The sequence below is a fragment of the Physella acuta genome, unplaced genomic scaffold (assembly GCF_028476545.2).
Source record: "Physella acuta isolate Inbredline_101_S28 unplaced genomic scaffold, ASM2847654v3 ptg001785l, whole genome shotgun sequence".
Lineage (NCBI taxonomy): Eukaryota > Metazoa > Mollusca > Gastropoda > Physidae > Physella > Physella acuta.
The window spans coordinates 4,504-76,592 of record NW_026733295.1 but is presented as its reverse complement, the minus strand read 5'-3'; the positions used below and the strand labels follow the sequence as shown (position 1 = coordinate 76,592).

Genomic DNA, 72,089 nt, shown 5'->3' with positions numbered 1-72,089 from the left:
AGAGAGAGAGAGAGAACAAGAAGGAATTATCAAACCAACAAATCCGTCCCGCCGGACACACACGAATGCTATCTATTTTATATATTTTCTGTTCTGAAAAAGTGTTTAATAAACATAACTAACCTGTTGACCAAAACTATCTGCTCCACCATGTAGAGACCTCTCAGATCCACCATCCACCACCCTGGGTTATCTGTGGCTGAATGGGCGCAGTGTCCACTAGATGCATGTGTATCATCGAATCCATCATTAGCACAATCAGCTTTCCATTCAGTGCTTGAAAATACAGAGCTTAGATAAGCTGGTTTATAAAGTGCCACGTTCAAGAGATCCCCAGCCACTAAAGTTAGGTTTGTGAAGTAAAAGATAAAAACTAATAACACGGACGCCATTTTACTCAATGACATAGCTAAACTCTGAGGCCGTTACGAAATGTTGCCACTCCGTTTTATTGGAATTAAATGAAGGTGACCACAAATTTCTGTGACAATTTGCCCCATTTAAGATTTAAAATTAAGAAGAAATTTATGTTTTACTTTCAAAAAGGCAAACAATAGATACTGATGAGTATTTTTTAGTTTCAGGTAATACCTATTACTATTTGAAAAGTAATTATTTTTACTATACGATAATCGCATTTTTTTCTTTTGATATAATTGCTCAGTACAAAATTATTTAAATTCGTCTTACAGATTAAGAAGATACGCATTTGTATGTGCATTTGATTTTCCATGATATTAAAATCTTGCTTATAATTTATTCAGACATTATTATTTGAAAATGATTAACAACATAATTAAAATGACCTAACTTTGTTTTATAAGTAGTATATTAGGTCACTTTTGGAGCGCATGGGTGAGGGGGATGCGGATGCGGATGCGGAACAAAGGCTATATAGGAAAATACTCGGATGCGGATGGACAACGAGATATAGCAAAATACTCACCCACCTGGGTGGAGTGGGTGATGCGGATGGACAACGGGATATAGTAAAATACTCCCTGGGTGATGCGGAGGTACACCGACATATAGTAAAATACTCACCCACCTGGGTGAGGGTGGGTGAGCAGGATGGACAATGACATATAGTAAAATACTCACCCACCCTGGGTGGGGGATGCGGATGCGGAGTAGGTCAGTAGGTCACCACCGGTGACCTTGTGACGTAATCAGTGACCCAGTTACGTAATTTTAATGAGTTTTTAATGAGTTTTTAAAATTTTAATTAATTTTTGACCTAGTTACATAATTTTAATGTTTTTTAATTACTTTGATTTTAATTATTTTGTTTAATTTGTTTGTTTATTTTTAATAAATTTAATTACTTTGTTTATATTAATTTTGTATTTGTTTGATTTTAATTTTTTAATTATTTTTATTTTGTTTATTTTTAATTTTATTTTATAATTAGTTTAATTATTATTAAACTAGTTACGTAATTTGATTTTAATTTATTAAATTTTTAAATTTTAAATTTTAATTTTAAATTTTAATTGATTTTAATTACTTTGTTTGTATTTTGTTTGTTTATTTTTAATTTTATTTTATAATTAGTTTGAATTTTAATTTAATTACTTTGTTTATATTGTGTAATTTTTATTGACTAGTGACGTAATTTGATTTTAATTTTTTAATTTTTAATTTTTTTTTTAAATTTTTAAATTTTTTTTTTTTTTTTTTTTTTTAACTCTTATTTTTTTAATTTTACATTTTTTTAATTTGTTTGTTTACTTTTTGTTTAATTTGCTGGTTTGTTTATTTGCTTGTATGTATGTTTTAAATAAAAGACTAACACTAGCGTGGACTTTGTATAGGGACCATTCTCCAACACAACGAACGTTACAAACATAGAACATTCATTAAAGATAACGATTAACAACACCTGTTACTCGCTAATGGCACCCGGCACGTATCGATTCACCAGCGATCCTTTGTTCTTATCAAGCACCGTACAAGGGCCAAGTTCATATTGATCGCACCCACTGACCATCACACCTAATTAATTTGGTCACGCCTCGTGGGTTTATGTGTTGTTCACTAAAGCGAACACCGTAGGGATTCCGTGTTTAATCGAAAGAGCTTAGTGGTTAACCACAAAGCCAGCGTTAAGTGTGGGAACACCTGTTACCATGACACGCGCTGCGTAGTGATTTATGGGTATTCGCGCCGCTGCGTGTTTTTGAATGGGAATGTATTGATCGACTCGCCTCGACCCAGTGTACCATTAACCATCAGGCGACAGCTGTGCATTAGTTGTGTAACAGCTGGTACCACACTTTCCACTAACACTTAAACGTACAGTGTCATGGGTTTTTAAGTTTTTGGTACGAGTATGTTAAACGTGTACACACACACACACACTAAATTAGAACAAAACTCTTCTTATATTTTATTTGTTTATGGGGCAGACGGAGGGGGAGGGAGGGGGAGGGGGAGGGGGCAAGGGGGAGTGGATTTGAGGCAGACGGAGGGGGAGGGAGGGGGAGGGAGGGGGAGGGGGAGGGGGAGAGGGGGAGTGGATTTGATTTTTTAATTAGTTTAATTTTTTAAATTTTAATTTTGTAATTTTAATTTACTATTTTTATTAATTTTTATTAACGAGTTACGTAATTTACTTATTTGTTTGAAATTCATTTTAATTAATTTGATTTTAATTACTTTGTTTAATTTATTTATTTGATATATTTCTTTTCTTTGTTGTTTAATTTGTTGGTTTGTTTATTTGATTGTATGTATGTTTAATAGTAAACGGAGAGGGGTGATGGTGGTTTTTATATTTTCTAATTAGTTTTATTAACGAGTTACGTAATTGGATTATAATTTTGTTTATTTTAAATTTTAATTTTGTAATTTTTATTAACTAGTTACGTAATTTGATTATTTGTTTACTTTTTAATTATTTTTATTTTTTTTATTTTTAATTTAATTTTATTTTATAATTAGTTTGAATTTAATTTAATTACTGTGTTTATATTGTGTAATTTTTATTGACGAGTTACGAATTTAAATTTGATTTTTTAATTAGTTTAATTTTTTAAATTTTAATTATTTTAATTTATTATTTGTTTGAAATTGAGATACATGTACACACACACACACACACACACACACACACACACACACACACACACACACACATGCGCGCGCGCGCGAAATTCATACTAGGTCGGTAAAGGCGGAGAGAACTTATAGGTATACATTATCATGGTGACAACAAAAGCGATCCTTATTTTATTTATATGAAAGCGTGTTTTCCAAAAAGTGTCACCATGCCGTTGTCATTTTCGCAGCGGGGTTTATTTTAAGTGCACCTCGTGCACGCTTGTTTACATTTTAAAAGTCGTGTCGCGTGGCTTCCCTAATAGAGAAACGAGAGGAAAGACAACTGTTCTAAAATTAGAACAGCCTTGTCTACAGACACGAGTATCGTCCCTTGTGAAAAAATTCGCGTCAGAATCCTTAACTAAACAGTCAATTTCTTTAACAAGTTAAAAAATAATTTAGGAAGACAAGGGTTAACAACATTAAACGCCACCGTTTTTGTTTCCTGTGACAACAAGGCACAATACACTTTTGTATTTTATGTCTTAAGTAGAGGGGTGGGATATTTTTTCTTTGTAAGCGTGTTGTAAACAATAGGTAGAGGAAGCGATTACTAGGTAAGATGGGAGAGAACGTGACGTACATCGCGATATTTGAAAACATGGCGATGTTTAACCTCAACCAAAAAAAGGCAATGAACCTAGAAGGAAGACGAATATATATCTTAGTCTTGCAGCAGATTACCTTCCCATGTTCGCTTTAGTATTACAGTTTTCATCAATCTTCTTTTTGACTTGAACTTCTTTAATTTTTAAGAAAGTTTACTTATACATAATATATTACGTCTAATGACAATTTTTTATTTTTACTACTCAATGTATTTTGTTTTTCTATATCTTACATTGTCATCTTAATTTTTGATCACCTTAGTAAAAATTTGCTTAAGATTATAAACTTCAAGTTTTAAAAAACAACAACGTTATAGTACGTCGTGTCAAATGACACACCGTTTAAAATGTCTACATTTAAAGTTCACCAAAATAATGACGTAAAATCTAAATATGATATGACGTTAGCATACATATCATTCAACCTAATCACTCTAAAGTACACATCAATAATTTTTATTGATTAAGGGGCTGGGTGAGTTATTTTTATTCGGGTGCCCAGGGAAGGTTTGGAGTTGGTTGGGACAGATTTTATACACGAGTCGGTGACGTTTTCACCGAGGCACGGTTCGAAGCTAGACCATGCATGTTTTGGAATTGTTAGGGGTCGAGTCTATAGTAGGGTCGGGGGAGTTTTGTTAACACAGAGGGATGTTTCGAAGTTGGTACATCCATGTTTTAGAATTGATAGGTAGAGAGTCCATACTAGGGTCGGTGAAGTTTTCACCGAGGCAGGTTACAAAGTTGGAACATCCATGTTTAGGAATTGTTGGCAGTCGAGTTCATACTAGTGTCGGGGAGTTTTGCTAACACTGACGCAGGTTGTAAAGTTGGTACATGCATCCTTGGAAATGTTAGGGGCCGTGTTCATACTAGGGTCGGTGAAGGTTGGTTTTGAACTCGGAACATGTATGTTTTGGAATCGGTAGGTCTAGAGTTCATACTAGTGTCGGTGAAGGTTAGTCTTGAACTCGGAACATGCATGTTTTGGAATCGGTAGGTGTAGAGTCCATACTTGGGTCAGGGGAGTTTTTGTTAACACCGAGGCAGGTTGCAAAGTTGGTACATGCATGTTTAGGAATTGTTGGTAGCCGAGTTCATACTAGTGTCGGTGAAGGTTGGTTTTGAACTCGGAACATGCATGTTTTGAAATAGTTGGTAACCGAGTTCATACTAGGGTCAGGGGAGTTTTTGTTAACACCGAGGCAGGTTGCAAAGTTGGTACATGCATGTTTAGGAATTGTTGGTAGCCGAGTTCATACTAGTGTCGGTGAAGGTTGGTTTTGAACTCGGAACATGCATGTTTTGAAATTGTTGGTAACCGAGTTCATACTAGGGACGGGGTTGTTTTCACCGAGGCAGGTTACAAACTTCGTACATTCATCATTGAAATTGTTAGGGAGAGTTAAACTAAGGTCGGTGAAGTTTTCACCGAGGTTGGTTTTGAACTCGGAACATGCATGTTTTGGAATCGGTAGGTGTAGAGTTTATACTAGACTCGTTGAAGTTTTCACCGATGTAGGTTTCAAAGTTGGTACATGCATGTTTAGCAATGGACAGGGGCTGTGTTCATACGACGATCGGTGAAATTTTCACCGAGATAGGTTTCGAAGATGGTACATGCATGTTTTGGGATTGATAGAGGCCGCCTCTATACTAGGGTCGGTGAAATGTTCACCGAGGGTGGTTGCAAAGTTAGTACATGTCTGTTTTGGAAGTGTTAGGGGCCGAGTCTATACTACTGTGGTATGGTTGTTTGTTTTCACCGAGGCAGGTTTCAAAGTTGTTACAGACATGTTTTGGAATTGATGGGGTAGAGTTTAAACTAGTGTCGGGGGAGTTTGGGTTTCACCGAGGCGTGTTTCAAAGTTGGTACAGGGATGTTTTTGAAGTGATGAGAGAAGAGTTTAAACTAGCGTCGGGGGAGTTTGGGTTTCACCGAGGCGTGTTTCAAAGTTGGTACACGGATGTTTTTGAAGTGATGAGGGAAGAGTTTAAACTAGCGTCGGGGGAGATTAGGTTTCACCGAGGCGTGTTTCAAGGTTGGTCCAGGGATGTTTTGGAAGTGTTAGGGGCCGAGTCTATACTAGAGTGGGAAGGATTTTGTTTTCACCGAGGCAGGTTTCAGACGGGGACCATCCCTGTTTCGGAGTTGGTCGGGGTAGAGTTTACACTAGAGTGGGACGGTCTTTGTTTTCAACAAGACAGGTTTCAAAATTGGTACATGGATGTTTCGGAGTTGAATGGGAACGTTGTCGCTTGTGACAGTAAACGAAGGGGGATAAATGTTTGTCTGTTACTTTGTCCTTTGTCTGTCCAAGTAATAGTGTGGGTAGAGGTACGGTCTGTTTATCAAGCGGGTGTTTAGGGACGGGGGCGAGGGCGGCGGACAAAGTTGTCGATGTAGGTAGGGTGCAAGAGATATTCAACGAGGAATGGCGTCTACAAGTTACATAGCCCAGTCTGTTGGAGTAGTGTCTAGGGGTTGTGATATTAGTTGAATAGATATTTGTCTTTAGGATTGTCATACAGCCTTTGTCTCTTAAATGGAATAGAATGGGTAGTGGTACGGTCTGTGTATCTAGCGGTTGGTATTGAGGTTAGTGTGATGAAGCAAGGTTTGATGGGAGAAGGGGAAAGGGGTTGCGGACAAAAGGGAAGGGGAAGGTCGAATAGTGATAAAAATAACTCACCCAGCCCCTTAATCAATAAAAATTATTGATTTGTACTTTAGAGTGATTAGGTTGAATGATATGTATGCTAACGTCATATCATATTTAGATTTTACGTCATTATTTTGGTGAACTTTAAATTTAGACATTTTAAACGGTGTGTCATTTGACACGACGTACTATAACGTTGTTGTTTTTTAAAACTTGAAGTTTATAATCTTAAGCAAATTTTTACTAAGGTGATCAAAAATTAAGATGACAATGTAAGATATAGAAAAACAAAATACATTGAGTGGTAAAAATAAAAAATTGTCATTAGACGTAATGTGTTATGTATAAGTAAACGTTCTTAAAAATTAAAGAAGTTCAAGTCAAAAAGAAGATTGATGAAAACTGTAATACTAAAGCGAACATGGGAAGGTAATCTGCTGCAAGACTAAGATATATATTCGTCTTCCTTCTAGGTTCATTGCCTTTTTTTTGGTTGAGGTTAAACATCGCCATGTTTTCAAATATCGCGATGTACGTCACGTTCTCTCCCCTCTTACCTAGTAATCGCTTCCTCTACCTATTGTTTACAACACGCTTACAAAGAAAAAATATCCCACCCCTCTACTTAAGACATAAAATACAAAAGTGTATTGTGCCTTGTTGTCACAGGAAACAAAAACGGTGGCGTCTAATGTTGTTAACCCTTGTCTTCCTAAATTATTTTTTAACTTGTTAAAGAAATTGACTGTTTAGTTAAGGATTCTGACGCGAATTTTTTCACAAGGGACGATACTCGTGTCTGTAGACAAGGCTGTTCTAATTTTAGAACAGTTGTCTTTCCTCTCGTTTCTCTATTAGGGAAGCCACGCGACACGACTTTTAAAATGTAAACAAGCGTGCACGAGGTGCACTTAAAATAAACCCCGCTGCGAAAATGACAACGGCATGGTGACACTTTTTGGAAAACACGCTTTCATATAAATAAAATAAGGATCGCTTTTGTTGTCACCATGATAATGTATACCTATAAGTTCTCTCCGCCTTTACCGACCTAGTATGAATTTCGCGCGCGCGCGCATGTGTGTGTGTGTGTGTGTGTGTGTGTGTGTGTACATGTATCTCAATTTCAAACAAATAATAAATTAAAATAATTAAAATTTAAAAAATTAAACTAATTAAAAAATCAAATTTAAATTACGTAACTCGTCAATAAAAATTACACAATATAAACACAGTAATTAAATTAAATTCAAACTAATTATAAAATAAAATTAAATTAAAAATAAACAAAATAAAAATAATTAAAAAGTAAACAAATAATCAAATTACGTAACTAGTTAATAAAAATTACAAAATTAAAATTTAAAATAAACAAAATTAAAATCCAATTACGTAACTCGTTAATAAAACTAATTAGAAAATATAAAAACCACCATCACCCCTCTCCGTTTACTATTAAACATACATACAATCAAATAAACCAACCATCAAATTAAACAACAAAGAAAAGAAATATATCAAATAAATAAATTAAACAAAGTAATTAAAATCAAATTAATTACAATGAATTTCAAACAAATAAGTAAATTACGTAACTCGTTAATAAAAATTAATAAAAATAGTAAATTAAAATTACAAAATTAAAATTTAAAAAATTAAAGTAATTAAAAAATCAAATCCACTCCCCCTCTCCCCCTCCCCCTCCCCCTCCCTCCCCCTCCCTCCCCCTCCGTCTGCCTCAAATCCACTCCCCCTCTCCCCCCCCCCCCCTCCCTCCCCCTCCCTCCCCCTCCGTCTGCCCCATAAACTCGTACCAAAAACTTAAAAACCCATGACACTGTACGTTTAAGTGTTAGTGGAAAGTGTGGTACCAGCTGTTACACAACTAATGCACAGCTGTCGCCTGATGGTTAATGGTACACTGGGTCGAGGCGAGTCGATCAATACATTCCCATTCAAAAACACGCAGCGGAGCGAATACCCATAAATCACTACGCAGCGCGTGTCATGGTAACAGGTGTTCCCACACTTAACGCTGGCTTTGTGGTTAACCACTAAGCTCTTTCGATTAAACACGGAATCCCTACGGTGTTCGCTTTAGTGAACAACACATAAACCCACGAGGCGTGACCAAATTAATTAGGTGTGATGGTCAGTGGGTGCGATCAATATGAACTTGGCCCTTGTACGGTGCTTGATAAGAACAAAGGATCGCTGGTGAATCGATACGTGCCGGGTGCCATTAGCGAGTAACAGGTGTTGTTAATCGTTATCTTTAATGAATGATCTATGTTTGTAACGTTCGTTGTGTTGGAGAATGGTCCCTATACAAAGTCCACGCTAGTGTTAGTCTTTTATTTAAAACATACATACAAGCAAATAAACAAACCAGCAAATTAAACAAAAAGTAAACAAATAAACAAATTAAAAAAATGTAAAATTAAAAAAATAAAAGTTAAAAAAAAAAAAAAAAAAAAAAATTTAAAAATTAAAAAAAAATAATTAAAAATTAAAAAATTAAAATCAAATTACGTCACTAGTCAATAAAAATTACACAATATAAACAAAGTAATTAAATTAAAATTCAAACTAATTATAAAATAAAATTAAAAATAAACATACAAAATATAAACAAAGTAATTAAAATCAATTAAAATTTAAAATTTAAATTTAAAATTTAAAAATTTAATAAATTAAAATCAAATTACGTAACTAGTTTAATAATAATTAAACTAATTATAAAATAAAATTAAAAATAAACAAAATAAAAATAATTAAAAAATTAAAATCAAACAAATACAAAATTAATATAAACAAAGTAATTAAATTTATTAAAAATAAACAAACAAATTAAACAAAATAATTAAAATCAAAGTAATTAAAAAACATTAAAATTATGTAACTAGGTCAAAAATTAATTAAAATTTTAAAAACTCATTAAAAACTCATTAAAATTACGTAACTGGGTCACTGATTACGTCACAAGGTCACCGGTGGTGACCTACTGACCTACTCCGCATCCTCATCCCCCACCCTAGGGTGGGTGAGTATTTTACTATATGTCATTGTCCATCCTGCTCACCCACCCTCACCCACCCGCTCACCCACCTCACCCAGGTGGGTGAGTATTTTACTATATGTCATTGTCCATCCTGCTCACCCACCCTCACCCAGGTGGGTGAGTATTTTACTATATGTCGGTGTACCTCCACATCACCCAGGGAGTATTTTACTATATCCCGTTGTCCATCCGCATCACCCACTCCACCCAGGTGGGTGAGTATTTTGCTATATCTCGTTGTCCATCCGCATCCGAGTATTTTCCTATATAGCCTTTGTTCCGCATCCGCATCCGCATCCCCCTCACCCATGCGCTCCAAAAGTGACCTAATATACTACTTTTATATTGTTGCTGTTACTCTGAAATGCTGTAGAAATAATTTACCATATTCATTATCATTATGGTGTTAGTTTAGATGCATTTTTTTGTTAATATATCACACTTGAGACATTTAGAGCATTTTAATTAACTATGTATTGATATATGTTAAATGAAAAGTAAGAATGATAGCACCGATTTTTACATAATTAAAAAATAAAATTTAAAATAAACATTAGCAACTAAAATCTTAAAGTCGAGGAAAACCATCGAATAACAAATTTTAATGTTAATATTTTTTCTTTTTTTCCCCAATAAATTTAAGCTAATCAGTATAAAGATTATAGTAATTATGAATAAAATTTTATCTTGGGAAATATTCAGAAGTTTATTTTTTCTATTCTACTTTGCCTAAAAATAAATTGGCAAAATTTAAATTCTCTGAATTAAAAAAAAAACAGGTATATACACTTTGTTTTTTATTAAACCCCACGCGGTGACTATAACATCTGTGGTGCTACTGTTTTAAAAATGCAGACCTTAAACTAATGACACATTTTATAAATTTTGCTTTCAAATGGTTTATTTTTTATGTGCTGATTACTTTAACGAACGTATGCATCATAGTACTCACATTGGAGCCCGGTGCGCTTCGGGTCACGCAATAGCCGGGGCGCCGGCGGCTGCGCCGATGGAAGCTTTAACGCTGAATATAGTGGTAGTCCTTACCCGCTATGGAGGACGCCCAAGTAATGGATACCATGTGTTTAGATAGAACTCTCGGCGCCCATAACATTCTTCATTTTTTTCCGCAGAAAACTCTTCGAGAGTATTCTCATCAACTCGCCAACGTTTTATGGCACTCGGATGAACGGTGCGCCAACCCTGTGAATTTGAATTTTTTTTTCACAGAAACTTTCCCAGGAGTATTCTCAACGACTTCCCAAAGTTTCCTGGCGATTGGATTAAAGTATAGTTGTGCGAAAAAGACAAACAAACAAAGAAACAAACACATAGCCTACATTGCTTTATAAATATTTATATAGATAGATTAATTTCAGAACCGCCATGGTTAAAAGAGCTCGGTAACTAATTTAAGTCCAATATATTAACGTCACGCTTAAACTTTTATTTACATATGTTACTATTGCCTCTTTATTCGAGGTAGATTTTCCCATAAGTGGTTCATGTAGGAAAAACAACTCAAGATTTAGTTTAATAAAATCCATTACATATTAGGCTTGAAAGAGTTTACCCTATAATTTGTTACTTAATGTGTGTAGTTGTAATGGTAAGAATCGAATAATCAATTGCGTCTATAATTAATGACATATACCAGATCAGGCGACTTGAAAGGATTTTTGTTTCTTTCATCATCGATTTTAGTTTCCATAAAACTTTAGCTTTCAATAAATGAGCAAGCTGTTTTGTCTCCATATACTTGCATCTTGTATGTAGATTGTGGGTTAGTTAACATTTAAAAGCCACGCAGTTCAAGGTTTTCGAAAGTTTTTTATTTGCTGTTTTATATATTCGATACCTACTGAAAAGTGGTGTTTTTTTAACAAGCAGCTACTGATTGTTAACATGAAAACTGTCTAGCTGTAGTCGATAAGTTTAACCTTATTTTATATTGCCATCTTAACACTGGGTTGATTATATACAGTTGGATGATGTATTATATTTGATCTCTACAACCATTCCGATATTTCATAACTCCAAGTTGTCGCTTGTTATTTTGATATATAGTATATAATGTGTGCTGTAGCTTTCGAGATCCATGTTGCCTTTAATATTTATAAAACGTATTAGTAAGATTGGGTTACAGTCGTCGCCGGAACAAATGTATACCAGTTTTTATACTTCTACAGAACCGATCTTATGCGCTGAATTATTCAAACTACTAGACTGCTATAATTGTTTTAATGTATTGTAACTGATACACTTGTGTATAGATATTGTGTGGGTGTTTTCATTTAAGATAATGTTTAGTAACAAACTTAATCTCATTCAGATTTTTTTTTTCTCCGGAGGGCACTTGAAAAATTCGGGGGGGGGGGGAGGGGTGAAGGTGGAAGGGCGGTATGACGACAACGCACCAAATAATCCGAGGGCTGAGGTGGTAGTGGAAAAATCTATACATTTTCTATATCAACTTAAAATTTAGTTTTGTTCACGGGTGAATTCGTGGGGGGGGGGGGGGGGGGGTTCTATCTGCAAAATGCAAAATTCATTATAAAAATACACCAGATAAATAAATGGTAGTATAGCAATGGAGTTATAGTTATAATAAAGGACACTGAAGAAATATATTAACTAATATCTAACTCACTTCAACACTTCAACACTATACGTTTTGTTTATTCCAATTCTAAAAAAATATATAAAATATTGAAGAGTTATAGAGTTAAATAGAAACCGAGTAATGACGACAAAGCAGCAACAAAAAGTTTTAGTGAACAAGCTCAACACTTTGAATCTCGACACATAAATATTTAAATTTAAGTATATTGATCACAATATATTTTACAGCTGTTTTTTTACTTGGCATCATCTTTATCTTGCACTTATTCTAATAAAAAGGGTATTGTAAAGAATCCACGATGTTTGTTATTTTAATACAATTGTAATTTTTTTAATTTTAAAAATCGAAAAATAAACTACAAACTGTTTATACATACAATCGCATCTTTTTGTTAAAAGTCAATATTAAGAAAATGCTTTTCTAAAACGTTGAAAACTAAGTTTCGGCAAGGGGCTTTGTGTGAATGATCCTAGCTCCACTTAAGTTTCTATGTAAAAGACTGTGCTAGAGTTAGGAAACAGTAAAATAACACGTCGGGTGTTGTCGTTTAACAGCTGACATTCTGTCGTGGTCCTAACCCAGTTGACAGCTGTACACGTCTCGAGGTCACGACGTTGTACACACAGGGAGGTGCAGGTCAGGGGGTTAGGGGCAAAGGTTACAAAGATTGGGGGCACTTGCAGGAAATAGTTGGCTCTAGCCAAAAATGTGTTTTCCATGTAGGTTGCAGAGCTGACCATGACTTTTATCTCACAAAAATTTAGAGCTTCGAGTGTGTATCTGAAAGAAAATAATTTGAAATATATTTCACTCTAAATATCACATCCATCGAGTGTTTCTAGTAATTATAATTGATTTAAATTGCTGCAATTGTACCGTGCAAATATAAAGCTGATATATTATTTTTTTGCTATATACCTTTAAGTAATTGCCAGTTAATTTACCATTTCCTGGTTTTTTAAAACCAATAACCACCTATCTGTCAATTCAACGCTTGGTAAACATATCTTCACTAAATTGCTCATCTCTTAAACAAGCCAGCACGCCTAAGTTACAATACCAACCATTTTAGAATGGTTTCCAGTAATTTAAAGATTATAATAATGTTTTACTTTTATATAATAAACTGCAATTTGTAATGTGTGTATTCTATCGTTTGTGTTAAACTGCGTTATGAAGACCTTTCACACTAATTATCACACAACGCTTGTATTATATAGGAATATAGGCCTGTATATTTTAAAATACCTTCTTGTACTACTAATATTTGTAGTATAAGTAGGTCTGGTTTGTTTAAAATAATAAACATATATTAATTTATATTTAGAAATTTCTTCAATTTTTATTTCTGAATAACTAGAAGAAATAAATTCATTAAGCCTATTATAAACAAATTAAAGAAAACTTATTGCAATGAACCTTATAAATCTGACGAATCTCCCCAATATTGGTGTCGTACAGTTCTGTGTGAGCGTCTCTCCTTGTCCTACATATTCCAGCCTTTTGTAACACACCTGACCAGGCGCCATAGGGAAGTCACGTGATAGTCGTGGGTCAGTTTGAAACACGTCGAAAGTAAAGTTTTGAGTTCTTTTTGCTGATGCTAGATCGTCACCTCTGACGAGAGAAGATTATGTTATGTCGATAGAGAAAACGTTCATCCAAATAAAATAACATATTTTTTCCGTTATTTTTGTTCATTGTTGACGTTGTTTTGAGAATATCCGTCCTCTATATTGTTCGTACGGTGAGAACATTTTTGTTTATATTCATCCATATATATTTATATATGTGTGTGTATCTATAGTCACACACATTTAAAGTAACTATTCGAACCTGAAGGCCATAGGGCCAGGTGAAGTAGAGCTTACCACTTCTATTTTCACCAATTTATTAAAGATTGGAGTTGTCTTAAGGTTGTCCCAGTGAGTATGCGTATCTATATTATTCGTACGGTAAGAACATTTTCGTTTATGTTCATCCGTTTAATTATGTTTGTGTGTGTATGTCCATAACGTGATTCGGTATCCATGAGAGCTTAAGTTGTCTTAATTTCCCTGCGTATATGAACCTGGGATCCAACCTCAAAATATTCGATACATCAAAGATTATCACAATAGTAACCTATAACAATCTTATTGACATTTACTTTGAATAAAAGCGAAAAATAATGTAAAAAGAAAATTAAACAAAGAAATATTTAATTTAATATAAAAGTGTATTATTTGTATTTAAGAAATGTAATAAGTACTCACACCCTTACCTGTTGACCAGAACTATCTGCTCCACCATGTAAAGACCTCTCAGATCCACCATCCACCACCCTGGGTTATCAATATTTGAATGAGAACAATGTCCGTTATAGATATTCGTATCATCAGATCCATCGTTAGCGCCCTCAGCTAGTGTTGGAAAAGTAGTTTGTGGCATCAAAGAGCTCACCCAGGCGGGTTTGTAAAGCGCTGCGTTCAGTAAACTACCTGACCCCAAACAAACGTTTGTAATGTAAAGAAATACAGAGAACATTTTACACAACCACTTTTACAAATTGTGGAGTGTCGTTTCAGTTTATACAATGCTATCAATTGGGTGACCACAGACAAGATATATATTTAGCCCCTTTTGATATTTGTACTTATATTAAAATATTTGCAACGGGTCTACGACAAATTCCCGAAAGACACTTGCCCGAATGCCGTTTGCCCGATGGCCGATTTCCAGAATGGACACTTGCCCGAATGCGACAAATGCCCGAATGGACACTTGCCCGAATGGGACAAATGCCCGAATGGACACTTGCCCGAATGCGACAAATGCCCGAATGCCACTTGCCCGAAGGCCGTTTATATATATATATATGTGTGTGTGTGTGTGTGTGTTAGGGGTGTGTGTGTGTTTGAAAAGTCAAACATAGCTGATGCTGTTTTAATATGCAGTTGTCAAAGATTTACAATGTTCTATTTAATCAAATACTAACAAAACCCCCTAGTTACTGTCGACGAACTGTTAAGCAGAATACTTAAACATCTTATTTCCCAGAACAGAATAGTCGAAGGTAAATAATAGAATAATTTTATTGTTCTGGAAAAGCATACATTGCAAATACTTTTTGATAAGCTGAATCTGAATGAACTCTTTGTGATAAAATCATCGATTTTAGTTGAACACAAATGTCTGACATGAATAAATGAGCTTGACGCTAACTCAATGAACTTGCTGTGAATGGTGGAAGAGAAGTTAATGATAAGTTATCCGACTCTATAAATATTTCGTTCATTATAAGCTGCGATGGTTCTATTACAAATGATCTCAGGACAAATGATCTCAGGTAAAATATCTCCGACAAAATGTCTCGCGAATCAATTACCACAAGACAAAGATCATAAGAATAATGATTTCAAGACAAATGATCTCATGTTTAAAAGATATCAGGACAAAATATATCAGGACTAATGATACCAAAGACAAATAATCTCAGACAAAATATTTATTGCTTTTAGGATAGTATAGTATAAAATACATAAGTATAAGCAAAATAAAAAAAAAAAACTTATTCACAAACATTAAAACACACTGCTTTTCATTTTTACACTGTAGATAACGTAACAATTTTACTCATTAACTTCGACCTTGGGAAGTTTTGGCCACGAAACTATTTTCCTCGCACCACATTTTATTGGTAGATTTATAATCTGATTTAGAAGATCATCCAAGCTTAAGAGATACCATCATGGCTGCTAAATTTTGCGAAATAAAGCAAAAAATCAATGGGGTATTTTTTTCAGTTGCCACTTAACACTTCCTTGTTTTCATAGCCCGTGTACTTTTCTACAGATGGTAACATAGGATTAGATAACCTGACACACGCGTAATTGACTTTTTTTTTACCACTAGATGCTGAATATAACCTTGAAGATGTTGTATATTCAGTACATGTGGTGTTGGATACAAGACTGAAAACTTAAATTTATTTCAAGCTATACGTGTTTCAGTATCTACGTTGCTAAGTTTATTTATTCAGTTTAATGCAACAAAGCAGAAAATGTTATTGTTTATATTATTATAGTACCATCCCATTTTTTGTACGTACTTTATCTAAAATTATCTATATAGATTTACTTTTATGCAATGTAAATATAGTCTTAATGTAACTAGTGCAATGCATTGTAACATAGCTTCCCTGTGAAGAATCCAATGTATCGTTACAATCTCATTGTAACTATTGTAATGCATTAAAATTAAATGAGTTTCGCCTCTGCATTCAACGATTTTAATATAATGAACTCCCTCTCCCCTTACTCAATACGCGAACTCACTAACTTAACTCCACGCTAACTCTAGCTTAACCAACATATTGTATTAAGCTTCTAACTAAGTCTGCTGAAAGTTAAAATGACACTATCTGGCAAAGGTTTACCGTGCATTGTGTATTGTGCAATAACTGAGACTGGTAAATAATATAGTTTAACTAAAACTAAGGGGTTCAACTTGAAGCTATTAATAAGGCCAAATACATATTTTATTTTCCAGCAATTAAAGTAACTAATCAGCAATTATTTATATATAAACTATTATTTTGAATTAGCGTATTTAAAATATGGGTAAACACTAAAAGAAAACATTTCAATAAACACTAATAGCGTGTGTTTTGGGGTATTGAAGTTTGAGAACCTCTAGTGATGAATAACCGCCGGATTAATTAAACTATAAACAACAATGTGTGTCAAGTAATGGATTTTTCATAAAGTAATGGATTTTTCATAATCTCCTAAGTCATGATTCGCTATTTTATTGTAAAATATGAATATTGATTTTGTATTTGCGTACTTTGGATCAATCCTAATATTTTCCGGTAAATAAAAATAGTCCGTCCCTATATAAAGTCAATTGTCATGTTCCTGGGGAGATAGGACTACTTTATTTCAAGCTCAACAAGAAATATGTAACATACGATAACCAACTTAATGTAATTGTAATATATATATATATATATATATATATATATATATATATATATATATATATATATATATATATATATATATATATATATACAAAAAACGTGGGTCGGGCAGATGGGTCGGGAAATTTGATGGTGAACGTACCCACGTTTTTTGTCAGTCATCACAAGAATCTGCACAGCTCGAGGAAGCACAAAAGAAAAATTTATTTTCTACTTTTTAGTCCACAAGAAAAACGTGGTTTTTTAAAAAGTTTTTTTTAAGTATTTTATTTTCAGAGATTTTTTATGTTTATGTGTCACAATTGACACTTTACTGCTCTGTTTCGTTTTACAGAAGATGCATCAGATCACCATGTCAATCCTCTGTGTTGCCGTTCTTGTCGTTTGCCTACCCGAAATACAATCGACACCCGCGGTTCAACAGAGGAATGAGCGAAATTCTATAACTGTTTCCTTAAAGAAAGATGCCACTGCTTTAGAGGTCAGTAGTATAGTTAATTTTCATTAAACTTTGATGTGTTAAAAAAGCGTTATACTTCCCTTTCCGATTAAAGAAAAAAATTCTTAATATTATAATGTATAGTTAGCTTTCGTTTAGTTTTAAAATTTCATACATTCATATTCAAAACTTTACAAGTGACATTTTTTTAAAATTATGTAACTGAGAATATTGAATATATGACTATATATGACTATAAATGCAAGAACACATAGCTGCTAAATTCTAGGCTATTCTAGGATTTCTTTAAAATTTACCACGTTCAGAGATAAATAGTTAGAATATTTAGTTTCGTATTGTTATTATAACGGTTGAAAAATTACGCAATACGATTTTTATTCAACAGTAAACCATGTACAAATTCTATACGACTTTACAAAACAAATAAAAAGCAAAGAAAAAGAACTTTTGTTGTTTTTCCGTTAAAAAACATGCAACAACTGGTATTTAAAGTATAAAATACAATATTCGATTGCTTTGTACCATAGCTTGATATCAACACATTTAAAATAAAATTGATTTATAAGAATATTATAAAAACTTAGAAATCTATTGTTGCAGAAAACAGAGGCAGTAGAAGACACGAGCGTAGAAGATGTGAATGATGAATCTGCAGATAGCAGCAATGTGGTGACAAGCTTATTCCAATTGTATTTTATGCGCTTTGGGTGAAATATACACAACAATCTTCAGTAAAATAAAAAAAATTAAAAGTTTGACTTGATTGTGTGCGTTTAAAGTAATAAACATTGTAGATGCCATGTTTAAAAAAATATAGAAAGCTACATCAAAACATTAAGCACTCCATTCGTATTGGTGTCAGATAATTACAAGACTGGGGTAGCAAACGTCCTACTGACTTGGATCCCGATTTTAAATATTCGGGTTAAAAGCCTAAGCCACGCCCCTGAGTCCACTCAGCTCTTTTGGTTACCTGACTTACGGTTAGGCATATTACTGACATCACTATCCTCTTGTATGCCGACGTCTTTTTAGAACAAGTTAACTCAAATTGATCTTCCCCTTTCGTCACATTAGGTACGGGTAAAGATAATGAATAAACGCAAGCATTTAGCACACAACGTAACATACTTAAAATCTATATCCATCGCTATTAAAACTACTGTCGAGTTGAAATTCTATATATTATTTTGATTACATCAGCCACGTATTTTAAAATGGTTTTATTGCTTTGGGTATAAAAACAATTACTTTTCTTTATTTTTATGAATATAAAATGTCCTATTGTACTTCGCATATCGTGTAGGGTGCGTGCAGATGCTGATTTAATCCAGGATTTGGATTAAGCCAAACGAATTAAGCGCTAAGCAAACGAGATCAAATGAACATGTAACATATGTTTTGTTGTTTTAGGCAATGTATATTGTTTTTATTACAATGCAGGTTTATATGATTTTTATAACTGCTTGTATGCACACGTATATTCTTCGGAGCCCGTCGCTAACAATGTAACGCAAATGAAATATCTTATACCAGCCGCCCCCACCCACCACATGGTCTGGTGAGCTGTGGTCACGCTAAATGTTTATAATCATAGAGCCGCGTTTAGTGACGGCTCTTAGGGGCAGATAATTTAGTTTGGAACGATTTTAAACTTAGAGGAGGTAACTAAGAGGAGGCTGCTTTCACGGGGGAAGGGGGGGGGGGGGGCTAGGGTAGGGGTTGGGGGAAAGGGGGGGGGGGTGGTAAAGTTTTAAAGCAAATATTTTCAGGGGCAGAATTGGTACTGTCGAATTCACAAATTATGAATTACTGAAAAGTAGAAAATAAAACAACTAAATAGCGGTGTATGATACGCCGCGGGTCGGCTCGTTATATATATAGATTAAAGGATTTAATGTACCCGGTTACACGGCCACGGTTCAATAAACCCAATAAGCTTCATTTAAAAAATAAAAAAATTGGGCGTGAGTCGTTATTAATGTTCTTGCCTCTATAACCCTGACCCAGCGAGCCATGCCGATTTTCATTCATTAATAGCAACCAACTCTATAGATTGTAATGAAACGCTTGTATAGCTTACGTGTCCATATTTGGTTTCAATCATTAATAACAATCAACTCTACAGATTTTAATGAAACGCTTGTATAACTTACACACTAGACTTCGAGTGTTTGACGTTTCGTAGCAAAAGTTCTACAAACTCTGAAAGTCAAAACATTTTTGTTTGATATTTTCAACACGTATCACCAAATTCTAGCCATTGTTACATATATCTAGTACTTACACCAAATTCCAGCCATTGTTACATATATCTAGTACTTACACCAAATTCTTGCCATTGCTGCTTTTAGATGGTACTTATACTAACACATCTATATCCGATGCTTACAATAACATCTAGTCATTGCAACATATATCTGATAATCACACCAACATCTAGCCATTACCACATATATTTGATTTTTATACCAACATTTAGTTTTTGCCACATAGCTTATATCAGATGCTTACAACAACTTCTCACCACGCCTACTGATCAAGCAGATGTTGGTAATAGCCCACAAAATGGTTGCATCACGTAAACAATCAAAATGTAATTCAAATCAACTAGCTATAGTCAAGAATAAATTTATATTTTCAACTTCTACATCATATTTTTTAAATTAAAACTTGGCTAGCTACAATATCAAATCTTAAAGTATGGTTTATAAGAGTGCCAAAGCTGAAAAGAAATACAACTGGTTATAATCATAATTATTTGTATTATCTCCCTTCAATCCTAAATGTATTTTTTAGTTAAGTAGCTTTTGCAGGCTAATATTATTTTCTTTTTGTTTATTTTTTATATTATGTTTGCTTTTAATCCTCATAACATTATACTTACACAGCTCATATTATTTTGTAATTATTAATGTACATTAAGCTTCGTTGTATAGCAGTTTACAAATCTAACCACGTATGCTTGCCACTATTTTTTTCTATATTGACATTGATTTCGATTTTTTTTCCAATTCTATAATTATATTCACTAAAATAGATTTGCAGTTCATTGAATAAAGTTTGTTACATTAAACCAACTGTATTATCAGAGTTTGTACAAAACACATTAAGTAATATTTATCAACGGTTACAAGTTCATAAATAAAACGAACAAGGAATTCATTTGTATTTTATTTTATTGACGCTGCTATGTTGTTGTGCAGTAAGGTTTCTTTGGTTCTTCTACAGAGAGCCGCTCATCTTTTGAACTAAGCTGGTTGACGGCATGTTCCATACCAATATGACTGTTCATTAATATTTCTAATTTTTGATGATTCAAATAAATGATTTTAGTATCGCTCAATGAATCAATACTTTAGGAGTAATAAAATAACACTAGCTGCGTATCTACAACATGAAATCACTCACAACATGTCAGTAGCTAGAAGAATTAAACGGCATGTCGCATTAAACGTCATTAATATACGAGATGAAACATGTTGTGACTAATTTCAATACATTTCATTAACAAGGTGTCATTAGCGTAGGCCTAAAACTTACCCGCATACCAAACCTTTGCAGCATGTGTATAATTCATCATTTAAGTTGCAGGGTTCTCGTTTATCAACGCACGGGGGCGTGTATCTGATATATACATTCAAAAAGTAGATTAAACTCCAGGTATAACAATTTTTATCGAGCGGTTTGAGATGTATACTGTAATAAAGCAACAAGCAACATAAACATATATCAGAAACTATTTCGGATTTTCTTTTATCTACAGGGATATGTTCTCTAATGTTTGCTACAAAATACAAACACAATAGTTTCAGTCTATTGTCGCATGTTGGCTACAAAATACAAAGACAATAGTTTCAGTCTATTGTCGCATGTTGGCTACAAAATACAAACACAATAGTTTCAGTCTATTGTCGCATGTTTGCTACAAAATACAAACACAATAGTTTCAGTCTATTGTCGCATGTTGGCTACAAAATACAAACACAATAGTTTCAGTCTATTGTCGCATGTTGGCTACAAAATACAAACACAATAGTTTCAGTCTATTGTCGCATGTTGGCTACAAAATACAAACACAATAGTTTCAGTCTATTGTCGCATGTTGGCTACAAAATACAAACACAATAGTTTCAGTCTATTGTTGCATGTTGGCTACAAAATACAAACACAATAGTTTCAGTCTATTGTCGCATGTTGGCTACAAAATACAAACACAATAGTTTCAGTCTATTGTCGCATGTTGGCTACAAAATACAAACACAATTGTTTCAGTCTATTGTCGCATGTTGGCTACAAAATACAAACACAATAGTTTCAGTCTATTGTCGCATGTTGGCTACAAAATACAAACACAATAGTTTCAGTCTATTGTCGCATGTTGGCTACAAAATACAAACACAATAGTTTCAGTCTCGTGTCGCATGTTGGCTACAAAATACAAACACAATAGTTTCAGTCTATTGTCGCATGTTGGCTACAAAATACAAACACAATTGTTTCAGTCTATTGTCGCATGTTGGCTACAAAATACAAACACAATAGTTTCAGTCTATTGTCGCATGTTGGCTACAAAATACAAACACAATAGTTTCAGTCTATTGTCGCATGTTGGCTACAAAATACAAACACAATAGTTTCAGTCTCGTGTCGCATGTTGGCTACAAAATACAAACACAATAGTTTCAGTCTATTGTCGCATGTTGGCTACAAAATACAAACACAATAGTTTCAGTCTATTGTCGCATGTTGGCTACAAAATACAAACACAATTGTTTCAGTCTATTGTCGCATGTTGGCTACAAAATACAAACACAATAGTTTCAGTCTATTGTCGCATGTTGGCTACAAAATACAAACACAATAGTTTCAGTCTCGTGTCGCATGTTGGCTACAAAATACAAACACAATAGTTTCAGTCTATTGTCGCATGTTGGCTACAAAATACAAACACAATAGTTTCAGTCTATTGTCGCATGTTGGCTACAAAATACAAACACAATTGTTTCAGTCTATTGTCGCATGTTGGCTACAAAATACAAACACAATAGTTTCAGTCTATTGTCGCATGTTGGCTACAAAATACAAACACAATAGTTTCAGTCTATTGTCGCATGTTGGCTACAAAATACAAACACAATAGTTTCAGTATATTGTCGCATGTTGGCTACAAAATACAAACACAATAGTTTCAGTCTATTGTCGCATGTTGGCAGATGTCTAATCGCGACCTGTCGGATTCGGGTAACAGTTTAAAAACATTGTAAAATTTTGTGATCTTTTTTTTTTCATTTTTCACCACGTCGACTGTCAAGTTCAATAGCAGTCTTGTAACGCGTTATGGAAACTAGAAATAAATTCTTGCGTTTTTCGCCTTGTTAAATACCAATAAATGAGTTAACTAATACATATTTATATTTATGACGAGACTATAATTACAGACAAAAACCTTTTCAGAAAAACGCGTTTAAATAGCTCTCCTCCATCGCCGTCATTGTTTGATGCCATTGCTGAAAACAAGATGACAGAATGCGGGTTTATTAGTCATAAATAAATAAATGTATTTACTGTGTTGATAAAAGTGTAATTAATTTTACTCTATATAGGCTAAATAGAACATTTAAATTTTTTTTTACCTTAAGAGTATGGTAATTGTTTATGATAAAAAAAAATTCTTTAAAAACAATTGCCATTGTATCTGCTTGATTAAAACGGAGATTGGCAGCTTAAAACTCATCTAGTATTCTAGTGAACACAGTTTATATATATAACAGGACACACACGTGTAAAATAAACTGTAAGGAGAACATAAGGTACCTGCTATAAAAGTAAAGCAGAGAACTACGATCATTGACTTCATGTTGATCCTGTAATAAGCAATACATTAGGAAATATCTATTTTTAAAATGTATCTATGCATGTACGTATCTTATAAATATGTAAAAATACATTATATATATATGTATATATATATATATATATATATATATATATATATATATATTTATATATATATATATATGTTTATATGTATATATGCAAGCTATATATATATATATATATATATATATATATATATATATATATATATATATATATATATATATATATATATATATATATATATATATATATATATATATATATATATATATATATATATTGTATGCTTTAATTGCATGGGAGCCAGTCTCACCACGACTCATAGCAGCTTGTTTCAATGCCAAGGGAAGGAAAACAACTTTAATCCAGTGCTATGCACCCACAAATGCTGCAACAGATGAAGAGAAAGAGGACTTCTACAGCGCCCTGCAGGCTCAAATCGAAAAATCACCAAAAGAGATATAAAGATAGTAATGGGGACATGAATTCCAAAGTTGGAACAGAAAATAAAGAACGGGAGCTCACAATGGGGAAAAATGGAATAGGCATAATAAATGAAAACGGGGAACTCTTTGTTGATTTCTGCGCATTTAATGATCTAATTATAGAGGGGACAATTTTCTCCCATAAAGATATACATAAGACCACCTGGACGTCACCCGATGGCAAAACAAAAAAACAAATTGATCACATCTCAGTTTCCAGAAAGTGGAGAAGAAGTTTAATGGATGTTAGGGCGAAACGAGGTGCAGATGCAGCCTCAGTCCACCAACTCGTGGTTGCAATACTAAAATTAAAACTAAAATCCAACAGGGATCGAGCAGATAAACCGCACTTTAAATTCAATACAACATTTCTTAGGTGTCCAAAAATAAAGGAAGTCTTTAACTGCGCAGTAAAAAATAGGTATGAAGCACTCTCCAGCCTGGCAGAGGATACAGTAGAGGAAACAGTAGAGCAAAAATGGCAAGGAATACAGGAACTATGGAAGTCAACATGCACTGACATATTGGGGAGAAGAAAAAATGAACAAAAAGAATGGATCACAACAGAGACATGGGCCAAAATTGAAGTTAGAAAAGAGATAAAGCAGAAGATTAACAAATGTAAGGATGAAAAAGAGAAAATAAACCTCAGAACACATTATTGTGAAGTAAATCGCATGGTCAGGAAATGTGCAAAAGAAGACAAAAGACAGTTCATACAGGAGATGATAGAGGAAGCAGAAACTGCGGCACGACAAGGAAAAATGAAGAGGCTCTATGAAGTAACCAGGACACTATCAGGTAAGAACATTAATCCCAACAAACCAGTAAAGGATAAAACAGGAAATATCTTAACAAGTGACACAGAACAGAAAGACAGATAGGTACAGCATTTTGATGATATTTTAAACCATCCTCTCTCATCAAACATCTCGGATATACCACCTGCAAATCACCTACTAGATGTGTGTACAGATCCACCCACAAAGTTAGAAACAATAAGAGCAATAAAAAACATGAAAAATGGCAAAGCAGCTGGCCCGGACGGCATCCCACCAGAGGCACTCAAAGCAGACCCAGCCATATCAGCAGACATATTACATCCTCTACTTAAGCAGATTTGGGAAGAAGAGATAATCCCATCTGACTGGAAACTGGGATACCTGATAAAACTGCCAAAGAAGGTAGTCCTGACACAATGCAACAACTGGAGAGGGATAATGCTTCTTTCAGTTCCAAGTAAGGTGCTGACAAGAATCATCATAGAGAGACTTAGAGATGCCTTGGACAAAAAGCTGAGACAAGAACAGGCTGGTTTTCGTCAAGACAGGTCATGTACTGACCACATTGCCACGCTGCGCATCATTATCGAACAGTCCCTTGAGTGGCAATCCCCCTTATACATGACTTTTGTCGACTTCGAAAAGGCGTTTGACAGTGTGAATAGAGATGCTATCTGGAAGTTAATGAGCCACTATGGAATACCCAAAAAAATTATATCTATCACACAGAAACTATATGAAGACTCCACCAGTCAGGTAATACACAAGGGAAAGTTAACAAAACCATTCACGGTGACGACGGGAGTAAGACAGGAATGTATGTTATCGCCTATGATATTCTTGATGGTGATCGACTGGATCATGCTGAGGGCCACAAAAAACGACACAGGAATCCAGTGGAGTTTCACCAAAAGGCTGGAGGATCTTGATTTTGCCGATGACATCTGCCTACTATCTCATAAGCATCAACATACGCAAGTCAAACTAAATCGGCTGTCTGAAGAAAATTGGATCAAAAATCAATAAAAACAAAACAGAGGTCATCAGAATCAATAACAGCCAGGACCTGCCGATACAGCTAAACGGAGAAGATTTACGAGAAACAAACACATTCACATATCTTGGAAGCGTGATCAATAAGGACGGTGGAGCAGACGAGGACATAAAATGCCGTATCAACAAGGCTAGATGCGCCTTCAACTCACTGCGCCCGATGTGCAGGTCCACGGCCCTGTCACTCCGGAGCAAAATTGGGATTTTCAACACAAATGTTAAGGCAGTGCTACTCTACGGCTCGGAGACCTGGAGGGTTAAGAAGACAAATACTGATAGGCTACAGGCGTTCTTAAACAAATGCCTACGGCATATACTCAAAATAAGATGGCCAGACAAAATATCAAACAAAGACATGTGGCAAATTTTAAAGCAACGGCCAATAGAGAAAGATATTAAGGCCTGAAAATGGGGATGGATCGGACACACGTTAAGAAAAGAAAAAGAAAACATCGCAAAACATGCCTGGACTGGAATCCCCAGGGGAAAAGGAGGGTGGGCCGGCCAAAGAAAACATGGAAGAGAACGGTTGAGGAAGAGGCAAAAACAGCTGGGCTCTCATGGGCACAGATCAGAGGAGCAGCCCAAAACCGAGTCCGCTGGAGATGTGTGGTTGCAGCCCTTTGCTCCTCATGGGCCATAAAGGAGTTATGATGATGATGATGATATATTTAATATAATAAGTACTTGGAAAAGAACGTTTTACTGAATTAATTTTCTAAAATGCATTAAAAACGTGTTTGCATATATTTTTATATTCCTTACCTCTGTAAAGCTGAACTCGTTTTCTTGCAACAAAGAAGCGACTACTTGCACCTGTGTATGCCTGTAGACTTTAAAACGGATTTAGCTATGTAGCCGGAATTTATACAGTTTGATAACGTGATCGATATCAGCTGGAGCAGATTATAGTGTCTAGTAGCTTAATTGGGAACAGGAGAACAGCAATTAGTTATTGAGGAAAGATTTTTTTAGGTGAGCAATATTTGTGCTTCTTTAAATCATTTTTTCCGGGGGGGGGGACTTTATATTTTTCGTTAGGGAGGGTGGTGACGGACTAAAATTTCCTAGGGGGAGAACACTGGTAAAAACAAATTCCGTTTTGATCTTTGGGGGGGGGGGGGGGCGGGGCGGGGCGGGCTGTATACGTTTTTCTCCCCCCCCCCCCACAGAAGAGATGCCTGGAAGAAACTGATCATTGTTCGAAAATTTATTAAGTGGGAAACACATGGTTGTATGTAGATTACACTCACAATGGATAGCTCCCTTGCCGTAATACCATCTTTAGCAGACCTGCTGTTAAATGTATACTCTATTACAAAGATTTACTTTCATATAACATGTAAAACAATTTGTTCTAAAGAAATCCCATTACACACTCTAACGCTACCTGTTTCAATTTGAGCCTTAAGACTAAAATCCCGGATTAGGAAGAAATTCCGCTCTTACTGAAGTGTATAATTACAGATCACTGCGTGTATTCATAACATTGCAACACACTGCATTGTGATGATTATTAGTTTGTGTTTTGTATATGATGAATACCTTAAGACCTCATAAAAAAAGAATAATTGTACCGTAATACTGAAAATAATATGATTCAACTGGTAAAATGGTCTGAGCAACTTCTTTACCTGGAATAAAGTAAGTGTATAGTAAAATATTTAGTAATCTACTGCCACGTGAACTAAGTCACAGGAAGGATACGATCTTTAAGGGACAGTAAACTTCATTACTTAGTAACAGCAAGCCGTAACAATCTTAAAAGTCAGGTTTGATGAACACTTGTCTTTGCAAGGGTTTAGAGCCTGTAAAATTTATTACCAAGTCCAACAAACACGGGTCAACGAAATGCCCGTAGTTTGTTGCCTGTGTAAAATTATAAGATACTTAAACACAAAGTTAACTACAAGAGTATGCTACATGAAAATGCATTAGACTTTAGAAATACTTGGGAGCATTAATACACAAATTGAGTTACAAAAAGGTATAGTAAGTAAATGATACAAAACCAAGCAGGTGGGATTGGGGTCGACGGTCCTAAACTCCGTGTGCGAAATCATGTCACATGTGATTAAGGGTAAGACTATTCAGGTTCCTCGTCCCCCCTTAAACACACCTGTTCTTTTCGTATTACGTGAATAGTTCCTCTAGCCAGACTGGACAATGCGTCAGGTGTACACGTGTTGGTCAAGCTACGACAGATGAACAAAGATATGTGAGCTAAAATAACTTACAGAGAGGGGGAGGGGGCAATAAGTATGTGTATAACTGGCGAGGTCGTAGGCTAAGCAAAATGGCGGTATAACCGTTTTACCGTAACACTGATGCTGGTTAACAGCAGTAATTGATCGATAATATTTCACCAGTCTAACTGCGAGCAAATCAATTAAGTAGCTTGTTGACAAGTAATACGATGTTATTTTATATTTTTATAAAATGAAACAGCGGGTTACGCGGTACAAGGTAATACAATAGGTTGATTACTTTGATACAAAGACCCATTTCATTACAAGAACTAAGTATTTTATAAATCTTACAACGTCTTAAATACAACTAACATTTGTTTTTTTTAAAATATATTCTATCAGCTCCGTATTATTTTTAAAAGCTTTTGTTATTCCTTCCATACTTATTGCCGATCAAAAGAGTACTTTGTTTCACAGCATTATTCTATAACAACCAGTTTGAAGATATTCTTTTAGCAAATGAAACCATGGGTCTTCTTTAATTAGTTATTTAAAACATTATTCTCAAGAGCTGAAGTAGACATAACTAAAATACATTTACCTGGTACTTCACTTTGTTCATTGATATTGTCAATTGTTTCCCTTGATTTGATCGAAAACATTACTTCTCTTTAATTAAAAAAAAAACATTACATCGAGGGGGAAAAATTAAATTTTATTATTTTTTTTTTTTTGATTTGGTAAAAAATAAATTTATATAACAGTTGATAAGACGTACCTAAATGTCATGTATGTTTACATATATATTTTCGTTTTTTGGACAAGCTTAGGGTATTAGAGTAGTTCACTAAACTGAATTAGTGATGTCCGCCGGCGCCCCAGCTGGGTGCAATTTGGCACCCTGGGCTATTGCACCCAAACAAACGCAAACAATAATGAAGAATATAAACACAAATGCAAACATAAAAGCATAGTGCTCACAGTATAGCACGGAGCGCCAAACCACACCCTGTCGAGACACCGGCGGAACCAACTGATTAAACTGTGTAAACTTCTAAAATACCTCATCTTACCCATAGTCTATTGAAGAGTTTAAATCGAATGTTTGTACCAAAGCACTCACGGGAAGGCCAGGGGCGCCTAATAGCATCCTATAGGGGTTTTGATTTAAAATACAACTATTGTAACCCTTTCTATTCTCAGCCTATCGTAGTTTTTAAAACTATTTAAAAAAGGCTTTGTGCTTGCGTTTGATTTAGCGTTCGTGTTTGCGTTTGTTTGTTTGTGTTTACTTTTGTGTTTAGGTTGGTTTGGTTTTGTGTTTGTTTTTCTGTTTGGGTTTGGCTTTGAATTCGTGTTTTTGCTTGCGTTTTTCTTTCTTATTGGGTTTGTGTTTGGTTTTGTGTTTATGTTTGTGTTTGCGTTTGAGTTTTAATTTAGTTAGTGTTTGTGTTTGTTTTTGTATTTTGGTTTTGGTTGTGGTTAGGGTTATTTCTAAAATTAATATATTTCCTAAGCTCTGGGAATGTTCTATTTACTAAACACACAAGTCATGGTCCTTTACACATAGGTTTTTCACTGAGGCCACTGCATAGCCTGGCTGAAAAGGCTAGTATTTTTATATAACAGTCAATTCGATTGCACTTTATTATACTTTTGATACTTTAAAAAGAATTACGCAAAAAATTAATATTTAATACAGAAAATATTGATTATATATAAACAAGTTAATAAAAAGTCTAGTGACAATTTAAGCGCAATTTCCTTATGTTATCCATAACAATTTTTAATTATTTATTTTTTTGTAAATATCATCCTATAAATATAAACTCCTACACGATGCTCAGTTTAAATCATCCTAGGCCTACACGATGCTCAGTTTAAATGTTCTTAATTAATTTTTTGTGACCGAACGAAAGGACGTTTTTGAAAACTTTCTTCGGCAATATTCGTCTAAATTATGGCAGGAATCGATTTGTCAATGTTTCAAGTCACTAAGTAGTCTGGTTGCCGAGATATGGAGCAAAAAGTGCATTTTTTTTTTGTTCGAGGTTTTTTGGCTTTTCCGGGAAATCCAGGAAGGAATTCCGGGAATTTTTTTGGCCCACAATCATCCTCGGAACTTGCTTACCATATTTGCTTTGGAACTAGTCCTCGATATTGCTTCGTTGAGGAGGGGATACGACTTAAAGACTGCGGACTTACATCCATCCATTCAGAAATGACGAGTTATTAAACGCAATTTTTGCCAGTATGGAAATTTCGCTAAAAAATATATTAAGATTTTTGAAAAATTTCAAAGTGGGTATTATAGAATAAATGTATGAAGTGTGCTTTTTTTTACTGATAAATTACCGTTAGGTATTAATGTTTAAGCGTGATCATTAAACATTGAAAATTTCTATGCACCATTTGCTTTTTTTTAAAATATTTTTAGCGAGCTAAATTTTTTAAAACAAATTAGTTCGTTGTCTCTGTCAACTTGCCATTTGCCCACTGTCTTCCCTAAGTCTCTCTTTTCCCCCTGTCTTACACATGCCTCTCTCTTGTCCCCTGTCTTACACATGTGTCCTCTTGTATCCTGTCTTACACATGTCTCCTCTTTTCTCCTGTCTTACACATGTCTCTCTCTTGTCCCCTGTCTTACACATGTCTCTCTCTCTCTTTTCCCTGTCTCCCCACAAAAGTCTCACTCTTTTTTCATGTCTCCCACATGTATTTCTCTTGTCCCTTTCGAAGATAGGCAGCTCAGGTTTTGTTCAGCAATTTGTTACTAGAATAGTCACCGTTGATGTTCTTTTTACAACCAGCTTGTTGAAATTTAACGTGTTTATTATATTACCGGCACTGAATGAAACCTTGGCAAATGATAGAATGCACACAATCTTTTTCTCCCCCTCTTTACAATATGTCAGTCTGTCATTTAATTATTCTATGGAATGATTAGGCAATATATATTTCATACTTTGACTGAATTGTAAATATTTCCTAGATATTCAACAAGAAAGCCGGTTTTTACTCATTAGCGATAACACACAAGAGCGATATACAAATCTGATATTCGTGGACTTATCAAAGTCTTAGGGGACTGCGTTGTCGGGTAATAGAACTCAGGACTGCTAACCCGAAAGTCTTGAGTTCGGACCCAGTACTCGAGTCTATTGTACGTCCTAGACTTCACCCAGCTTTAACGTAATTGGTGAATATTGCCACAAAATTTTCTTCGAATTTAACTTATGAAGACCGTGTGTTCACTGTTTACGAATGGTCCTGATATATTGAAATACCCGGTCAACTTAAATATTTAAGGCAAAAAGCTGGCTTTGCAGCCAAACTTCTGAGTAATCTAACTGGATCAAAAGCAGAATTTAACACAAAATGTACTAACATGAGCCGAAAATCCTCCAAGAGAATAAGTATTATGTAATAAAATCTAACCAACACCAGATGGGGTGCAGGCGATTCAAAACCATGAGAAATGCTTATTTAGGCGATACAAGGGGGGGGGGGGGGAATTGTATATTGGTCTGCCAATTTCAGACACTGCGAAAAGAACAGCCCTCGAGTAACTGGATATAGTCTGGAACTATGAGCCGTGTCTGATTATTGGGTCATACTGAACAACACTTGCTGCCTGCGAGATTATAGCAAACGTCGAAGTTTTTAAGATGAGGATCGAGAAGACGATCCTTACAATGGTCGAGAGGAACCAACCAACACAGGTAAAAATTATCAACACATATCATGCTAAAAGTAAGTCGAGCGCGGCTTAAACGACGCCATTTCTCAAATACAACAGAAGACCTGTAAGCTAAGTATGGTATGCTAAAAAAAACGTGCCACCATGTCGCTGGTACCATACAGCAATTATCCAAAGATCCAACTTAACCAACATTTTAGATTAAACAAGAGTGACGGCTTAATGGCGTTACAAAAATGCGGTTATCCAAGGGTATATCTGCAGGCGTATATGACGGCTTAGTAAATTTTATATATATATATATATATATATATATATATATATATATATATATATATATATATATATATATATATATATATATATATATATATATATATATAAAATTTAAACACATTAATATTTGTTGAAGTCTATAGCATAAGTAGACAGAAAATTATTCATCAGATTGATGTATTTGCAATTTAAAATTTTAAAATGAATAAACATCGTTTTAATAATACGTTTTTATGCAGTAATACACTTCTTCTTCTTCTACTTCTTTCTTTATTTTTAGTGTTGGGAGGGATCGAGCTTTATCTGCCAGAGGGTTTGAACTCGAGACTTTTTTCGAATTTATCAACCATGAGCTTTGCCGACTTGACCATGCTTTCATTACAATAAAGGATTACGTGTCAACTGGTTATGCGCCATTGAGGCCATTGGCTCGGATTTCAGCCTGCTTTTCTTTTTGGATTTGCTTCCATAGCCTTTGTCCAACCAAGAACAAACTACAAGGCAGCAGTTGTTTGATATTGGAGTTGTCTCTCCTAGAAGAGTGGCTGTCCCCAGCTATCAAGTCTTATCTGCTCGAGTGTTCGAACTCGAGACGTTTCGGTTAAGCAACCATGAGCTTTTACCGACTCGACCACGCCGACCGCTAAAAAGGTAGAAATAGATGGTTTTCTTTAATCATGAACTACCATTTATTCATATTTAAAAAACTGGAGTTATCTTCCGTAAGCGTTTTCGATTATTTTTAAGATGTAGATGGCAATTCCAGTGCAGCCGGAAAATATTTTTTTTTAAATCAATTTTCAAATATGCGCTCTTAAATGTTTAAAATAGAAAAGAATCTCCTGAAACAAAAAAGAATTGCGCTCAAAAAACAGCAAATAAACTGTGTATAATTGTGCGAAACTTTGGTACTTTATAAAGAAAAACAGAAAATACTAGATACAAATATTTTTTTGAGAAATCGCCAATACGACATACACAAACACACATACATACTCACATACATACACACACAGACATACTGACAAAATTGCAAAAGTATGTTTTTTTCGACTCAAGGAGGTGTAAAACGTCCAGATTTTTAAAAGTCTCGTTTTGCACAATTACAATGCTTACTCTATACTCGTGTACGAGAAAGTAAAAATCGGAAATAATATTTATTTCACAATTGTATAAAAATGCTTTTTTAATCATTAAATCAACACACAATTTAATGTGATGTCTCTATGGTTATTTTTAATTAACTTCGATGTACTTAAAAATTGTAATTTTTAGTTTTATGTAAAGGTTTTAAAAATGAAAAGACCTATTATATATAGGTTTCTTATAATTTTATTCAGTAGTATTGTTAAAAGGCAATTTTTGTAACCATTACAAAACCCAAACATGGAATATAAATAAACCTAGACAGAGCTTCAAGAAGGAACAGAACCCAGCAGCTCCTGGTTAAACAATTCAGGTTTCTCCATTTCAATCAAATCGTGTCTTTTGTGTGATCGTTTCTTGTGGCAGTTGAAGACGTCATACTTCAGGTCCAGTAGACCTCTGGTGAACATCAGGTGGGTCAAGCCGGACACGGTCAACAGGCAAAATGTTCCAGACAGCATGGAGAAGGTTCTAGAACACACATGATAAAGTCTTAGTTCCATGGAGTGGCCTATACAATTTTACAGCTACAAAATTGTATATGTAAACTGTGTTACCTAAAGGGAAATAACTGCGAGTCAGTGCTGTAGTCATACAAAGGGAACTTAATCGCCGCTGGAATTTGTAGCACAGCATCACCTGACAAGATCCGTAGTAGGAATGAGACGAAAAACCCGGCAAAGCTGCCATAGGTGTTGGCCCACGGCACCCACAGGACACACACCAGTTGTGGGAATAGCACCACGTACATCAGGTCACTGAAATATAGACATCTAGGTTAAAATACACACACCAAATGTGGGAATAGCACCACGTACATCAGGTCACTGAAATGTAGACATCTAGGTTAAAATACACACACCAGTTGTGGAAATAGCACTACGTACACAAGGTCACTGAAATGTAGACATCTATGTTAAAATACACACACCAGTTGTGGGAATAGCACCACGTACATAAGGTCACGGAAATATAGACATCTAGGTTAAAATACACACAAGAGTTGTGGCAATAGTACCACGAAAAAAAGGTCACTGAAATATAGACATCTAGGTTAAAATACACACACCAGTTGTGGCAATAGCACCACGCACACCAGGTAATTGAAATATAGACAACTAGGTTAAAATACACAAACCAGTATAGCACGCATACATTTAAATTAACGAAATATAATGTGTATTATTTCCCACCTGCAAAGAACAAAGAGCCCGTAGATCGTGGTAGCAAAAATGGCAATCAACGTCCCCAACACACCAAAGATGACGACACAAACACGAAGTACCCATAGTAGTTCTCGATCAGTCGCCTGTGTAAGATAAATATCATATGGTATGGCACAAAGTGTTTTAGTAACTAGCTTGCAAGTTATACTTGGCAAAATGGTGCAAAGACGCTTTCGTGTTTTGAAATCGGAGACTACCAATATTTATTTTGTTAAAATCGAACTTCAACTACTTAGTGGATAATGATACTTGTGAGTTAGGTGTGAAATATTTTTGAAATTGGAGTGACTTCCGATTTCATTTTTACACCTGAATTATTGAACGCCAAGGTATGTATATTTTAATTTTAAAAAGTCACTTTCTAATAATAGATCGGAACTCGACACTTTTAAGTTTTGAATCCAACGCTCTAGCGCTGAACCACGCCACCCACGAAAATGAGGAGAGTTTTTAACATTGCAAGATGCCAGTTAACACTTTATACCAAAGAAGTGTTAACTGGACGCGTATTGCTTCCACATAAACACGTTTCACAGGAACAAGATAGAACAAAATCAATCGTGACTAGATACACATTGTGTCAACTAAACGAATCCGCGTGTATGAAATTCACTATCATCCATAAAGGGTTTTCTATTCAAGTTAGAATACAATCGTTAAAATTGTGTCACACCTTCGTCCGTAAGATTTCCTGGTAAATGTTTCTAGTGAACACCGTCGCTGCAGACAGGAAACTGGAATCTGCTGATGACATCACGGCCGCGCAGATGGCACTCATTCCGATAATTGAAACCGGAAGAGGCACAAGATAGTTCAAGGTCATAGGCAGGATGTAACTTTTCCTGCCGTCTGGTATTGGTATCGGTCCGTCGTAGGAAGTTTGGTTCCAGTCTGGGAGGATTAAACAATTTTTTTTTTACCGACAGTGTACCATAATATTCAGGATATAGGATGAAGATAGAAGTTATCTGACGAATGAAAGCTCAACTGTTTTTACAGCAGAAGGAGAAATTTTCAGCTATACGACATTCAAAGCCGCCTTTACTTTTCCTTGTGTCCAATCAGAGTTGGATCACGTGTAAAAAAGTTTCCCTTTCAAACCTGACGGTCTATGGGGCAAGTGAAGTAGAGTTCACTTGTTTCTGTGACCTTGGTATATGAAGAGATATTGTAGTGAGCACTATGCTCAGCCGCCTTTACTTTCGCTAACGTTGGGTGGACTCAGGGAAGGTCTACTGATTTGAACCCGGATTCGAACTCGAGACTTAAAGGGTAGCTGTCCAGCTCTCTACCGCTAGACCACTCCGCTCAACTTTGTTTACAGCAGAAGGAGACATTTTCTGCTATATGACATTCAAAGCCGCCTTTACTTTTTCTCGTGTCCAATCAGACTGTGTTGGATCACGTGACATGCAGAATATTTGAGCACTTCAGCTGAACTTGTGTTTTAAGGTTTAGTAATAGAACTTAAACATTTCGAATTACGTTGTTGACCGTTAATGTCAGAGCGTGTATTGAATTTTTTTTTTTTAAATTGAGATTATCTGATTTAAAACTCTTTAAGCTAATATTGACATTTTTTTTTCAAATTTCTTGAGTGCTCTCCCATAACTTTGGAGTTACGTGATCTTTGACCAATATTTATCTTTGCCGGCAATAGAAAAAAAAAAGTTTACAACAATTATTTACGAGATAAGAAGCATTTTTAGAGTTACCTTTTTCCGGTAAAATTACATATACCATGCTTTTCATTAAAATTATTACTTCAACCTTATATTAGATATAATATTTTTTTTATTAAATACACGTTTCGTTTCAGTTTAGATGACCCTATTAGAGATTAAAAATAGACCTTTATCAACGGATGAAATGTAAGTGATGTAATGTAAGTATTTCAGGATCATGTTTGAATGTGTGTTACCTGTGGCTGCCCCAGCATATCCCATCAATGCCGGTGGGACGGCCATGACAGAACTCATGACGGAGGCGCCAATAGTGGAATACACGGCCACCCTGACATCTTGGCTGGCCAGTATACGCTGGTAGAAGGCCTGGGGAAAAAAACACACGGCTCAAGCATGCAAGCATGGATACACCTGGAGCATGAACAGCTGAGCAACTGGGAGCAGTCAATAGCAACACAGTAGACACACAAACATCGGAACCATCAAGGTGTGTAACGGTTGACAGTCACTTGACTGATGTCTCGGGTAAACATGATATTATGTTAGTCAATGTATGTAAGTATGTGTGTGTGTTTTTGTGTGTCTGTTTTTTATCTAGTAATTTTTTATAGTAATAAAGTATGCATAAAATTAAGTTTTAAAAAACACATCGATGTCACCTATAGTAGCAGATGTTTTTCCCATTATAAACAAAATAATTTTACTGGAATAATTATTGTAAATAGTTAAATTAATCCCCTCGTATTAACTTTATTCCGTTATATATATATATATATATATATATATATATATATATATATATATATATATATATATATATATATATATATATATATATATATATATATATATATATATATATATATATATATATATATATATACATATATATATATATATATTTACAAACAGGTATACATCTAAGTAGTTTTTTTTTGTTCACGTATCTTACACTCTCGACATAGCTCACCTCAATAAAGATCCTTTGATCAGCACTATTAAATAAAACCTACTCAATCGTGTACTGACACATACCTGCCACCTACTGACACCTACCTGCCATGTACTTACACCTACCTGCCATGTACTGACACCTACCTGACATGTGGTCCCACCAAAGATCATCAACAAAATCGTATCAATATAGACCAGCTCTGTCCCCGCCCCCACCTACCTGCCAGGTACTGACACCTACCTGCCAGGTACTGACACCTACCTGCCATGTATTGACACCTACCTGCCATGTATTGACACCTACCTGTTGCCATGTAATGACACCTACCTGCCATGTGGTCCCACCAAAGATCAACAACAAAAACGTATCAATATAGACCAGCTCTGTCCCCGCCCCCACCTCCCCCAGCCAGGTAGATGTTGTATTCTCCAGGTGAACAAACTCACTCGTCATGGCGAAGGGGCAGGCGATCACCTGTGACAAACACCAAACTATTAAACCTTGAAATAAACCGTTAACCCAAAGATTACATAATTGTTAAAATGTGATCTGACATAAACTTACAACTTTCGCAAACGTTAGTTTTAAAGTTCTAACGTATAACTTTCAAGTCCTACACATTATTTAGATTTTATTTAGCGACAAATACATATCTGTTTACAGAATTTTGAATGTAGACATTTTATTTTAAGATACCTTAATTAAACATGTGACCATTCATCAACCAGTGTTTCTTCCAGACTTTTTTCTCCGGGGGGGGGGGGGGCGGGGGTGGGGGGTGGGACACTTGATATGTTCGGGGGGGGGGGGGGGGGGCAGACAGTGGTAAAGTATGTTTTCTATATAAATTTCATTTCGTTCGGGAGGGGGGGGGGTATACTTTCTTCGGGTGACTCAGCCCCCATCCCGCCCCCACCCCACCCCATCCCAAAGAGATGCCTGGAAGAAACTCTGTAAGCAACTCGAATCATTCGTTTAATTTTAACAAAATAACAAATTCCTGGTTTTTCGTTATAATGGGTATCCTATGCTTTAGGATACTTTATCAATTTTTGTATTAAGAAAAAAATAACTTACTTTAGAAAAAAAATGTATTTGTTTAAAATACTATTTTTATAACCCTATTAATTGAAAAGAATCATGTTCCCCCAATGGTGGTTTTTATGGTAAGACTGGTGTGTTGAGAGAGGCTTGTCTATTTTTAGGATAAGACTAATCTTTTGAGAGAGGCTGGTGTCTTAGAGGGTAACATTGGTCAGTTGAGAGAGTTTGGTCTTTTGTATATTACGCCTGGTCTGCTGAGAGAGACTGGTCTCCTGTATGGTAAGAATGGTCTGTTGAGAGACGCTGGTGTCTTAGAGAGAGGGTTAGACTAGTTTGTTGAGATAATCTGGTCTGCTGTATGGTAAGATTGGTCATTTGTATATTGCGACTGGTCTGTTGTGAAAGGCTGTTGTTGAGAGGCTGGTCTGTTAAGTAATGCTGGTGCCTTTAAGATTAACCAGTTGAGAGGTGATGGTATCTTGATGGTAAGAAGTGTTTTGAGAGAGGATGGTCTGTTGAGAGAAGCTGGTCTGTTGAGGGTGGCTGGTCTGTTTAGAGAGGCTGGTCTGTTATGTGGTATGACTGGTCTGTTGTGAGAGGCTGGTCTGTTGAGAGAATCTGGTGTGTTGAGAGAGGCTTGTCTATTGAGAAATTAATCTTAAAAGCATTTGCTAAAGACAACTAACCATGTCGTTGAACATGTACCCCACACATTTTGTAACCTACGATAAAAAACATTTCTTAATACTCAGATAAACCCTCAGTCTAAAGCTAGTCGTTAATTAAAAAGTAATTAAATTTATTGCACAATTGTGTGGAAATATAATTCGAATAATATAATTGTATTGATTGATAATTAGGTTCAGAATGAAGATCTAGTTTCAAAGCATTGTGTTAGCCTAAAAAAATGTAAACAAATCAGTTTGGTTATTGAAAATCTGGAAATAGGCTACATTAAACAAACACTATTTGTTTATTATTCTTTAAAATGATAAAATGTAATAAAATAGCTGAACATAATTAATCAAATATCCTTACTAAGACTGCTGTGGTGTAAAATTGTGTCATTGCGGTGTGTGACTGCGTTTCGGATCAAAAGTGTACTGACAATTATAGCGATATTCGTTTTACGCCGAGATTTTTAGCGCTTGAAATAATAGGCGGTTTGTTCAAATGATTGTATCTCGATAATCATTCTACAGATTTCTATAATATTTTCAGGCATTATGGGGAATCATATTGAATTTTGGTTTATGTAGAAAAACAAAGAAAATCGAATTTTTTTTGAGATAGACGGTTTACGACCGAGACCATCGATATGTATTCTACTTTGTCGTTTAACACGTATGTGTGTTAAATAAACCGGGAGTGATCTCCCCTAAACTTTCTCGAATATTCTTATATAAAACAACAGGGAATGGGAACTCGGGATATAGTTATGATTTTTAATCCATTTTAAATACTTTAACTTTTTAAAATAGAATAGAATCTCATAGAAAAAAGAATAGCTAGTATAATGGTTACTTCCCCTGATTGACAAAATTCAAGTTATATTTGTTTTGTTTATTTAGCTCCACAAAACGTTTCTTGTAAAAAAATTTAAGTGGGGAAACGTTAAACAGTGTACTGTCATTTACCAATCTAATGTGTAATTATACATTAACCTGTTGGATTACATGGTACTAATACTTGGTTAAACGATTTTATGTTGAACTTAAATTAAAAGATTGTAACAACATTTTAAAGCGTTATGTAATTAATGGTTTCTATTAAAATTTATTTAAACGATACAAAAATTGGAACGAAACTGAAAACTATAAACTGTGTATTTTCATTGCAAGGAATAACAAACTTGTCAAGATCAACAATAGTATTTTACTATTCCTCCGTAAAATCTGGGTGCTTTCCCTTACTTTACCCCATGTTTGACTCCAGTGCAAGTTAACGATTATTGTGTCGTTCGCTGACTCATGCAGGGCCGGCGCTACCTATAAGGCGAACTAGGCGGTTGTCTAGGGCGCTAACCAAAGGGGGGCGGGCGCAAAAATGTGTGATTTCCATTGTACACAGACGTAGCGATCTATTTCGGTGCACAAGATGAAATATTAATTTTTCGACTCTTTCTCAACTTAGGCCTATATATAACTATTTGCATTCGTGAAAATGCCCCCCCCCCCTTCTCCGTAAAATGAACATGTAGGGGCGCTTTTTACTAGTCACTTTTCCTTTGTGTTTTGGTGTCACACAATTAAATGTAGACATCTATATTCTTCATTTAGACTGTATATAATTCAGTAGTGATCTTGTTTTATTATTATCTGTCAAACAAAATTAATTGTGGCACCACAAGATCCTAAACAGAATTTCAAAGTAAAAATTTTCTATTCTGTCTTGGATATGGGTTTACAGTCTTTGAAAGAGAGGTTCTAACAATTAGGTTAACATAATATTATATTTGGCTATCTTTATGATGTAGGCCTATCCAATATCAATATAATGACACAGGCGGATTTTCTTACGAACTACAAACATTTTAAAACATCGTTAATGCATATTGCTATACAGCTATTGATGCTGATGAACTATTTAACGAGCCTCAATTAGTAGCTTCCTAATCAGATGTTAAGATCAAATGTCTGTCGGGTTCTTCAATGTCTAGGGGTATCAACAGACACATACGAGGTAGCCTATACAACACTAACACTCTATGATAATAATAAGATATTTAATATATATATAAAATAATAAAATACCAAAAGATAAAATGGGTCTACAACACTAATGACAATACTCAACACCACGTTCCACGTCCACAGCCACACTACAACTAACTGCTTCACACACTGGTACACGCTCTGACACCCGTCACCTGACACACCTCACGTGAACACTTCTCGCTCACTGTAAACACACTCAACGTGACATCTAGGGTGACAAGCTTCATATATAAATAGTAAATCAAAGTTGCATTTTTATGTTAACTTTTCAGCGATTTCGATAACGGAAATGTAGCATATTCTATTTTCGGTTTTTAAAAAGTCTATAACTTTTTAAAAATGCTTTGATTTTAAAAATATCTTTCGTAGAGGTTAAGAGTGGATTGTTTTTGTTACGGGATGTAGTTTTTTGACGTTGTGCGCAGTGGAGTATTGGTGTGTTGTGGTTTCGGGGGAATCGAAGTTTAGTGAATTGTGTTTTGCAGCGTACGTGTGATGTGTACTGTATGTGTGGGTTTCGATGTGGTGAATAAGTGTGTCGAGTTTGTTGTAGGATGACTGATTGATTCGCGGGGTGATATGAGGGTCGTACTACATTGGATGTGGGTGTGTGGTGTAGGTTGTTATGCTCATGTTGTAAGGTGATGTTGATCAGGACGTGTAGTGTGGGATTGTGTAAGTATTGTTATACTGAGGGTGTGTGTGTTGTGTGATGTAAGTGTGGATAAGTTTATCTTTGGGAGAGGTGTATAGTGTTTTGTCAGACCTTGTACATGAATTATAAAAGTCAGTTAAATGTCTGATCAACATAATATTAATTACGCTAATTTGCAATTTATGAATTTTAAAATTGTCCAGGTCGGTCGGTCTGTCCATCTATCTGTTTCTTACAAATTGATGTCCCACACGTAAAAACGTCTATGTCTACATATAAGGGACACAACAAGCAAATGTAAAATTTTAGGTTTAATTGTTGTTACCTCTCCTTTTCTTTTATTATTTTTAACATTCTAAATCTAAAAACAATTACACAAGCTTTATTTATTTCACGGTATAAAAAAATAATCAAATTAAAATTTGATAAGATGCTGTGATTACCATGTTTTTGTAGACTCGATTACTAGAAACATTATGTTGAATTTTCACATTAAAATACGTGATTTAAATTGAATAATATTGACTCGTATATTACTTGCTAATATGTAATTTTTCGAAAAAATTTTTTTATTGAGGGCCGATATGGGTCTAAATCTATAACAAATCTATATTATCACTGGTTTCTGCACCGATGTCTATAGTTTAGGTTAGGTTTGCTTGACGTCCCACCTGGGACATACGCCGCTTTCCAGGCGTCTCTGTCCTGGGCTAGTCCAACTGTCCCCAGGTGTATCCAATCTCCTTCGTGTCTTCTTCCAGGTCACGTCTCCAGGTCTTTCTTGGTTTGCCTCTCCTCCTCCTGTCTTGTGGATTCCAGGTCAGAGCCTGTCTTGTTACGCTGGATACAGGCTTCCTGAGTGTGTGGCCAATCCATGTCTATAGTTACAGAATATTTTTTAAAGACTGCCTTTTCTGACGGATGATCCAAGGAGAAAATCATTTTGTAATCAGATGTTTTAGTGAACTCTGAATACGAAGAGTTAATGTAGTTAGCTATCCTACAGGCAGTACTCAATACTGGGTGGCTTCAAATGTTTGCTACTGGTCAGGTACTAATAAGGTACTAATAAGGTACTAATAAGAGATGGGTGGACTCAGAGACGTGCTACTGGCTAGAGACTGTAAATTAAACATTTTTTTTTTTTTTGCAATATTGTGATCTTTTAGTTTGGTGTAGTGTGCACCGTACTACATTTAAGTACACATTGCTACACTCAAATCCACAATACACAGTGCTACACTTAAGTACACAGAGCTACACGAAAGTACACATTGCTACATTTTTTGTATACACTGCTACATTCATTTGACATACACACTAGAACACTAGTACACTTACACTTTTACAAACTGCTGTATACATTACCATACACACTGTGCCAGATAAATACATGCTACCACAAGGACGTCAGCATTAATCTAATGAACAACCAATCACAACAACATCCTGACAACAATCACAGGAAAATTTAATTTTTGTCCATAAGTGCAAACACAAGAGCACAAAATGCTGGCAGCAAGAAGTCGCTTAACAAAACGAGGCACAGCAAGCCAATACTCAGAAAACAACTTAAAAGCTTTTGATAATTTTAATATCACGGTTGTATAATCAATACTATAAAGATATGGGTAGATATATAAACTATTTATTAAATATATGTCGCCATGTGACACACCATTTTGTGTTATAGTTAATTTTTGTTTTTTGTAAATTACGTTTTCGTCATTGTAATAAATGAACATCAATCTAGACAGGCTGTAGTAATTTTTTTTTCTAATTAACAATGTTGATATTTTTAGACTAAGATGCATGAAACAATAAATGACATTAATAAATCTAATGGGCCACCAAATACCCGTGCTTACATTCCTTCAGACCAAACTATAAGCTCCTCTCTCTACACGCTTTAAGCTCTTCAATTCCTACACTGTACGCAGTCTGAAATTATTTATTTAAAATACACTGACAATTTTTATAGTAGAGTTTTCGTTTGTTTAATTCTGCATAAAAACTAATTAAATTTAGTCAACATTTGAGCGATACTTTTGACCTTTATATAACAGTTAACCAATTCCAAATGTAATTATATTTAAACATCACTAGCGAACTCGCACAAAGCCGGATAGTTGTTGGCGCAAAGAGACGTGATCATCTTCCAGCTACGTGTCCTCGACAGATACATTCATAGCCTGTATTGTCTACTGGCTGTTCCTGAGCCCACATCAAAAACGGTGTTGTTGTCCCACTTTGCCTTAGTTTAAATTCTCCTGTAAGGAAATCTTTGTAGATCCCGATATAGACATAGTTGACATCGCTGGTGTTTGTGAGATACGCCAGCACCGCCGTGTATTTTTCAGCGTCGTCTATCTCCACAAGGTATCCTCCGTAAAACTTGCACAAATTCTCCGCAGCGCCGACATTCATGTAGACGTTTCTGGAAATTGCGATGGTCGAGTTGTTGTGACGGAAACCTGGACTAAAAAACAACGGTTGCAAGCATCTATCTCCGGCCGTGTTACACTGTTGTGTTGTCTGGCTTGTGATGGTCAGGACGCGGGTAAGATTTGCCAGTTTTTCATTGGCCAGCTTCAAGTCCTGTTCCAGTTGCCGGACCGTGTCCCAGATATCTTCTTCCTCAGGAAGTTTCATTGTGACGTCAGTTTCAGCCATCCAGTCGATGTTATGTCCAACAGCATCTGGACCTTGCACAGTACACAAGTAGTGTCCAGCCTGCAAATCACTTGGATGGTCCCAGTGTAGTTCCAGAAAAGAGTGACCAGTGGGTTGAATGGAACCGTTGGCGGTGAGACCTTCAGACGACAGGACATTGACCCGTTCACCTAGAAACGCTACCACTGAGGCCAGCTCTGTGTAGGGGCTGGAACTGTTGGCAGCACGTGATACGATGATGGACAAGATGGCGGACATGTTCTGCTGGCTGGTCTGGTTGACGTCACACCTAACGGTCAATGACGTCAGATCCAGGTCTATCACACCTGGGTTAGCAGATAGTTTAATGGCACCATCTGAAACATGGAAATGCTGATTAAGCCCCAACATATTGAATTATTTAAAATCTCTTTTAAACGTTGATGCAACACACTGTACTGACCTCCAAGACAAAGTAAAGAATTAAAGTAAAAAAAAAAACTACAAACAAATCAAGTAAATTTGCAATCAAGCATTTATTGTTACCCAAAGGTATAAGTAAAATATGTAATAAATGTATACCATAACACAATTTAAACGTACCTGCTGTTTGTATTGCAAACACAAAGTATAAACTTATTAAAGGTATAGAACTCATGATGCACACAAGCACGCACATCAAATAGTCAATCTTCTAGTTTAGTGTAGCACGATCTACTAATATAACAGAATATATTTAAGACTATGGTACGGACTAACGGACAATAAAGATAATTAATCTAGCGATATCGCAAAATGTGCTGAATAATTAAAAAACACAATGTACATTTCACAACCTCGTATAGATATCAACTGATAAATCTATATTTGGATCAATAGTCAGTGGGCTTATAAACGCATATTAATCGCCGTATTGTTTCGCTGCTTTTTAAGATGTTCAGTACGCGACCTCGTTGTCGTATCAATTAGTACATTTATATATGGATTATAAGTCAGCGCTTTTCATAAGTTCTAATTATTTACGTGCACGCGTAGCTGTAGTTGTAGGTTTTGGTTGTGGATGTGAGTGTAGGTTTGCGTGTACGTGTGCGTGTACCTGTATGACAACAACTGGAGCCTTGGTTTCATCCCTGTGTAGCCTAGTGAGTTCTAATAATTTACCTTTAATGTATATGATGTGACGATATGTTCTAGAATAAATTTGGTGTAATTAATATAATACATGATACATTGTTTATTGTTAAGAGAGGCACAAATTGGAGAAATTTCACTTTCTGTTGTTTAAGATATTTTGTTTTTTTTATAATATATACACTTCATGTAATATTCAGACACAATTCTTACACGGCTCAAAAGTGATATTTATAAAACAAATGAACGTGTACGTTGTGCTTTACATACAATAATCATTATTAAATTATTAATGTACTTTTAGCTTGGTTATATAATAAATTTTACTAAGAATGGTTGCCACTATTTCTTGTATATTATTCATCAAGTTTTGCTTTCTATAATTATATTCTCTAAAATAGATTTGCACTTCATTGTATAAAGCTAGTTACATTAAAACAACTGTGTTAGCAGAGTTTATACAAAACACATAATGTAACATATACCGACGGTTACAAGTTCATTAATAAAACGAAAAATTCATTCATTTGTATTTTATTTTATTGACGCTGCTATGTTGTTGTGCAGTAACGTTTCTTTGGTTCTTCTACAGAGAGCCGCTCATCTTTTAAACTAAGCTGGTAGATGGCATGTTCCATACCGAAATGACAGTTCACTTATATATCTAGTTTTTGATGATTCAAATAAATGATTTTAATGAATCTACTTTAGACGTAACAAAATAATACTAGCTACGTATCTACAACATGATAGCACTCACAGCATATCAGTAGCTATAAGAACGTCATTGATATAAGAGATGAAACATATTGTAAATAATTTCAATACATGTTATTCAAAAGGTATTATTGAATTAGGCCTAGAAACTTACCGGCATTCCAAACCTTTGCGGCATGTGTAGAATTCATCAACTAAGTTGCAGGCTTCTAGTTAAGGAACGCACGATGGTGTGTATCTGATATAAACATTCAAAAAGTAGATTTAACTCCAGGCATGACAATTTAGTATCGAGCGGTTTGAGAATTTTACTGTAATAAAGCAACAAGCAACAGAAACGTATATTAGAAACTATTTTCGATTTTGTTTTATCTTCAGGAATATGTTATCTAATGTTTTCTACAAAATACAAACACAATAGTTTTAGTCTAGTGTCGTATTTTGGCAAATGTTTAGTCGTAATCTGTCGGATTTGAGTAACATTGTAAAAACATTGTAAAATTTTGTAAACTTTTTTTTTTATTTTCACCACATCGACTGTCAAGTACAATAGCAATCTTGAAAATCGTTACAGAAATTCTAAATAAATCGTTAATACATATTTATAGTCCTGTCATAAATTTCATGACATTTCAGTTACAGACACAAACCATTTCATAAAAACGCGTTTAAATAGCGCTCCTCATTCGCCTTCATTTTCTGAGGCCATTGCTGAAAACCAGATGACAGATCGCAGGTTTATTATTAAAAAATGAATACATGTATTGACTTTTTTTATGAAACTGTTATTAATTTAACTCTATATGGGATAAATAGAACATTAGAATATTTTTAACATAAGAGTATGGTAATTGTTCATGATAAAAAAAACTCTTTAAAAACAATTGCCATTGTATCTGCTTGATTAAAACGGAGATTGGCAGCTTAAAACTCATCTAGTGTTGTAGTGAACACAGTTTATATATAACTGGGCACACACGTGTAAAATAAACTGTAAGATAGCTGCTATAAAAGTAAAGCAGAAAATCACGATCATTGATTTCATGTTGAACCTGCAATAAACAATACATTATGAAATAGCTATTTTAAAATGTATTTATGCATGTATGTATCTTATAAATATGTAAAAATACATACTATATATATTTATATGTTTATATGTATATATGTAGGCTATATATATATATATATATATATATATATATATATATATGTAAAAAGCAATGTATTTCTGTGTGTCTGTGTGTGTGTGTGTGTCTTTTATGCATTACTACACCTCTCATCACATCGCCGTCGAACTGTTGAGAATATTCCTCGGGAGGTTTCTGCGGGAAAAAAAATCAAATTTGTAGGGGTGGCGCCCCGGCAGGGCGCAATTTTGTTTTTTCTCTACATACGGTTTATAACAATAAAAGTCTATTTTTGTTTGACATCGTTCATCCGATAGACATGAGACTTTGGGGAGTTCATTATAACACTATAGGGAAGGGTTCTGTAAAAAATAATTTTTAATTTCGCAAGGGCGGCGCTACGGGAGGGTGCGATTTTCTCTATATACAGCATATACAAATAGTAAAAGTGAATTGCAGTGACACCGTTCAACCGATAGGCATGAAACTTTGGGGAGTTCATTATAAAACTCTAGGGAAGGTTCCTGTAAAAAATCATTTTTAATTTCGCATGGGCGGCGCCACGGGATGGTGTAATTTTTCGCCATATGTGGTATATAAAAATAAAAGTCGATTTTGGTTTGACACCATTATCCGATAGCCATGAGACTTTGGGGGAGTTGATTTGGACACTATTGGGAAGGTTTTGTAAAAACAAATCATTTAATGATTTAATGTTGCATAAGTGGTCCCCCGGCAGGATGCGATTTGGCGCCCTGGTCTTTCCCGTGAGCGCTATGGTGACTACGTTGGGTTTAAACAGTGTGATAGACAATGGATAAGATGGGGCGTTACAAGCGCTTACTAAATTGAATCAGGCGTGTCTTCTGGCGCCCTGATTGGGTGCGATTAGGCTGCAAATAAAAATGTTTCGGCCCCAAAGGCTCACATGGGCCGCTGAGGGCTATGTAATACGTTTTATTTTAATAATAAGAAAAATTATCCAAGGTTAGATTATTAACTGGAATGTTCCTTTTTGTCCGTAAAAAAAAAATTCAAACAGTTTCGCCACTTTGCGAATGATGCAACTAGCATCTATTTTTAGATAATCCAATCAGAAATTGAGATCGAGCATCTACGAATAGACTATTAGTAACGCTAACATATTGCATAAGTCACACTGATGTTTAAAACACGTCAGATAATTTTTTAAGTGTTAAATAATAAATCCTGTTCATTTGTGTCACTTTAGTGAATGACGCAATCTGTATCATTGTTAACAGGATGCTATTTGGCGCCTGTTAGTTTTAAGGAGCTTGGGGTCGTACGACGCGCCTATGCGGTAGTGTAATAGGGAGGGGGGTGGGGGTGGGGAACATCTGAGAGCGCCCCTCTACGTCTCATACACATGGGCGGTCACCGAAGTGTGTTCTACCATATTATTTTCGGATAGTTATTAATGTACACTCAAAATTTTCATGCGTTAGTGTAGGTAAACCCGTGTCCCAATATTTATGATCCAAGCGCAGACATTGTTTACATTTAAATAACTCACTTTTAGAAAAGACGGTCACGCGTATAAGAACATATTATTGGTAACGCGTTGGTGAAATCCTTCTAATATATTTCGTCAAACTTTCTTCTATCCCCGCGGCAACGTGCGGGGACGGTACACTATATTGAATTAAATAAGAACAATGTTTTACTGTATTAGTTTTCTAAAATGAATGTAAAAAGGTGTATGCATATATTTTTATATTCCTGACCTCTGTAAAGCTGAACTCGTTTTGTTGCAACAAAGAAACGACTACTTGCACCTGTGTATGCCTGTACACCTTAAAACGGATTTAGCTATGTAGCCGGAATTTATACAGTTTGATCACGTGATCGATATCAGCTAGAGCAGATTAGAGTGTCTAGTAGCTTAATTTGGAACAAGAGAACAGGGATATGTTATTGAGGAATAATATTTTAGGTGATCATTATTTATGTTTATTTCAGATTTTTTTTTTCCTATAGGAGGGGGGGGGGGGTGGAGGAGAATGGATTTGATACTTTTCGTTAAGCAGGGTGGGGGCGGACTAAAATTTCCGACGGGGGGAACAAGGGTAAAAGTATATTTTCTATATAAATTCCAATACGATCTTTTGAGGGAAGCGGGGTGGGCAGTGGCGTAGCGAGGGGGTGGGCGGGGGGGGGGTGCGGATCGCACCGGGTGACACCATATAGGGGGGTGACACCAATGCAAAAAATAGCAAAATATGTAGAGAAAAACTTGAGGACGGGGGGCAAATCGAAAGTTTGAGGGTGGGGGGGGGGGGTGCTAATCGAAAATTTGTCCCCGGAAAAGGTCGCTACGCCTCTGGGCTCTGGGGGGGGGGGGGTGTGACACCATTAAGTGCCGCACCGGGTGACACCCGACCTCTCTACGCCACTAGGGGGGGTGATCATAGACGTCCCCCCCGTCCCCCCTGTCCCTCCCCACCCGTCCCCCCTATACCCCCCCCCCCCGACCTCCCTGTCGCCCGCCCCCCCCCCCCCCCCATCCCCCGAAGAAATGCCTGGAAGAAACTGATCATTATTTGAACATTTATTAAGTCGGAAACACGTGGTTGTATGTAGATTACACTCACAATGGACAGCGCCTCTGCAGTAATACCACTTTAGCAGCTGTTAAATTTATTCAATATTACAAAGAGCTACTTTAATATAACATGTTTGTGTTTGTTATATGATGAACACTGTAAGATCTCATTGTCAACTGTAAAAAGAATAATTGTACCGTAATACTGAAAATAATATGAATAGGATTGTGTAAGAGATTAATCATGATATTTCATGCTTTTGGTTGATATCGCTCACTTACGTTGGGAGAGAACAAGTAATATAAAGTGGTGGTTAACATATATGTCTCGATAGAAGAATGTAAGCAGTTATTACGTCAGTTCATTTGTGGATTAATCCTGTAATATATTGTTATTAGGGCATCCCGTGTTTATTTGGTGCAGTGTTTCTTCCAGACTTTTTTTTCCGGGGGGGGGGGGGGGCACTTGAAATTTTCGGGGGGGGGATAGACTTTCTTCGGGGGGGGGGGGGGACACTGTTAAAAGTATATATTTTCTATATAAATTATATAAATTTTCGCATCCATTTGTCATAATAAATTAATTTTGTATAATAAATTCCAAAATGTTTTTAAAGTTAAAAAAACTGCTTAAGTTTAGTTAAAAAAAATAAACAAACTACAATTAATAAGTGCTCCCGCCTTGTCTCATCTTTCCTCTTTATAAAATTGTATTGGATTAGATTATCTGAATAAATTTTTTAAATTAATAGAAAACCCCTTAATGATGTGGCGTAAAAAATTCTTTGTTAAATGTTGTTGTTTTTTTGGTTCTTTTTGCAGGCAAAACTCAAGATGGGCCAAGTGATAAAATTAAAATAACTTTGTGAAGATAAGCGACGGTTGTTTCCCCTGCTAAAAATTCGCAGCACTTAGCTGCTTCAGGATCGTGAATCTCGTACGACTACGTCACCACGACATTTAGACGTGGTGTAGTGGTGATGCAGATTCCTTTGATGTGCTCTATTGGATAAAATCAATCAATCGATCAACGACAGAGCCTGCAGCCTATTGAGCTTGTTGGCCGCATGATAAGATCGGCCAATTTTTCGGTGTCAATTCCTTTAAAAATGTCGACACACTTTTTTTTTTATTACTATTAGACAGACATTGTCAGCTGTCGCCTACAATAACTGAACTGTGATTAATCAATTATGGCTTTATTTTAATGATTGTGTTATCTATGTGTTATATAATACTATGTTGAGGTGCCTTGTAATTAAAGCCTTCTAATTTGGTTGTCGACCTTTGGTTTGGTCAACTTTTTTTTTGACCACGTCCCGTGGGTACGTTGGTTGGTCCATAAGTCCCATTGGTACAGGTGGGTTGGTCCATAAGTCCCATGGGTACAGGCGGGTTGGACCATAAGTCCCATGGGTACCGGCAGTTTGGACCATAAGTCCCATAGGTACCGACGGGTTGGACCATAAGTCCCATGGGTACAGGCGGGTTGGACCATAAGTCCCATGGGTACCGGCGGGTTGGACCATAAATCCCAGGGGTAGAGGTGGGTTGAAGTCCCATGGGTACCGGCGGGTTGGACCATAAGTCCCATGGGTACAGGTGGGTTGGACCATAAGTCCCATGGGTACCGACGGGTTGGACCATAAGTCCCAGGGGTACAGGCGGCGGGTTGGACCATAAGTCCCATAGGTACCGACGTGTTGGACCATAAGTCCCAGGGGTACAGGCGGCGGGTTGGACCATAAGTCCCATGGGTACCGGCGGGTTGGACCATAAGTCCCATGGGTACAGGCGGCGGGTTGGACCATAAGATCCATGGGTATCGGCGGGTTGGACCATAAGTCCCAGGGGTACCGGCGGGTTGGACCATAAGTCCCATGGGTACCGGCGGGTTGGACCATAAGTCCCATGGGTACAGGCGGCGGGTTGGACCATAAGTCCCATGGGTATCGGCGGGTTGGACCATAAATCCCAGGGGTAGAGGTGGGTTGCAGTCCCATGGGTACCGGCGGGTTGGACCATAAGTCCCATGGGTACAGGCGGCGGGTTGGACCATAAGTCCCATAGGTACAGGTGGGTTGGACCATAAGTCCCATGGGTACAGGTGGGTTGGACCATAAGTCCCATGGGTACAGGTGGGTTGGACCATAAGTCCCATGGGTACCGACGGGTTGGACCATAAGTCCCAGGGGTACAGGCGGGTTGAAGTCCCATGGGTACCGGCGGGTTGGACCATAAGTCCCATGGGTAGAGGTGGGTTGGACCATAAGTCCCATGGGTACCGACGGGTTGGACCATAAGTCCCAGGGGTACAGGCGGCGGGTTGGACCATAAGTCCCATGGGTACCGAAGGGTTGGACCATAAGTCCTAGGGGTTCAGGCGGCGGGTTGGACCACATGTTCCATGGGTACCGGCGGGTTGGATCATAAGTCCCAGGGGTACAGGCGGGTTGGACCATAAGTCCCATGGGTATCGGCGGGTTGGACCATAAGTCTCAGGGGTACAGGTGGGTTGGACCATAAGTCCCATGGGTACCGACGGGTTGAACCATAAGTCCCAGGGGTACAGGTGGGTTGGACCATAAGTCCCATGGGTACAGGAGGCGGGTTGGACCATAAGTCCCATGGGTATCGGCGGGTTGGACCATAAGTCCCAGGGGTACAGGCGGGTTGGACCATAAGCCCCATGAGTATCGGCGGTTTGGACCATAAGTCCCAGGGGTACAGGCGGGTTGGACCATAAGTCCCATGGGTACCGACGGGTTGAACCATAAGTCCCAGGGGTACAGGTGGAATGGACCATAAGATCCATGGGTATCGGCGGGTTGGACCATAAGTCCCAGGGGTACAGGCGGGTTGGACCATAAGATCCATGGGTACAGGCGGGTTGGACCATAAGTCCCAGGGGTACAGGCGGGTTGGACCATAAGATCCATGGGTATCGGCGGGTTGGACCATAAGTCCCAGGGGTACAGGCGGGTTGGACCATAAGATCCATGGGTATCGGCGGGTTGGACCATAAGTCCCAGGGGTACAGGCGGGTTGGACCATAAGATCCATGGGTATCGGCGGGTTGGACCATAAGTCCCATGGGTACAGACGGGTTGGACCATTAAATAAAAAGTTCATAAAATGCACACATAAATCCAAACTCACAGAATTTTCAGCGGGACAACTCCTAGGCGTCTTAAATTATGAATATATTTCTTGGTTGCCTCCCTTGTGTTTACATTGTATCACTAGGAGGAAGTGAGCATGCTGGTGTCAAGTTGTGTTGAGTGCTTCAACCAGGACCGGATACACGAGTACTCAACCAGGACCGGATACACGAGTACTCAACCAGGACCGGATACACGAGTACTCAACCAGGGCCGGATACACGAGTACTCAACCAGGACCGGATACACGAGTACTCAACCAGGACCGGATACACGAGTACTCAACCAGGGCCGGATACACGAGTACTCAACCAGGACCGGATACACGAGTACTCAACCAGGACCGGATACACGAGTACTCAACCGGTTTTCCGGCTCGACAAGTATTCATTGTTGCCTCTACAAATGACTTTGTTTAAACTATGAGTGTATGTGTAATGATAGAGAAAAAGGTTTGATTAAATTTTCCGGATTCGTTTCCCATGATTTGTTTATCCCGATTTCTAGATCCTGAAACTTTTGATCCCACCTCTCCCCCACACAGCCTATCATGTGTGGGTGGGTTCCCAAATAGACTATTCTATGTTTAGCTACTGATGGCTAATGTGTTGCCTAAATACTGATGGCTAATGTGTTGCCTAGCTACTGATGGCTAATGTGGCCTAAATACTGATGGCTAATGTGTTGCCTAAATACTGATGGCTAATGTGTTGCCTAGCTACTGATGGCTAATGTGGCCTAAATACTGATGGCTAATGTGTTGCCTAAATACTGATGGCTAATGTGTTGCCTAAATACTGATGGCTAATGTGTTGCCTAAATACTGATGGCTAATGTGTTGCCTAAATACTGATGGCTAATGTGTTGCCTAGCTACTGATGGCTAATGTGTTGCCTAAATACTGATGGCTGATGTGTTGCCTAAATACTGATGGCTAATGTGTTGCCTAAATACTGATGGCTAATGTGTTGCCTAAATACTGATAGCTGATGTGTTGCCTAAATACTGATGGCTAATGTGTTGCCTAAATACTGATGGCTAATGTGTTGCCTAAATACTGATGGCTAATGTGTTGCCTAAATACTGATGGCTAATGTGTTGCCTAAATACTGATGGCTAATGTGTTGCCTAAATACTGATGGCTAATGTGTTGCCTAAATACTGATGGCTAATGTGTTGCCTAAATACTGATGGCTGATGTGTTGCCTAAATACTGATGGCTAATGTGTTGCCTAAATACTGATGGCTGATGTGTTGCCTAAATACTGATGGCTGATGTGTTGCCTAAATACTGATGGCTAATGTGTTGCCTAAATACTGATGGCTAATGTGTTGCCTAAATACTGATGGCTAATGTGTTGCCTAAATACTGATGGCTAATGTGTTGCCTAGCTACTGATGGCTAATGTGTTGCCTAAATACTGATGGCTGATGTGTTGCCTAAATACTGATGGCTAATGTGTTGCCTAAATACTGATGGCTAATGTGTTGCCTAAATACTGATAGCTGATGTGTTGCCTAAATACTGATGGCTAATGTGTTGCCTAAATACTGATGGCTGATGTGTTGCCTAAATACTGATGGCTAATGTGTTGCCTAAATACTGATGGCTAATGTGTTGCCTAGCTACTGATGGCTAATGTGTTGCCTAGCTACTGATGGCTAATGTGTTGCCTAGCTACTGAAGGCTAATGTGTTGCCTAGCTACTGGGTTTTATCAGAAGTGTTGCCGCCAGAGTTGGATCCACATCAAAGAACGACACCCGATCCTGAGGTTAATTAATTACTCAATTAACCGAACGTTTGTTCCAGCTATGTCCATTGGCTGCAGGACCTCACGTGACCTCTACCACACGGGATGCTGGGATAGGCAGGGGAGGGAACTGGTCCTAGCCTGGCAGGTCTGAATGTTGGGAAGAGTTACCTCCACCTGATGGTCAATCCCTAGCCTGTCCTTTGATTGCTTTATTTGAAACTTATTACTCCATGTTCATTCCAGTTTATTTTGGTTTAAGGGTGTGAAGTGAAAGTAACCGAGCCGGATTAGTCATAATCTAAATAGTCAGGTTGACCTAGATATAAACCTAACTAACCAGGTTTACATTGATATATTTTATAAACCTAACTAACCAGGTTTACACTGATATATTTTATAAACCTTACTAACCAGGTTTACAGTGATATATTTTATAAACCTATCTAACCAGGTTTACACGGATATATTTTATAAACCTAACTAACCAGGTTTACACTGATATATTTTATTAACCTAACTAACCAGGTTTACAATGATATAGGCCTATTTTATAAACATAACTAACCAGGTTTACACTGATATATTTTATTAACCTAACTAACCAGGTTTACAATGATATAGGCCTATTTTATAAACCTAACTAACCAGGTTTACACTGATATATTTTATTAACCTAACTAACCAGGTTTACAGTGATATATTTTAGAAACCTAACTAACCAGTTTTACACTGATATATTTTATTAACCTAACTAACCAGGTTTACAGTGATATATTTTATTAACCTAACTAACCAGGTTTACAGTGATATATTTTATAAACCTAACTAACCAGGTTTACACTGATATATTTTATTAACCTAACTAACCAGGTTTACAATGACATATTTTATAAACCTAACTAACCAGGTTTACAGTGATACATTTTATAAACCTAACTAACCAGGTTTACACTGATATATTTTATTAATCTAACTAACCAGGTTTACAATGATATATTTTATAAACCTTACTAACCAGGTTTACACTGATATATTTTATAAACCTAACTAACCAGTTTTACACTGATAAATTTTATTAACCTAACTAACCAGGTTTACAGTGATACATTTTATAAACCTATCTAACCAGGTTTACACTGATATATTCTATAAACCTAACTAACCAGGTTTACAGTGATATATTTTATAAACCTAACTAACCAGGTTTACAATGATATATTTTATAAACCTAACTAACCAGGTTTACAGTGATATATTTTATAAACCTAACTAACCAGGTTTACAATGACATATTTTATAAACCTAACTAACCAGGTTTACAGTGATACATTTTATAAACCTAATTAACCAGGTTTACACTGATATATTTTATTAACCTAACTAATCAGGTTTACACTGATATATTTTATAAACCTAACTAACCAGGTTTACAATGATATATTTTATAAACCTAACTAATCAGGTTTACACTGATATATTTTATAAACCTAACTATGTAGGTGAATCCACAGTTCGCCTTTTTTTTCTGCCGTTATCGCGTGACCATCCGGGACAATTAAGCTCGTAATTAAAGTCCTGGAAGATTAAACACTTAATGAATCACGTGGTACACAGACGGCCACCTCGACAGTTGAAACACTGGATGGTCTTGTTGGTTGCTGTAGTGACGTATGTGTCGTAATAGATGGATGACATAACAGAATGACATTAGGATGTATGACATCGCACAATGACATTTGGATGGATGACATTACACAATGACTTTTGTATAACACATGTCTCACCACTAAACCACATGTCTCACCACTAGAAACAGCATGTCTCACCACTAGACACAGCATGTCTCACCACTAGACACAGCATGTCTCACCACTAGACACAGCATGTCTCACCACTAGACCACATGTCTCACCACTAAACCACATGTCTCACCACTAGAAACAGCATGTCTCACCACTAGAAACAGCATGTCTCACCACTAGACACAGCATGTCTCACCACTAGACACAGCATGTCTCACCACTAGACACAACATGTCTCACCACTAGACCACATGTCTCACCACTAAACCACATGTCTCACCACTAGAAACAGCATGTCTCACCACTAGACACAACATGTCTCACCACTAGACACATCATGTCTCACCACCAGTCCACGACTTACCACTACAACAGCATGTCTCACCACCACTACAACAGCATGTCTCACCACCACTACAACAGCATGTCTCACCACCACTACAACATCATGTCTCATCACCACTACAACATCATGTCTCACCACCACTACAACATCATGTCTCATCACCACTACAACATCATGTCTCACCACCACTACAACATCATGTCTCATCACCACTACAACAGCATGTCTCATCACCACTACAACATCATGTCTCACCACCACTACAACATCATGTCTCATCACCACTACAACAGCATGTCTCATCACCACTACAACAGCATGTCTCACCACCACTACAACATCATGTCTCACCACCACTACAACAGCATGTCTCACCACCACTACAACAGCATGTCTCATCACCACTACAACATCATGTCTCATCACCACTACAACAGCATGTCTCATCACCACTACAACATCATGTCTCACCACCACTACAACATCATGTCTCATCACCACTACAACATCTTGTCTCACCACCACTACAACATCTTGTCTCATCACCACTACAACATCATGTCTCACCACCACTACAACATCATATGCTCTCCAGGTGTTGGGGTGGTATGGGGGTGAGAACACATCTGTCAACAATAGAATCGTCTGTCCAGGTTTTTGCTGTTTGTTATTTAAAATAGAGGTGTAAAGGCGTTCAATTATTAAGCCCTTAATATGACATCTCCTTACCAAATATCATTGTTTTGTCGCATCTGCAAAAGGTCGATCTAATTCAAGCACTTTTTAAGAATGTAAATTTATATAAGGCAGCGGTCACTCTAGGTCACTTTTCGGTCAATTTAAACTCGATTATTGAGATGGCTCTAATAGCCGACTTTGTCAAGAACAATTTATTTGATAATTGCCTGCAAATACCCGATTTAACTCAAGTGTGAGTAAAACAACCACCACTTTGTTTTATATAAGTACTAGACTTACCCGGTCATCCCTTGGATAACTGTGGGTTTCGGGGGTCATCCATAAATGACATCACGTCTGTCACTTATCATCACAAAATAACCAGACCCCACATTCAAAAAAGACGTTTTTTATCTTTTAAAAACACCGATTTCGGCTGAGCTTAGGTCTGACCACACTATCCATTCATATATGACGTCACAGGTAACCTACTCAACTCTACTTCACCTGCCCAGTGTCCCGCCAAGTCTCAGACAACATGTTTTTATCGTTAAAAAAACGATTCCGACCGAGCATGTCTCTGACCACACTATCCCTTCATATGCTTAGGACAAAGAAACAGATGAACTCTACTTCATCTGCCCTGTATCCCGCCAAGTTCAGATCAGTGTTTCTTCCAGACTTTTTTCTCCGGGGGGCACTTGAAATTTTCGGGGGGGGGGGGGGGTGCAAGCGTCAAGTTGGGCATTTCTTGCATACTGGTAGAAGTTCATTGAGCGTTTGTAGCATTAAGGCAAGTGTCCATAATGGGAAACGTACGGCTCCCATTCTAAATGTCTATTATAAACTCCATGCCCTACCGAAGATCATTTTATTTCTATTGTTAACTATATATACTACAAAAGATTAGAGCTAACAACATGTCAGTATATATCACCTTCATTACAAAGCCTTACAGACTACAGCCACAGCATCGTAATTCCCCAATACTATTATTCCAACAATCTTTTAACCACACACCAATTTTCCTATTAACGCCCATCCTCTCCACTTTCCTAAACATCTGACTTCGCTTACAAGTTTTTCCTATGCAGGAAACATTTGTTTACTTAGTGGCTTCTCTAAGTCAAACAATTCGTTGAGTTGTCCAGGAGTTATCACTTCGTATGGTTGTCACTGTTTTTTAAAATGATTCTCCTTTTTTTACACCGTCATTAGTTTTGGAGTTTTCCTAGATAATTCTATTGTATCGAACTAATATAAAAGTTTAGTACACTAGTATAACGTAAGTAAAATTGAACCAGCTGTGAAATCATATTTTATCAAAAACAAATTGTGTGACATTCATTGACATTTACAGCTTCGTCAATAAAATGTAAACAATATCTTTTTTTCATTGTGTTTTTTATTTACGTTGCTATGCTGTTAAACATAAAGGTTCATTCGAAGCCTTTCCAGATAATATCTTGTCTTTACCAAGGTAATTTTTCGCAGTAGCCAGTTGGGCTTGGGCCGTAAGTGTTGCTCCTAATTTTTAATAATTAAAAAGAATTATTAAAGAGGTAGTATCCGGTTAAAAAAAACTTTTTTAATGATCGTTAGTAAACAATTATTTATCTAAATCTGATTTAAGGAACATCTGCATACGTTTTTCCATAAAAAAATTTGGGTGGAAAATCTTGGCGACTATGACAACGACGGCTACCTTGAAAAACTCACCGCTTCGTAGGATTTCCATCATTCGTAAAATAGTATATTTAAAGCTAAAAAAATAATGAATTCATAATCTTCTAATATATTTAGAAGCTAAAAGTTTGAAGTGCATATCTTCAAACTAATTTATTATGAATTTTCAAATTGTGTGGTCAGTTAAAAACACTCGTTTTAATACCCAAAAAATGTGTGTTTTTAACGGACCCAAATTTCAAATTTTTAAAAAAAAAATGGAAACACGTGTAGCTTTAAAAGCTGTAGAAAAAGATTTTACTCTCTAGTATTATTTTTTTTACTGGAGTCTACCTCCTAACAAGAAATATATTAGTAATGCCTAAACACAGACAGTACGCTACAGAGATCAATCGCATCAAAACTTCTAAATTAAAACTTACCTACAGTAAGAATTTTTGCAACAGTTCGACATGTTATTTTTATACTTGCAATATCCATATCGACCAACACACGCAACTGTGGCTCTGAAATATTCATTAAAAATTATATGAACCAGGAAGTATGAAGATTTCGTGCTGAGCGAATGTTTTCATTGTTTTATTTCAAATAGCAACGGGCAACAACAATTATCACACAATTATTAATGATGCTTTTTATTAATTACCTAAATTAATTAATTATCCACCAATTTCTAGAAACGAAATGCAATTTTTAATTCGTTTTTAATTTAAATCTAATCGCAGCAGATTAAAAAAAATATAGCAAAACAACTGGCAATTCTTAATTATCTTTTAAATTGTCAGAAATAATAAGTTATAGACTTGCAAATTTTAAAAAATCAAATCTAAACGCAACAAGTATAGTAAACATAACTGGCACATTTAATATCTTTATAAAATGTATAGATTTATGAAAACACAAATAATTATTGTCACAAAAAATTGAATAATGTTTATGGTTGTACTTTTGTAATATGTACATTTTTTATTTTTATTTAAATGTGTTAGTGACGAAACAAGGCACACAGACACAAACCTCTTAATGAAAAGACGTTTCAAGAGAGTTTCTTCACCACCGTCGTCATACTGTTGGGCTACTGCTAAAAAGTTTGAAAAAAGTCTAGTTTATGTGAAACGGGTGAAGTCACTTTGTTGACGAAACTGTTATTTATTTCATTCTATATGAGTTTTTAGTATGTAACGTATTTTTTCTAAAAGTATATAAACTGTATTTTATGAAAAAGTTACAACAAATAAGACAAAATGCTATTTTATGAACTTCTACACTATTAGGTTAACCGGGAGTTGAACTTTAACAGACCTAGAGTTCAAATTATAGTTCTATAGCTCATAGGATGAACACATATAAAAAAACTTTAAAGTCAACTTATGCTACCTGCTATAAATATGAAGCAGAAAGTTAACATCATCAATAACTTCATGTTGATCTGAAAAAAAATGTTTATACTTTTATACATATATGTAGCCTATGTATCCTTACTAAACTGTCACCATATTTTAAATATTTCGAGTTTTAGTCTTTGGCAAAAAATAACTTACGTAATTATTTTTATAAAATGAATTCAGCAACAAGTATGAAAAATATTAATTTTACTCCTTACCTCCGTAAAGCTTAATATGCTATCTTACAATAAAGAAACAACTACTTGCTATTGTCGTTAAACAGACTGAGGCATGAGAGGGAATATATACAATCAGATAACTGCTCGACAACAGCTGCAGCTGTTTGTAGCTTCTGGTTGCAGTGTCAAAATTTAATATCGGTATCTTTTTTAAGTGAGTTTATCATAATCCATGCTCGCCTTAAAGAAATATAGAAATGTTTTCTTTGTTCTTCATTGTACATTTGTTAGGGATTTCCCGCAACATAGTTACCTGTCAAGATTTGGCATGTTTATACCGTCCGCAACCTGTTTTTCATTTTTAAAGTTATTCCACAAACTTCATCAATTAAAGAAAAATCTTTAATCGACAATCTTTGTTTTTAAATTAATGTGGTTTGACTTTTTCTTGCAAGTATTATAGAATGGCCTGTTAGTCTGGTTTAGAAATATTGTGTTTTATATTTGTAATATTGTACATTGATCGAACTGTAATTCAATAAAAATATGAGGTAAAATAAATTCGCTATCCTTAAACATTTAGAGAATGAAGCTAATATAGTTGACGTCTAGCAACTTTTGACGTATAACACTTTTGAAACCTCAAATTATAGCCCTCACGTAACGTGAAAGCAACACAACATATAACAGGTTCTACAATACTTTATTGACTGTAAGGGGAGATTTTAAAACATTCGGTCGCGTCTGACGGAGGTGCGAATCTAAAGTATTTTAGATACAAGTGTTGTTTATGTTTTATTCATTTATCAACATTATTTGTTACTTATTCCTATATATCGTTGCTGATGTATAAATGAAGACCAAAGCAATGACAGATTTTTAACATAAAAACAAATATTACTGTGTGATTAATTGGGTTTCGTATAATTGCCGTATTCGTTTAAACAAAATATAAATTATAATTAAACATGTTCCTAATAATTAAATGAATATCTACTAGATTTGCTAAGGGATAACTAGGTATGCAGCGTCTTGGGATCAAAGCGTACGTGTTTAATGTTTAAGGATTTAAAATGTATACAGTATACTATCTGGGATTTGAATTCGTTTAGGTGTGTAGGTAATCGTACCACGGGAATTAATACATTTCTTAACAACGGTCTTAGTTTCTAATTCTTTAAAATATCAACATAAACTGCCTAAAGCTTATCAAAATTTGTTATTTGAAACAAACTAGATTAGGGAAATAGCTTATATGTAATCTTGATAACATTAGCCTTAAGATTTTTATCCAGGTTCGAATAACGACTCATTGACGTGTACGATTTCAAATCAGCTAAAATTATTTTAAAATAAGTTTTAATATGTTGTTTTCATATCACTTAACAAACGAATGTATCATGAAAATATATTTCATCTCGTGGATAATATAGTTCATGGTTGATATCCTTTTTAAAAGAGTTATGAAGTTTAAACATATTCGTCACAGAAAATAGAATACTAAATATAATAATTAGTCATTACGTAGCCTGCATAGCTACCCATTTCACAGCTACTTAATGTGCATGTATTTATGATACTAGGTTTAACAAGGAATGTTGTGGTCGTATGTTAGAGCGCACGGCTGCTAACACAAATGTCTCGAGTTTGGTTCCTGGCTCAAGTCAGTACGAAGTCTATTAGATCTTACAGCGACGATGGGTAGCCTACCTTACTGACGTTAGGGAAACTAAGGCATTTAAGTTTAATACAAGCCACACTATCACTTTTTGTGCCAAGTTAAAATAAACTATTTATTATATGCTCAATGAACACCAAGGTTCTAAAGTAAAACTTTATCTAACAAGATCCGTTGGTTTCGTTAACTGTAGGCCTACTTTGTTTTATGTTAAAGAATAGTTAGCTACTCGCACACCAATCGACCTGGAGAACCAGGACACAACGTTTAACCTGGCTCATACGCACACAGACCTGCTCAGCAAATGATTCAGCAACTATTTAATGTTTTTCTCATGCTAAGTTAACCTGTCAAATAGTTCCAGGTCAATAACAGGTGTTAGACAAGTTGTCTATTGTCACTCCACCCTTCCTGGATGTTCTTGAATATGTGGCGTACAGTCTATGCCTCTGCTTTACATTTTAGTTAGGAATTAATTTATGAACATAGCGCACATTTTATCAGCAAAAGAAAATAATTTCACTCAAAATTGATATAGTAAATAAACTTTAATATTGATTTGACTGTATCAGGCTTTGTGTTTTGACCTGGAGGAAATTTACCAGTTTTTTAGTGAAGGAAGTCGATCCTCTAAAATACATACAAATAGTGCATACACCTCCCAGTATCGTTTGTGTGGGGGTGAGCAGGGGGAGCGGCCACTCATGGTATATTGTCTCACTCAGCGATATGCTTACATCTGCACTATGTAATCAAACAATTCTGGATAAAAACCCAACTGTGAATAAAATTCAACACATGTTCGTTAATCTTGTGTTACTTGAACTAACATGATCATCTTACAACATTTTAATGTAGAAAAGCTGATACAAATTGTTGATGATTTAACACTGCAGGATACGAGTAGTATAATAATTGGTCTATTTCCTGTAGAAGATTGCTTACAGCCATGTAAACAAGTTGCGCAAGCCCACCCCCACCCCCTGCTTACCTATTACACCGCTTATATCAGTTAATTATATTTGCCACTTCCTGATTGTACGAGAGCTACATATTATGTTTAGTTTAAGCGGTTCAGATTTTAACATTTACATTGGCACTTCAGTTGAGTGTTTGTCCACGTATTTTGTTTTCTGGACAATCGTGTGTAGTCTACAAGTCGGCTAAATACTTAAGGCAGGGGTCTCCAAACTACGGCCCACGGGCCGGATGCGGCCCGCGAGTCCCTCTCATCCGTACCGCAGAGATCATTTTGCTCACCGAAAAACAAATGTTTGTTAGAGGTGGCTAAGGAACTTTGCCCAGAAAATTTAAAACAATTGAAATATGCAGCTTTGGGTGCAAATACCATTGCCCTCCGTGTTGCAGACATTGATGAAAACATTGTAACTCAAATAGTAAAAACTGCCTACAAGTTTCGCAATTTTTCAATTGCAATGGATGAGTCGCTGGACAGTTGATCCATGTTTTTGGAACAAGTACAGGGCAACAACTTGACGCACTTTCAGCAGTGCAAGATCTTCATGGCTGAACCAACAGCTCTGTTCCCCACATCATTTGCATGCGAGATTATCAAAGACCTCCAGATGCACTTTCAGTAGCAGTTTTCTGACTAGGATTCAAAGGCAGAAGAAATAAGACTGTTTCAAACCCCAACGAAGCTAATGTAACCAGTTGCCCAGATGAACTGCAGATGGAGATCATTGAATTGAAAGCAAATGACCTTAGAGACAAGTTAAAAAAATGGCATGTGGGTTTTAGCGTTTGCCCAAGGAAATCAAACTTGGACATCGAGTGTGTTGTCGGCCCCCGACAGTGTTTCTTTCAGACTTTTTTCTCCCGGGGGAGGAGGGCATTTTAAATATGTATATATTTTTATATAAAATATATTTCGTTGGGTAGGGGGGTGCGGGGGACTCCGCCACCCCAAAGAGATGCATGGAAGAAACTCTGGCCCCCGAACTGATATTTGATAGTTAATGCGGTCCTCGGGCTAAAAAGTTTGGAGACCCCTGACTTAAGGTATTGTTACTTTCTGTCGTACAGGCGTCTTGTGGAAAGATAACTCGAGAGCCTCTTCACTTAAGGACTTTTTTTGTTTTCGTTTGAGATTGGCGTTGTATGAATCCTAGTAAAGAAGGATGTTCGTAAAAAAGTTGTCAAGTGGTTTAACATGACACAGTTGAATAGGCTGTGTGTTGGTAATCAAGTTGAGTACAGAATCGACCGCACATTATAACGTTGATTCATCAACACCAACGACCAGAGTCAAATGACTTAGGATAGGATCGCAATGTTCATTTAAATCTTCATTACACATGACATCCACTTGATAGACACAGACGAAAATTTTCACAACGTATACGAAAGCTTGACTACATTCACGACGACATAGGAATACTTACACAAATTTTCATTACAATACTACTCCCAAACGTCACATCTTTATGGTATCTCTTCACACAGTGACAATTTTGTATTAATAAAATTCATTCTACAACACACATACTATAAACCTCTGCAAGACACTGATATACTATTCAGAACTGTTTCGTATCTTGGGAATGGTGTGTGATAATTAATTAGGTGAAGTCATATGCTAAATTGTGTGAGGTGTGGGTTTGTGCTATGTGGGGCGTGGACTGTGTGTTTTAATGTAGGATGTTGTGATGTTTGCGCCGTGGTGTGTAAGATGTTGTGGTTCAGGATGTTGGGTGGCGTGGTGTGTAAGATGTTGTGGTTCAGGATGTTGGGTGGCGTGGTGTGTAAGATGTTGTGGTTCAGGATGTTGGGTGCGTAAAGTGACGAGTGGATCGGTGTTGTGAGGGGTTTATTTCGGATTGTCGTTCATTGTGTCCTGCTGATTGAGGTGGTGTGGTTTAAGATGTGGTGTCAGTTGGTATGGGAATTGATCTATTCCGTGTGTTGTCTTATGAATGTGTGTGGTGAATCGTGTGTAAATGTCACTGTGTGTATATCGCGGGGTTGGTGTGTTGAGGTTTTGGGTTATTCAATGCGATGTCATGTAATGTTAATGGAAGAGAGCTGTGGTGTGAGACGGTAGTGTTTGGTTTAGTGTGAGGTTTCTGACGCTGAAAACCTACAAAGTAAAGTTTCCCTTTAAAACCTTACGGACTATGGGGCAAGTGAAGTAGAGTTTACTTGTTTCTGTGACCTCGGCAATTGAAGAGATAGTGTGGTCAGCACTGTGCCCGGCCGCCTTTACTTTCCCTAACGTGAGTTAGGTACCCACCAGAGTTGGGTGGACTCAGGGACGGTCTACTGACTTGAACCCGGATTCGAACTGGAGACTTACGGGTTAGCAGTCCAGCTCTCAACCTCTAGACCACTCCGTCCCTTAGTTTAGTGTGAGGTTTATGACGCTGTAACGGGTTGGGTACGGTGTTTTATTTCCTCTTGTATTTTCCCCTTAATTATTTTTAATGTTGAATTTAGTAAAATGTATATATTTTATCTCACGAGAAATTCCACATAACCCTCGCTGATTTATTTGTTTTATACCATTATTCTTATCCTCCTTCCTTCCTTCCTTATACGGAAACCGGCTCAGGAGTTGGGCTCCCATTAGCCAGGCGGGCCTCAGTGTAGCAAACCCCGACAGAGTTTCCTACACATCGGTCGCTACTTCAGTCGGCTCTCACCGGGCTTTCCTTCCCCACCCACCAGATGCCGACGTCGTCCTCCCGCCTCGTACCCAGCTTGATCTTGGGGGGGGGGGGGGAGGCGTTCGGCCAGATCAAAAACCTCTAGCTGCTGTTGGCTACAATTCCGCACCCATTAGGGGGGTCATGAGCTTGGTCCGATTAGTGGCACTCTTCCGAAGCCACGTGAAGGCCGCAGCTTAAAGACAAAATATCTGGTTAGGGTCGAGAGCAAACCCTTTTTGGTTCCCGGCAGTCTTGCACCTCTCCTCCCCCACGCTATTATGTAGGGGACTTGGGAGTCCGACGTACCAGGCTCTTCTGAATCTTATCCTCCTAAAGGACATTGCAAAGCTACAAATTGTGAAGAAGCAAGTGAATGCTCGATTACTGGTCCACAAAATAGAAATATAAAGTACGTTCGTCACACAGCCATTTAGCCTAGACGATCCGGCACAGTTTATTATGATGTCGTGATGTCGTGCTGTAGTTCTTATACTGTCATCGACTAAGACACCTAGTAACATCGTCCGCAATGACGAAACCCGATGACAAATTATGACTCGAGTGTGCGTGCTTGTATGTTTGTGTGTGGATGTGCGTGTGTGTATGTTTGTGTGTCTTGACCTCCTTTGAAACGAGAGCCGGTCGTTTTCTCGAAAGACACTTTCTCAAACGTCGTTTTCCTGTTTGAAACCTACTCACCAAAACCCTTCGATTCGATCGAACCCAGGTTAAGAACCACTGGTCTACATAGATCTATGGCCCTTATAACCAAACATACATTACCCGACTGGTGTAAATTAGTGACAGTTTCGTATCTTTTGTGTCATTAGGTTTGAGCTATTTACCAGATTGTTATCTATTATATTGAGTTTATACATTGTAAACCTTTAGTAAAATAGTCGTTTACCAGAATAGTCAGGCTAAACAGTGAAGTGAAAACTATAATTTATCTAAAGGATACGCTCTCGAGTTGTCTTTTCATACAGCGCTTGGCAACAGGAAATGACAATCCTTTATTTTTTTGTTTTAAGAGGTTTTTTTTAACGGTAGGCCTACATCGCGAAAATGATGGATTTAATTTTATACTAGGTTGTGTTACTCAGAGGTTCTTAAACAACACTTTTTGTCCTCCAGACTGTCTAACGTTTGGTTTCTTTCGTAACAATAACAACTTAAAACAAAATTTCTGTAACCCAATTATTATTTGAGGCCTCGCCCCATATCAATGTGTTCGGTGTACTCTTATATACATCCGCTGCTGCTATTTTCTAAGTTATCAAAACATAACAAGCATGAGAAACTCACACTTACATGCGGACATCAACAAACACCATAATGGGTAACATAAATTATTTAAAACAAGACTTACAATCTGGTATGTGTTATTGTTATTCTGATTGAAATCATTTGCTTTCTCTTAATGTAAAACATTTGTTTTCTCAAAGTGTCGTTTATCAAATTAAGTACCTAGAAGTTTGAATATCACTTTTTTTTTCTTTATCACCGTATAATTTGTGATTTTATATCAGACAAGTACAATTTTTTTTTTTTACTTTTTCGAATAAAACTAATTCAACAACCTACGCCGCAATAAAAAAAAAACATTTTATTGCAGCTAATATGGACATATATTGTCGAATTAACATTTGAAATATAAGCAGTTTCCGAAAGAAAAACTAATTAAATAAAAAGTAAAAAAGATGATGATGATTACCTTCAAAATAGAACCATAACCATAACCATAACCATAACCATAACCATAACCATAACCATAACCATAACCTTAACCATAACCATAACCATAACCATAACCATAACCATAACCATAACCATAACCATAACCATAACCATAACCATAACCATAACCATAACCATAACCATAACCATAACCATAACCATAACCATAACCATAACCATAACCATAACCATAACCATAACCATAACCATAACCATAACCATAACCATAACCATAACCATAACCATAACCATAACCATAACCATAACCATAACCATAACCATAACCATAACCATAACCATAACCATAACCATAACCATAACCATAACCATAACCATAACCATAACCATAACCATAACCATAACCATAACCACAACCACAACCACAACCACAACCGCAGCCACAGCCATAACCATAACCATACTTATAACCATAACCATAACCATAACCATAACCATAACCATAACCATAACCATAACCATAACCATAACCATAACCATAACCATAACCATAACCATAACCATAACCATAACCATAACCATAACCACAACCACAACCACAACCACAACCGCAGCCACAGCCATAACCATAACCATACTTATAACCATAACCATAACCATAACCATAACCATAACCATAACCATAACCATAACCATAACCATAACCATAACCATAACCATAACCATAACCATAACCATAACCATAACCATAACCATAACCATAACCATAACCATAACCATAACCATAACCATAACCATAACCATAACCATAACCATAACCATAACCATAACCATAACCATAACCATAACCATAACCATAACCATAACCATAACCATAACCATAACCATAACCATAACCATAACCATAACCATAACCATAACCATAACCATAACCATAACCATAACCATAACCATAACCATAACCATAACCATAACCATAACCATAACCATAACCATAACCATAACCATAACCATTACCATTACCATTACCATTACCATTACCATTACCATACCATAATCTGTTTTTTACGTTATGTTATACATGTACATATATTCAATGTATTTTACACATACATGTGTAACGACAATTAAAGAATGGTGTCAGGATGGCTGAATTTATCACGCCATCATCAACCTGATACACTTGAAACGCTCTTACACTCTCTCGTAAAATTGAGCGTCATACTTGTTGACTTTTGTTTTGTGTTAACTTGAATAATAAACTTGCCTTACGTGTAGGCCTAAAATGTTTGTTTTAAAATATGTAGTACTTCTGTTCTCTGATTTGCTTTTTAAACATAGTCTTTGATGATGTATCATTGATTTCTTTTTTTGTAAATATTTTCATTTCTCTGTCTGTCGTTCCGTTTGTCTTATTTTCTAATCTGACATAACCGGATGCCATTTTAAGCTGATTTCCCTCCAAATGTAGAAATATAAGGTTAATATAAATTGTTGATCATTCAATCCTACATGATATGTGGCGTATAATAAATGGTCTATTTCTCCTGAAGAAGATTGTTTACATTCAAGTAACCAAGTCGGGCTAAGTCAACATCCCTCACCCCCCCCCAAGCCGCTTTTAGCCGCAGATTATCTGTTACACCACTGGTATCGGTTAATTATACTTGCCACTCCCTCCTTGTACAAGAGGTCCATATTAAGCTTTGCTTAAAAGCTGCTCAGATTTTAACATTTGCAATAGCACTTTAGATAAGTGTTTGTTCACGAATTTTGTTCTGGACAATCGTGTGTAGTCCACATGTCTGCTAAAAATACTAAGCTATTGTTACTTTCTGTCGTACAGGCGTTGTGAGGGAAGATAACTCAAGAGCCTCTTCGCTTAAGGACTTTTTTGTTTTCGTTTGGTATTGGCGTTGTATGTATCCTAGTAAAGAAGGATGTTAGTAAAAAGTTTTAAAGTGGTTTTTTTTTTGTACATAGAAACGTTTGAATTATATTATTAAGACCAGGATATAGACATACAATGTAAATGTCATTTGTAATATCATAGTGTCCTTGAAAAACTAAAAGTAATCTTTGCAAGTACGCTACGAAAAGCATGTTGGTCTTGTAGTTATATGTGGTCGTTATTCGGCAATTGTTTTAAAAATAAGCATCGTTTTTCACAGAATCTACATTGGTTATATAAGGAACATGGACTGGTCACAGCTAAAGGCCATCCGTGATTTTCCTAAAGTAACATTTTTTTTTATAATCCTACCCATCGAGAGTGGGGTGGGGCGATCTACGAAGTTAAACGTTGGAAATTTTTTCTATATATAGCATATAGGATGCGCTCGTCAGTCGCGGTCATATATGACCGTCTCGTAGTGGATATTATGGCAGATAGCACTTGGTCCCTTTTTCTAATTGGCTACTGCACCGAAATCTAACCAGCATCTGACAACTTTGGTTGATGTATATTAAATAATGTTTGCTATTTTCAGTAACAGAAGCATAATTTGTGACTGTTATACGAACAAAATTATGCTATTTGAAGCACACATGCCAGCATTATTTTTTTCCCCTGACTTATTGTCGAACGGTGTATGTAAAAAGTATTTTCGGTTTCGGTTTTTAAGGCCTAAATAAACTTTACCTCACTACATTGAAAAAAGAATGGGAACCGGACAGTCATTATTAGTTACCCATACACAAAGATAAATCAGATAATTCCGAATACATAGTTGAGTAAAATGTAACTGTTATTCGCCCTTCATGTTTTAGTATATGCATTTGGGCTCTACCTTTGATGTGTAACAATTATGTCGGTGAGTCACTGGTTTTCTCCTTCTGGAGGGGAAAAATGTCGTTAATCGGGCGCCGATACTCATGAGATCGCCAAATCGCACCTTTCTCCCAAGCGCCGCGAAATTTATTTTTAGCTGAAAGCTTACCAGGAAGTCTGTTAATGGGTTAAGGCAAACCTTAATTCATTAAACGCGGTATACATTATTACTCTGCTATCATAATATAGTGTTGATTAACGTTTTGCAAAACGCTGTTAAATGCACGTATAAATTTTCGCGAAAACTTCACGGTGTGGATCTTGTTGATGTGGGGGCTGGTCTAGTTTGTGTGTGATGGGTTGGGTAATAAAAAGTGGTCTGTGTGGTTTAAGATACATGATTGTGTGTGGGTAAGTGGGTGTAAGGTTGCTTGCATTTGCAGTATTCCGAAAATTAAGTGTTGTTGTATGTGGTAGTTTTCGGTTTTATTCGGAGTGTTGTTTATGTATTGTGAGGGTTGGGTGTGGAGTGGTGTGTTTTAGAAAGTGGGGCTAATAGTTTTGGGTTTGGTTTAACCTGTATGACATGAAGTGTATGCGTTTAGTGGAAAAGGCTATGTGTTGCGAATCTAGTTGAGTACAGGGTCGACCACACATGAAAACGTAGATTTATTACACATAACATCCACTTGATAGACATGGACAACGACTTTCACAACGTATACGAAGACTTGACTACATTCACGACGACTGACGAATACCTCCACACCCTTTCACGAGGGAAAACCGCTATAAGTGATTAGGTGTAGTCATATGCTAAGTGGTGTGAGGTGTTGGTTGTTCTTTGTGTGGTTGTGGAATGTGGGTCGTGGACTATGGGTATCATGGAGGTTGTGATTTTTGGGTGTGTGCTGTGAGGTGTTGTGGTTCAGTTTATTGGGTGGCGTTTGGAGCGTAAGGTGAGGTGTGGATCGGTATATTGAGGGGTTTATTTTGGGGTGTCGCTCATGGTGTCGTGCTGAGTTGGGTGATGTGGTTTAAGGTGTGGGGCCAGTAGGTATAGGGATTGATCTATTGTGTGTGTTGTAAACGTATGTATTGTGTATGTGTATGGTGAATCGTGTGTATGTGTTACTGTGTATATATTGCGAGGTTAGTGGGGTCAGGTTGGGATTATTCTATGTGGTGTCTTGGTGGTTAAGGGAGGGGGAGAACTGGGGTGTGAGACGGTGGTGTTTGGTTTAGTTTGAGGTTCATGACGTCGTGCAGGTTGAGTAGTATTTTTTTTTAATTTCCTCTTCTATTATCCCCTTAATTATTTTAAATTTTAATTTCGAAAAATTTATATATTTTATTTCACGAGCATTCTCAAATGATGTTATTTTTGTTTAGTGAAATTCTTTTATATCCAGCAAAATGTACATTGCAAAGCTGCAACACATTGTAGAGAAGCACGGAAATGTAACTCGTTAAAATATAAAGTAACAAATCACAGGACATACCGTCAGGGCAGTCACAAGTGGATTACCTGTGGGTTACACAGACATTTAGCCTAGACGATCCGGTGCACTTAATTACAATGTTGTGATGTCGCGCTGTAGTATTCGAACTGTAATAAAGACACCTAGTAATATCTTCCACGCTGACAAAACACGATCACACATTATGACTCGAGTGTGCGTGTGTTAGTGTTTTAGTTTGTGTTTGCATGGTTGTCTAGACCTCCGTTAAACCCTTGAAACGGTAGCCGGACCTTTTTCCGAAAGACACTTGCCTGAATGCCGTTAATCCGTTTGAAACATACCAAAAAATATTC

The 72,089-nt window shown here is 36.4% G+C and overlaps 3 protein-coding genes and 1 long non-coding RNA gene across 4 annotated transcripts; 1 reads left to right on the top strand and 3 right to left on the bottom strand.

Moving 5' to 3' along the window:
* Positions 1-16,982: 16,982 nt before the first annotated feature.
* On the top strand, positions 16,983-18,204 carry LOC131930478 (uncharacterized). The gene is made up of 3 exons (XR_009384128.1): positions 16,983-17,023; positions 17,355-17,501; positions 18,081-18,204. It is a non-coding gene; the product is annotated as an uncharacterized LOC131930478 (long non-coding RNA).
* A 15,059-nt stretch (positions 18,205-33,263) lies between these two features.
* On the bottom strand, positions 33,264-37,328 carry LOC131930480 (high-affinity choline transporter 1-like). The gene is made up of 6 exons (XM_059286988.1): positions 37,188-37,328; positions 36,142-36,271; positions 34,894-35,111; positions 34,188-34,303; positions 33,552-33,752; positions 33,264-33,465 (listed from the first exon to the last, which is right to left on the bottom strand). Exons 1-6 carry the CDS (start codon positions 37,311-37,313, stop codon positions 33,264-33,266), a joined length of 993 nt encoding a protein of 330 aa, XP_059142971.1. The 5' UTR covers positions 37,314-37,328.
* Positions 37,329-43,335: 6,007 nt separating this feature from the next.
* Positions 43,336-44,650, bottom strand: LOC131930477 (uncharacterized). The gene is made up of 2 exons (XM_059286985.1): positions 44,532-44,650; positions 43,336-44,305 (listed from the first exon to the last, which is right to left on the bottom strand). Exons 1-2 carry the CDS (start codon positions 44,605-44,607, stop codon positions 43,428-43,430), a joined length of 954 nt encoding a protein of 317 aa, XP_059142968.1. The 5' UTR covers positions 44,608-44,650; the 3' UTR covers positions 43,336-43,427.
* A 6,087-nt stretch (positions 44,651-50,737) lies between these two features.
* LOC131930479 (uncharacterized) lies at positions 50,738-51,871 on the bottom strand. Its single transcript, XM_059286987.1, has one exon. The coding sequence runs from the start codon at positions 51,869-51,871 to the stop codon at positions 50,738-50,740; it is 1,134 nt and encodes a 377-aa protein (XP_059142970.1).
* Positions 51,872-72,089: the final 20,218 nt, after the last annotated feature.

What these genes read in the sequence shown, in the direction of transcription:
- LOC131930477 (XM_059286985.1), bottom strand. Translation starts at nt 44,607, where the DNA reads ATGTGCGTGCTTGTGTGCATCATGAGTTCTATACCTTTAATAAGTTTA. An exon ending in GTTTGCAATACAAACAGCAG is followed by an intron (nt 44,306 to 44,531) that starts GTACGTTTAAAT and finishes TCCATGTTTCAG; the next exon opens with ATGGTGCCATTAAACTATCT.
- LOC131930479 (XM_059286987.1), bottom strand. Translation starts at nt 51,871, where the DNA reads ATGTGGTCCAACCCGCCGCCTGAACCCCTAGGACTTATGGTCCAACCC.
- LOC131930480 (XM_059286988.1), bottom strand. Translation starts at nt 37,313, where the DNA reads ATGACGAGTGAGTTTGTTCACCTGGAGAATACAACATCTACCTGGCTG. An exon ending in TTGGTGGGACCACATGGCAG is followed by an intron (nt 36,272 to 37,187) that starts GTAGGTGTCATT and finishes TTTTTTCCCCAG; the next exon opens with GCCTTCTACCAGCGTATACT. An exon ending in ATATGCTGGGGCAGCCACAG is followed by an intron (nt 35,112 to 36,141) that starts GTAACACACATT and finishes TAATCCTCCCAG; the next exon opens with ACTGGAACCAAACTTCCTAC.